Genomic DNA, 72,089 nt, shown 5'->3' with positions numbered 1-72,089 from the left:
TGAACCATTTCTTTTTCTAAAACAAGACCTCTGTTGCAGAAACTTTTCAAAACTAGACTGTGTTGCGGAAAAAAACGTCACCACCGAATCGTTTTTTATTTCTGAAACAAGATCTATGTTGCAGAAACCTTCTAAAACAATACGATTGTTGCAAAAAAAAATTTGGCTGCACAGGACTTATGGCCAGCATGAGCGCTCGATCAAGATTAATCCGACGGCTACGCAGACGGCGGACGCTGCGCGTGTATCCGTCGGCTGAAGGATAGTGTTTTCCTTTGTTTTTTATAGTACTTCGCTATGAAACATGGTCTTAGTGTGATTCGCTAGATGGTTTTCTCCGTGCCGCACAGCTGTTTACAAAGAACAAAAACTTAAACCGTGGACAGCAGGGATCGATTTTTCTGCTCGGCCAAGTCACCGTGCCGCCCAGAAGTCTACAAAGAACAAAAAAACTTAAACGTCGACAGCAGGGATCGAACCTGCGCGGGCGTAGCAGGGATCGATTTTTCTGCTCGGCCAAGTCACCGTGCCGCCCAGAAGTCTACAAAGAACAAAAAAACTTAAACGTCGACAGCAGGGATCGAACCTGCGCGGGTAGCCCAACAGATTTCAAGTCTGTCTCCTTAACCACTCGGACATATCGACCTTTGGAGATAAAGGATGAACTTAAGTAAGCACATATATATATATATTCTGGACTTCAGACTTCCGGGTATACGACACCGGCAGCAACATCGGGCATGCATTCGTCACTTCATTGGCCCAACTCATCATTACTGTCATTCACGACCATGTCATGGAAATCTCCTTATGCCTTATGACATATGATCCACCTGGACAACTAGCCAGGGGCGGAGCCAGGATTAAAATTGAGAGGGGGCAAAGATGTATAGAAGCTTATAGCCAGAACATATAGCCAGAACATTTACAAAGATTGACCACACACAACCATATTGTATATAGTGAATAAGAAGCAACACCGAAAAATAATATGTTTTATTAAGATAATTCCATCACAAAAAACAAAGTCTATTTCATAGCAAAAGTCAAGGTAAACTAATCACTTTAGACAAAATGACCTGAGATATATTGATATTTGTGTTCCTAAATTGCAAAAGAAATCACCTATCTTCCTGGATAATTTTTCTAGCCCAAAAGTTATACAAAAACGAAGCTAAAATTAAGACAGAATGCAACATAAAAAACATTGACAAATAAGAAAATGTTTTACCACATTACCTTTTTCTTTCCTCCGACAACGATCTTTCATGTTTTAACTATCACATCATTATCCCTGAAAGAACTATCACTCATTAAGATTTCTTGTCTATCAAGCAAATAAGGCTATGGCTCACAAAATGTTCGCCCACTTTGTTCTTAACAAAGAAATAGGAAAGGAACAAGAATTTAGAAATTATAACAGAAAATAAGAAAGAGGAACTGATGAAGAACCCTAATACTTACCTCATTGGTGTTGCATCAATAGCACGGAGATCCCCGCAGAGGCAGCGATCTTTAAAGTTGAAAGGACTAAAAGAATTAGTCGCAAGCCGGCCGGCTGGCCGGCGTGCATGGCGGGCGGCCAGGCCGGTCGCCGGAGGTGATCTGGCGAGGGCATGGCTAGGCAAGGCTGCAGGCAGCATGGCGGCTGGGTCGCATCTTCGTCTAAACATTTCCTAATTTTGTTTTCCAGAAGATCTCACATTTCCTCTCTTTTTTAGGAACAGATCTCACGTTTCCTAGTTACGTATGTTCTGCTAGGCTGCTTAGCAGGCTTGATGGGCTGAGTCCTTGTTTCTCATACATGGGCTAAAGGAAAATAAGCAGAAAAAAGTAAGCTGAGCGGGGGCAAACACTGCGGGCTGAGTGGGGGCAACTTTGTATGATATGGGCCTAGTATAAATGGGCCAAAAAATCGAGTGGGGGCATTCGCCCCCACTGTGCTGTACGTGGATTCGCCCCTGCAACTAGCTATCATGAAAGGTGGTAAAAGATCGACACCGTCAAGGATGTGTTTGGTTCAGCTGTAGATTTTGAAAGGGCTACCGTGAACTATTTTTCTGTTCAGCTATATAGTGAACTATGAATTGTGGAAAAGCAGCTATGAGCCAAGGAGGTTGTAAAATAATAAAAACATAGCTCAGTTGAACCAATGAGATTTACAATCCAACATATATACCTCCCCTAAAAAAACATATACATGTTGGCATCCATGCAACTATGTCGAGCCTTGGTTTGCTACGACGTGGCTTCAAGTGTGTGAGCCGGCCTTGCATGAAATCACCGTCTTGGAGGGTCTTTTGAAATAATGCAATAGTAATTCAAATATAAATATAACAATTTAAACATAAAATTTTGAAATAAAATATTCATATTTAAATTCAACTTATCCGGACAGATGTTCTAGTTATCTCCAATCATATTATTTTGAATTTTCTCATGAGTTCCTTGATGACGAATCTGCTCATGCATTTGGAGAAAAAACTCAAAACGTCACCAGATTGTATTCTGGACGTTAAATAGGATTGGCCATTACTTGAAATTCTAGACCTTGGAGAACTCCCTCACCATCATCCTCCATAATCACGTCGTGCATGATCACACAAATTGTCATCACTTCCCACAACGTCTCTGCACCCCATAGTTTAGCAAGTCCGCAAACAACTACAAAACAGGGTTGGAGCATTCCAAATGCCCTCTCCATATCCTTTCTATCTCATAGTTTTGGACAAAGTGACATTTTTGTTACCTCTTGGCTCAAAGATGATCTTGACGAAGGTTACCCACGGAGGATATATGCCATCATAAAGATAGGACCCCATATTGTAATCATGATCATCAGCGGTAGTTGCATGCAGGAGCTTCACCCACGCACAACTTTGCAAACAATTAAGACTGATGCAACATGTTCATGTCATTGTGGGACCCAGACATGCCAAAGAAAGAGTGTCAAATTCAGAGATCTTGTGATGCAACTACTTCAAAAATGATGGTGTTTTTTTTTTGAAATGGCCCTAGTATTGCCCCCATTGAGCGAATGGTCAGTTCTTCCATTTCTACTGAATACAATCCAGAGATCCGAGCAACAAAGAAAACCCTCTTGATTCTCCACTTACCATGAGCCTTATTGTGCATGTGTCACTTGGTTCTCTCAAGTACTCCGGTCCAAATACCGTAACCATAATAGTAGCAAATCTGACCATGGCTTCGAGGCATGTGCTTTCAAAAATCTGAAGGTACTCATCCCATAAATTTGAGGTTGTGCCATAGTCAAGCATCCTCATAGTAGTTGTGCACTTTAGGTAACCAAGAACCCAATGTTTTTAACATCACGTTTCAGCTTGAAGTAACTAACACCTTGGTAGATGCGTTCAAACACATGGCGCTGCATCTGAAAACGAGACGACAATGGGGTTTGAATAGCGCATCAAGGTCAGAGTATTCGTCGTACAACATCATATGACCCTGTTCTTGAGGGAGTCCTGGACTAAGGGGTCCTCGGGCGTCCGGCCTATTAGCCATGGGCCGGACTGATGGGCTGTGAAGAACATGAAGACCGAAGACTGTACCCGTGTCCGGATGGGACTCTCCTTGGCGTGGAAGGCAAGCTTGGCGACCAAATATGTAGATTCCTTTCTTTGTAACCGACCTTGTGTAACCCTAGATCCTCCCGGTGTCTATATAAACTGGAGGACTTAGTCCAGAGGAGGGAGATATTCATTACCATAGTCATACAGGCTAGGCTTTTAGGGTTTAGCCATTACGATCTCGTGGTAGATCAACTCTTGTAATACTCATATTCATCAAGATCAATCAAGCAGGAAGTAGGGTATTACCTCCATAGAGAGGGCCGAACCTGGGTAAATATCGTATCCCCTGTCTCCTGTTACCATCGACCTTAGACGCACAGTTCGGGACCCCCTACCCGAGATCCGCCGGTTTTGACACCGACATTGGTGCTTTCATTGAGAGTTCCACTGTGCCATCCCCAAAAGGTTTGATGGCCCCTTCAATCGTCAACGACAAAGCTGTCCAAGGAGAAACCTTCCTCCCCGGACAGATCTTCGTGTTCGGCGGCTTCGCACTGCGGGCCAACTCACTTGGCCATCTGGAGCAGATCGATAGCTACGCCCCTGGCCATCAGGTCAGATTCGGAAGCTTGAACTATGTCGCGGACATCCGTGGAGACTTGATCTTCGATGGATTTGAGACCACGGCGACCGCCCCTTGTCACCCCAATGAACATGACTTAAATCTGTCATCGGACCCCATCCAGGAGATGGCTTCCGTAACTGCTCTGGCTTTAGATCCAGAGCAGACCGCACCCTCCAAGGACGGGAGGCTCAACCCCGCCATGGAGGTCGCAGACTCCGCGACGTTGGAGCCGCACATAGTCTCAACATCACCCGACATTTGTGACACCGGAATTCCGGACTCGTCTCCGGCTATAAGTTCCGAACCATGTGAATCTGCGGACGCCGAACTTGATCGATTACCGATCTTCGAATTCAGCACCACAGATATCTTCCAGCATTCGCCCTTGGGCAATGTGCTAAATTCATTAAGAAATCTATCCTTGGCGGGGCACTCACAGCCGAATTATGTCCGGTTTGAACTGGAGGCTGATGATGGGGGAGAATTTCGCTTCCCACCCGCCACCCACTTCATAGCCACTGTCGAGGACTTAACCGACACGCTTGACTATGACTCCGAAGACATCGATGGTATGGACGACGATGCCGGAGACGAGGATGCCAAAAACCCGCCGTTCACTGGACGATGGACGGCCACTTCCTCATATGATGTATACATGGTAGATATGCCGGAAAATAATAGCGGCGATGACAAGGAAACCCAGCGAAGGAGGACCCTCCTAAGACACAACCAAAGCGCCGGCGTCAGGGGCGCCGCTCTAAATGGCGCCGCAGCAAAGACAGCAACACCGGCACAGGAGACGACAACGCTCCGGATGGTGCCGAAGACACAGAAGAACCCGATGAACAAACTGCCTAACAAGACAATCGGGAAGATGGGCAAGTCAGCCCTGACGAACAGGCCATAGAAGAAGACTCGGAGGATGGTAGTTATCATCCGCCCTCTGAGGAGGAGGTGAGCCTCGGCAACGAAGATTTCATTGTGCCTGAGGAACCCCTTGAGCAGGAGCGCTTTAAGCTTCAGCTAATAGCCACTGCGAGGAGCCTGAAAAAGAAGCAGCAACAGCTTCAAGTTGATCAAGACCTGCTCAATGACAGATGGACCGACGTCCTGGCGGCCGAGGAATACAGCCTTAAGCGCCTAGCTAAAAGTTACCCAAAGCGCAAATTGCTACCTCAGTTCGATGACGAGGCGGCAGCACCCGCACCAGCATCGCGCAATGCGGCGGACCGACCACCGCGCGGTCGGGATAAAACGGCAGCTCGAGCCGAAAACCAGACTGTCCCACCTCACCGTAAAGGCAGGGATAAGACAGCTCGGGGTCATACATATGACCTTCGTCAAGACCTGGATAGTAGAGCAGGACATACAAGATCGATCTACGGATCGCGAGGACGTGCCCTAACACGCGAGGACGGCTATCTATTCGGACGAGACAAACCTAGTCACGGCCGGGACGAAAACCGCAGACGGACTCCATCGGAGCTACGTCGCGATGCGGCCCGATATAGAGGTGCCGCACACCCTCTTTGCTTCACGGACGAAGTAATGGATCATGAATTCCCAGAAGGGTTCAAACCCGTAAACATCGAATCATACGATGGAACAACCGATCCCGCGGTATGGATCGAGGATTTTATTCTCCACATCCACATGGCCCGCGGGGATGATCTTCACGCCATCAAATACCTCCCACTAAAACTCAAAGGGCCAGCTCGGCACTGGCTAAACAGTCTGCCCAAAAATTCTATTGGCAGCTGGGAGGACTTGGAAGAAGCTTTCCTTGACAACTTCCAAGGTACATATGTCCGGCCACCAGATGCCGATGACTTGAGTCACATAGTCCAACAGCCTGAAGAGTCAGCCAGGAAATTCTGGACTAGGTTCCTAACTAAAAAGAACCAGATCGTCGACTGTCCGGATGCCAAAGCCCTAGCGGCCTTTAAACATAGCATCCGTGACGAATGGCTCGCTCGCCACCTCGGCCAGGAAAAGCCAAAATCCATGGCAGCCCTCACGGCACTCATGACCCGCTTCTGTGCGGGTGAGGATAGTTGGCTGGCCCGTAGCAAAAACACAAAAAGTGAAATAGGCACCTCCGAGGGCAAAAATAGCAACGGCAAGCTCCAACGCAACAGACACAAATGCCGAAGCAATGGCGACAACACCGATGACACAACAGTCAACGCCGGGTTCAGTGGCTCCAAGTCAGGCCAGCAGAAGAAGCCATAAAAAAGAAACAATCAGGGACCATCCAGCTTGGACCGCATACTTGATCGTCCATGCCAAATCCATGGCACCCCAGATAAACCTTCCAACCATACCAACAGAGATTGCTAGGTTTTTAAGCAGGCCAGCAAGTTAAATGCCAAAAACAAGGAGAAGGGATCGCAAAGCAAGGACGATGACGAGGAGCCCAGGCAGCCGAACGTAGGGGGACAAAAGAAGTTCCCCCCTCAGGTCAAAACGGTGAACATGATATATCCCACACACATTCCTAAGAGGGAGCGCAAGCACGCGCTCAAGGACGTCTATGCGATAGAGCCAGTCGCCCCAAAATTCAACCCATGGTCGTCATGCCCGATCACTTTGATCGTCGGGATCATCCGACCAGTATCCGACATGGTAGTTCAGCCGCACTGGTCCTCAACCCAATCATTGATGGATTCCACCTAATGAGAGTCCTCATGGATGGTGGCAGCAGCCTCAATCTGCTCTATCAGGATACAGTGCGCAAAATGGGTATTGACCCATCACGGATCAAGCCCACAAAAACAACCTTTAAAGGAGTCATACCAGGTGTAGAGGCTCACTGTACGGGCTCAATTATGCTAGAGGTTGTCTTCGGATCTCCGGATAACTACAGAAGCGAGGAGTTAATCTTCGACATCGTCCCTTTTCGCAGCGGCTATCACGCACTCCTCGGACGAACCGCTTTTGCCCGATTCAATGCGGTGCCTCATTATGCCTACCTCAAGCTCAAGATGCCCGGGCCACGCGGCGTCATAACAGTTAATGGAAACACGGAACGTTCCCTCCGTACCGAGGAACACACTACTGCCTTAGCAGCAGAAGCACATAGCGGCCTTTTTAAGCAGAACCTTAATTCGGCGGCCAAGCTCCCGGACACTGTCAAGAGGGTCCAGACCATCCTGCAGCATGACAGCTCGGCTCGTCAGGAGCTTGATTAGCAATTCGGCCTCCGTCCCAGTCTCGATCAGGTGGCGGCACTAGTATCGCGCGTACATAACTACGCACTCAAAATACCATGGGCATAGACGGAGGTATAACTAGCCGGTGATCCACAATACGGCTCGACCGCTCCAGGACACATATACTTTCATTGTTTCCTTTTCCCCTTTTTAGGTTTCTTTTCCGCAGACCTTCCCTCATGGCTAGATCACCGGTCCTCTCGAAGGACAAATACACCAAAATGGCAAGAAGCACAAGCGTATTGGGGAATTTCAAGGTGGTTTCGTTAACAATCACTCTACCTGTTTTCAGGACCCACATGCAACTCTTCCTTGGTTTTTGGCATGTTAAATAGCCAGTTGCTTAACGCACTATTTGTATCAATGCGCTTTGACGTATTAATAAAATTGCAATGAAAACAGTTCGCGGCCCAAATTCTGCGGCCCTAGCTCATTACCTTTGCTCCTTTTCTGTTTTCCTTTATTCTTTGTTAATAACCTTATCAGATAGCACCCGTACACTCTGGTACGTTTCACATTTTCCAGGGGCTTTATAGCGCCCCGCAATACGACAATAAAGTCTGAACACTCTTTATAAGTATAGTTCGGCACCCTGAATTTAGCACTATATGCATTGACTCCGAATCATGTCTCTGGTCAATAGTTGGGTTGCCCGGCTCCTGTGCTTACTACCTTATGTTCCGCTATATCGGCTAGGGTAGTAAAGGGAGAACTACTGCGATTGTGCCCTGGTTCATCCGGATGAGCACCTCAGTAGAGAAAGCTGAAAACTGACTGTCATGATACAGCGAGAGCCGGTCAGCTCTTCGGAGCTCTCAAATCGTTAGAGATTTTTTCCGCATTACGCCATGAATCGGTTCTTACCCGATCAGGTGTTTACAGAATCTCCCCAGTTCGGACTTCCGAATACCAGGGGCTGCGCCTAAAATTTTATCATCAAACTCCTATAGCTAAGTGAGGGTGATAAAGCATTATAGTCCGATTGCCTTGTTTGTTGCACTGAACACCTCCTTCAAGGGCCAAATAATTGGATCAAGAGTGTTTAGATTTCATCCCGAACACCCCCGTATTACCTACGTGGGGGCTGAAGCCGACGACTGTCCAACTCTCAGATTTAATAAAAACGGCCGCACAGGAGGTAAAAATCTAACACAAAGCATTATATTACATAAATTGTCTTTGTTTCATAATACAGGGCGAGACAAAATACGAATGTATTCATTCAAAGATCACGTCTTTCGCACACTGCTCCGCAACAATGCGGGAACCCTCCAGGACGTCTTCGAAATATCGCTCAGGTGTGCGGTGCTCCTTGCCCTCGGGCGGCCCTTCGGTCGCTAGCTTGACGGCGTCCATCTTCGCCCACCACACCTTGACATAGGAGAAGGCCAGGCGCGCACCCTCGATGCAGATGGACCGTTTGACGGTGTCCAGCCGAGGCCAGGCATCCACCAGCCGCTTCACGAGGCCGAAGTAACTGCTGGGTATAGTTTCGGCTGGCCACAACCGGATTATTAAATCCTTCATGGCCAGCTCGGCCACCCTGTGCAGCTCGACCAGCTGTTTTAGCTGATTGCTGAAGGGCACCGGATGCTCTGGCGCAAGATATTGCGACCAGAACAGCTTCTCCGTAGAGCTCCCTTCTTCGGCTCGGAAGAACTCCGCGGCGTCGGACACACTACGTGGCAGATCAGCAAAAGCCCCTGGAGAACTCCGAATCCGGGTTAGTAAAAGATACTTCCTCCTTACATATTTGCTTTGCATACTGAATGCCTTACCCGCTGCGATCTTCCTGGCCTCCTGGATCTCCCGGAGGGCGCCCTGGGCCTCACTCCGGGCCGTCTCCGCACTCTGACGAGCCTTGGCGAGTTCGGTCTCTTGAGCCGACGCATCGCGCTCCAAGGTCTCGCACTTCCTCACCGCGTCCTGGAGCTCCTGTTGGACCTCGCTGACCCGGGCCTTGAGCTTCTTACGGGCGGCCTGCTCCTTGATAGCCTTCCCCTCGGCTTTGGCCAGGGCCTCGACCTCGGCCGTCGCTTCTATGCATATCATGACACTTCGGTCAATGCATATCATTTTACCTTTTTTGAACATATAACAGGTTATTGCATACCTTGTTTTTCTTGGAGCTGCCTCCTCACCTGGCCGAGCTCCTCCTCGGCCTGCTCTAGTCTCTGCTTCAGTCTGGAGACTTTGGCAGTATGAGAGGCTGCGACCAACAGCGACGCCTGCGAATTCATTTTAGACAAATTTAGTTAGTTTCCTGCAGAAAGGGATTGATCCTCTGTCCGGCTTTTTCTTTCCGAACACCGGACAGTGTCTCAAGGGCTACTGTCTACATTGGGATTTTCTCTTTTCGCGTCGCTTACCTCAAAACCTGTCAGCAGGCTGCTGCAGGCTTCGGTTAGTCCGCTCTTGGCGGACTGAACCCTTTCAATTACCGTGCTCAAAAATACACGGTGCTCATCCACAATGGAAGCGCCTCGCAGCGCTTCCAGCAGATTATCCAGTGCCCCTGGTTGGACAGGGGTCACCGGCGGAATAGGCATACCCCCTTCTTTCGAAGGAGGCTGCGCGCCGGATTCCGGCTGAGGGCCGAACTGAATACGGCCCTCATCGCCAGTCTCCATGGGGATCGGCTCCCCCTGGTGTCCGGCGATGGAGGCTTCGCCTCCTGGCGCCTCCTGAGCCTCTCCCCGGCCTGGGAAAGTCCTTCGGGACAGCACCTCTACGTCGTCCTTGGCCTTGGGGGAGTGAGCGGTCGGCGGTGACTCGCTGGCCATCGCCTTTGAATCCAACAAACCTCGTGACGAGGATCGCTGGGAGTTGTCGTGGGCCGGACTGCAATAGCATAGCTAATCATGTCAATACAACGAAGAGGAGAGGCTAGATTTATGGGCATATATGAGTCCTAGCACTTACGATGCAGCCCGAGGCTTAGTGCGGGAGCGTCGCTCCGGACTGCTGTCGACGTCCCACGCGGAGTTATCCGCGAGGGAGCCCTTCCCTTTCTTGGACGTCTCCGCCTCCGGGTTCGTGGAGGCCACCCTCTTCTTCTTTCCCTCATCAGGGGGAGGGTTGTTCTCTTCTTCCTCCTCCTCGTCATCGTCCTCGGCGGCGGAGGAAAGGGTCACTTCGTCTTCGGACGTCACGTCCGAGGCACCCTTGCGACGTGGGCCACCTTTGGTCCCCTTGGCCTTCTTCCTGGCCTTCTTTTCCGGCGGCCTATAGGGCGCCGGAACCAGCATCTTCGCCAGGAGCGGGATGATTGGCTCTTCGGGCAGCGGAGGCGAACTATGGATCCGCTCCGCTCTCTCCGTCCACGCCTGAAAAAACAAAAATATAGCAAAGGGTAGAAGGTACGCCTTAAAGAACTTACCTCATTGGCGGGATGGGTGTGATCGTGCCCACAGTCCGAATCTATGACCGGCGGCTTTTCGTTGCCCTTGAAGAGTAACGTCCACGCATCTTCGTGAGTAGTTCCGAAGAGCCCTCCCAGGGTCTGGTGCTTCTCCGGATCGAATTCCCATAAAGGGAAGCTTCGGCGTTGGTAGGGAAGAATTCGGCGAACCAGCATCACCTGGATCACATCGACGAGCTTGATGTTTTTATCCACCATGTTCTAAATGCGCGTTTGCAGCGCTATCAGCTCGTCTAACGCAGACCAGTTGGGGCCCTTCTCCATCCAGGAGGTGAGCCGCATTGGAGCTTCGGCCTTAAACTCGGGAGCCGCCGCCCAAGTGGCGCCGCATGGCTCTGTTATGTAGAACCACTGCTTCTGCCACTCCATGAAAGTCTCCACGAAAGTGCCTGTGGGCCATGTGACGTTGGGCATCTTACTCACCATGGCGCCTCCGCACTCCGTGTGCTGACCATCCACTACCTTCGGCTTCACGTTGAAAACCTTGAGCCATAGGCCGAAGTGGGGATGGATGCGGAGGAAAGCCTCGCACACGACAATGAATGCCGAGATGTTGAGGAAGAAGTTCGGGGATAGATCATGGAAATCTAGCCCGTAATAGTACATCAGTGGAAACCCCAATCCGCGGATAAAGTGAGGGAGGAAAACTACCCTCTCAGTAGGCTTCGGGGTGGGGATGACTTGCCCCTTGGTGGGAAGACGGTGGGCGATTCCTTTCGCCAGGTACCCAGCCGCCCGGAGCTGGGTGATGTCCTTCTCCTTGACAGAGGAGACCATCCACTTGCCTTGGCCTCCAGATCGGGACATGATTGAGTGCTTCCTAGAGATGGAGAAGATGGGAACTTGGGCGCTGGAGCTCGAGAATGCAAGGATAGAGAGGAAGAGAAGGCGTGGGTGAAGGAGGGGAATCCTTATCTCCTTATAAAGGCCGTGAATATTGAACGCCTCCCCACTCGCCTTAAAACTCGCCCATTCCCAAGGGTTGTGTAAACAGCACGGTTGGGTTACCCATGCCCGTATTAATGCGAATCCCGCAATAAGGGGACACGATCTCTGCTTTGACAAGACGTGCCAATGGCAACCGCGTCTCGAAACATGGAGCGGCAGACGAACAACGGTTCAAAATTATGACCGGGTAGACGTGATGTCATGTTACAAAAAGTTGTCAGCGGATTGGACTCGTGGAATATTATATTCTCTCTACGGTTGTGTGTGGTGTGTGTGTTACAAGTCCGGACACGTTCAATACGTCCGAAAACTATCTTGGAGTTCGGAAGGAGGAACCCGCCTTGCAATGCCGAAGACAGATCTACGCGCCGGATACCTTGTCATTGAACCTAGGTTCAGGGGCTACTGAGGGAGTCCTGGACTAATGGGTCCTCGGGCGTCCGGCCTTTTAGCCATGGGCCGGACTGATGGGCTGTGAAGAACATGAAGATCGAAGACTGTACCCGTGTCCGGATGGGACTCTCCTTGGCGTGGAAGGCAAGCTTGGCGACCAAATATGTAGATTCCTTTCTTTGTAACCGACCATGTGTAACCCTAGATCCTCCCGGTGTCTATATAAACCGGGGGACTTAGTCCGGAGGAGGGAGATATTCATTACCATAGTCATACAGGCTATGCTTTTAGGGTTTAGCCATTACGATCTCGTGGTAGATCAACTCTTGTAATACTCATATTCATCAAGATCAATCAACCAGGAAGTAGGGTATTACCTCCATAGAGAGGGCCCGAACCTAGGTAAACATCGTGTCCCCTGTCTCCTGTTACCATCGACCTTAGACGCACAGTTCGGGACCCCCTGCCTGAGATCCGCCGGTTTTGACACCGACAGTGCTCACTGCCGATTCAACACTCAATGTCCCTTTGTTGAACCCTTGGAGTTAAGAACATGCTCTGATGCATGATGTGTGTCTTCAACAGTCGCTTCTATCATCATCTTCATCTTCATCCGCCGAAGAAGAATCCATGAACTCAGTCTTCCTCGTTTGACTCCATTGTGTTTTGTTTGCTTCAAGGTAAACACCGAGAACATAAAAAAAGTTGGCTATGGAATTTGGTCAAACACTTGTCGGACTTGGTGTCCTCCATGGACGATGGTAGCAGGGCGGAGGTTACATGGGTGGCGGCCAAACTGGGGGTGGAACGGTGGAGTGGGCAAAGCCAAGCGGGCACCTGGGTAGAGCCATGGAGCGACGAAGGTTCGGCAAGGCCTGGACGGATCCCGGGGTGGTACAACGGTGTCGTCGAAGTCCATGAGGGTGGATACAAAGCACATGGGTACAAATGGAGAATGAAAAACAAGTGCCCTGGCTCAGTTTTGGGTGGGCCCATGTTGTGGGAGTCTTACGCCATCTCTTACATGCGGGCCATACATGTAACAATCGGGATCAATTTTGGCCCAAATGGCCACTAGTGATTTTTTTGCCAAAAAAATTAGACCCAAAGTGATAGTAATTTATCAAACAAAAAAGTAGTAGTACGTGTTTGAAACCCTAATTTGAATTGACGGTAGTTTTCACTTTGCTAATTACTCTAAGAAAAAATATAGTAAAATTTCTGCTGGCTATACTGGACGTGCAAATGTGTATTGTGAATTGCAGCTTTCATATGGTATGTACCCTCCTTGAACTCTAAGATCGGATTCAAAAATTCAAATAACAACCTGTCAATAGTACTGGTTCAGACACCAGACACCCCCACTTACTACGTTTTAGACGTTGCCATTACGCACACAGGCATGCCACACCTCATCGCCATGGCTACAAAACAAAAGAGAAGCACGGACCCCATGGGAAAGCTATGGCTTTCGTTCCTTCCGCCTCCACCCCACACCCCGACATCGTCGGCCTCAGTGACGCCGATCATGAGCTATTGGCGAAGATGCTGAGGGTTACCCATGACAACGAGGCATCGGGCTCGAGCACGACGCCGGTTATCTACAACGTCTCCTCCGACAATGATGAGTTTATGCTTAGCTCCTTTTAGCTCTAATTAGCTATAATTGAGTTGTAACTAGTTTAATATCAGTACAGCGATGTTTAATTATGGTCGGTTATGTGCAATTAAGTGCAGTGGCCTAATCTAGTTTTAATTTGAGTTTCGAGTGACTTGTTTGTGCACATTCTGGATTTTGCGGAGTTAAATTTGGGGGAAAGCTCACTTCACTCTATTTCAATTCCTCAATTTTGAGAGATTTATAGAGTTATAGAACAAGGGAAGGGTTATAAATTTTTATAGTGGGTGTACTGGAAGTGAAAATGTGTGTTGTGGCATGATTGCGGTTTGCATATCCTCCATGAACTCGAATAACAGATATGAAAATTCGAGCAGGAAGAGGGGAACCCAACTCGAGTAGTGGTTCAAACTTGAAACCGCCTCCCGCATTCCACACAGGCATGTCGTCACCGCTACAGAACAAAAGAAGCACGTGCCCCCACACAAAAGCCAAGGCTTTCATTCCTTCCTCCGCCTCCACCCCTCGCTCTCCCTGCCGCGCTCAACTCAAAAACCACAGTACTACACCTCGTCGGCGGTGGTGGCCATGGCCGCCTTCTTGCCGCCCCTCCCCATGGACCGCGCGTCAGAGAACCTATGGTGGCGCCGGGGCAAGGACCCGCGCGACCTCGAGGCGCTCATTGGCTGCATCCTCTCCTACATCCACCTGGTCCTCCCGGGCCCGCCCGCCTCCCGCCATGCCCCCGGCCTCAACGCTCTCCTCCCCCACGACCACCTCGACCGCCTCAGCCTCCTCCCCGACACGCTCCTCCGCAACGTCCTCACCCGCCTCCCCGTCATGGACGCCGCGCGCACCACCGCGCTCTCGCGCCGCTGGCGCGGCCTCTGGCGCTCCGCCCCGCTCGTCCTCGTCGACGCCCACCTCCTCCCGACCTCGCCCACGATGCAGGTGCAGGTGTCGTGGGACGCCGCGCGCCGCGTCACCTCCGCGGTCTCCCGCATCCTCGCCGCACACCCGGGCCCCTTCCGCTGCGTCCACCTCACCACCAGCTACATGGAGGAGTTCCGCGGCCTGCTCGCGCGCTGGCTGCAGCTCCTCGCCGTCAAGGGCATGCAAGAACTCGTCCTCGCCAACCGCTCATGGCCACTTGACCTCGACCTCCCCGCCACCTTCTACGGCATGGGCACGCTTTTTTCATACGCCCGACTTTATAAATAAAGGCATCAAGCACAATATCACAACCAACATCCACCAACCAAGCCAACAAGGTAGCAACCGAACAGATGGAAGTTTAGCGTACATGGCAAACGAGCCGAACAAGGCACGCAGGCCAGCAATCAAAAGACAGCATAAACGGCAACAGAACTAAGGCGCCGTCTGAATCCGCTGCATCAGGGAGGAAGCTGTGGACCGAATCTTGGATGTCATAGCGTCGAAAGCCTCGAGGTCCACCTCCTTAATCAATAATCTCCACTGCTGCAGGAATACACCAGTTTTAAATAAGCAACTCACGGGATTAGCCGGGAAGGAAAGCTCGATGGTAAATTTGTTGCGAATGGTCCACAGCGACTAACAGATCGCCGCAAACCCCACCCAGAAAATCCTTTTAGAGGAGCCAGATAAGCCGCTAGAAAGCCGCCTCAAGTCCACGAAGGACGACGGGTTCCAGTTCACTTGCAACCAAAAACGAATACAGCTCCACACGAATTTAGCCAGAGAACAATGAAAGAAAATATGGTCAGTGTTTTCAATGGCCCCACATAACGCGCATCTGTCAGAGCCCGGCCCATTCCTTTTCCGAATTTGATCCGCCGCGAGAAGTTTCCCACGGAAAGCTTGCCACAAGAAAATCTTGATCTCAAGGGGATACGAGCTCTCCAAATGCAATTGAATTTAGACGTGGCCACGCTCACCCGCCTCTAGCTTGCCCTTTGGAAGTTCCCGGACACCGCCGGCCTCCCCCGCGCCGCCTCCTTCCCCAACCTCCGTGAGCTCGGCCTCTTTACAGTCGCAATGGAGAGCCGGCACATGGACTTCATCATCTCCAAGAGCCCCGTGCTGGAGATCCTGTGCATCCAAGCGAACTTGCTCATGGACCGTCTCACCCTCGTCAGCCGTAGCATCCGGTGCGTGCAGTTAATCGGGGCCTCCGATCTGGAAAACGTCATGGACGAAGCCCCCAAGCTCGAGCGCCTCATCATCTGGGAGTCATTCACCCGTGAGTTATTTACCCAAAACCACCACAGTTGGGGCTAGGGTAACAAGTTGGTACCAGATTTGAGCCAGGTCACAAAAACCCACCAGTTCTGAGACTAATCAGTAACGCGGAGCACTAACGGGCTGATTTGGCCGCGAAAACAGCAAAACCGACAGGTGGGACCCACCTGCCGGATTGACGTGGCGCGGGCTGATGGATGCCGTTCGACGGCCGTTTCCTTGCCCATGTATGAGTGGCCCGCGCGGGTAGCTGGTCGGACCAGACCGCACCATACCACATCAGACCGCCCGCTCTGTCTCGACCTCGACGACCGCCGGCACCGCCACCGTCGTCTCGCCGCCGCTCCGCCATGGTTTCTTGGAGTGAGGGTTCAAGCTCTGCTTCTTCGAACGACGAGTCAATGACTAGCCAGGTACGTTCATTTGGGGATTCCAGCATTTAGGGTTAGGGTTAGGGTTAGGGTTCTTGAGTTGGGGATTTCTTACCAACTCACTGATTCAATCTCTTGGGTTTTTTAGCTTCCTAGGACTATCCCATGCTATGAATGGAGTGGCATTGCTCATGAGCTCTCCTCTTGCTGTCTACATCGAGAGCCTTGCCTCAGGCTAGTTGCCTTTGAATCTACGGACACTGGCTGGCGTTTTCTTGCTTGTGCTGAGGAGAAGGTATGTTGCTTAGTATTGTAATTAGTTAATCTTAGTTAGTTTATGCTCCATTCAAATGCCACAAGGAAATTATGCTCTGCTTAGTAGTGTAAAGAATTGTCACTACCCACAGTTGGAGATAATTTAGTGATTATGCTCTGACAGTAGGAAATGATGCTCTGCCAGTAGGAAATTATGCTCAGGCAGTAGTGTAATTTGGTCCAAATAATTTAGTAGTGTACAAAATTGTAAATGCCAGTAGGAAATTATGCTCTATTAAATAATTTTGTGGAAATAATATAGTTGCTGTTATAATTATTGACAACATATATTTAGTTTATATGCTGTTAAAATTGACAATAATTTCTTATTGGCGACACATATTTATTTCATAGGCTTTCATAATTGTTTCTGCTCTTAAATGATGACCACAATTTCTTATTGAGAACATCTCTGTTGAAGTATGATTGACAATATTTTATTTTGAATTTTAGGCAGAACTAAAGTGCAGCTATCTGGAGTGGATAGACCATGAGTGGTCAGTGGCTATGCAGTTCTACCTAACTGAATTGTGGAGCATGTATGACAAAGAAAACAAGGACAGGCTGAGAGACAATGTTCAGCTTGCTGAACACAATTTCAAAGTAGTTGGAGAAAAGAGGAAGGAGGAAGAACTGAGATTTTTGAAACTTGATTTTGCAAAAATGGTGGCTGACAAGGAGGAGGCTATCACTCAGCTGGGCAATGCTAGGTTGGCTCTTAGTGACCTGAAAGAGGAGATGGAGAAGAATAAGTTGGCAGACCATGGTTGCACCAATCTACATCAGTTACTCAGGGCAAAGGCAGAGAAGGAGAGGGATAAGCTTGTGCTAGAGAGATACCAAGTGCTCACAGAGAGAGACTAACTAAAGGAAGAGAAGAAAGAGCTGGAGTACATCATTTCTGATTTGCTAAAACAGAAGCATGGCTACAAGGACAAGATCAAGAAGTTGAAGGAGACGTGTGATGAATTTTAAGTATGTAATGTGGTATTGTACTGCTGTAATTGTGCTTTGTTGCACTTAATAAGCAGACCTAACTAGAAGTGCACTATACTGTTGTAATGGTTGAATTTGTACTGAATTATCCAGTTTATCTCCAAGACTAGGATTTGAACTTATGGCATGAATTGGACTGAATTTGCAGTACTGTCTTTTGTATTATATTTGTATCAGGTGAAACTGGTGTGATAGTTCATGATTATTGTGCACGGAATGTGGTGATCATGAAGGAAATATGCCCTAGAGGCAATAATAAAGTTGTTATTATATTTCCTTATATCATGATAAATGTTTATTATTCATGCTAGAATTGTATTAACCAGAAACTTAGTACATGTGTGAATACATAGACAAAACAGAGTGTCCCTAGTATGCCTCTACTTGACTAGCTTGTTAATCATAGATGGTTAAGTTTCCTAGCCATAGACATGTGTTGTCATTTGATGAACGGGATCACATCATTAGAGAACGATGTGATGGACAAGACCCATCCGTTAGCTTAGCACTATGATCGTTTAGTTTGTTGCTATTGCTTTCTTCATGACTTATACATGTTCCTATGACTATGAGATTATGCAACTCCCGAATACCGGAGAAACACTTAGTGTGATATCAAACGTCACAACGTAACTGGGTGATTATAAAGATGCTCTATGATGTCTACTACACAACCTTCTTCTTGTAGACGTTGTTGGGCCTCCAAGTGCAGAGGTTTGTAGGACAGTAGCAAATTTCCCTCAAGTGGATGACCTAAGGTTTATCAATCCGTGGGAGGCATAGGATGAAGATGGTCTCTCTCAAGCAACCCTGCAACCAAATAACAAAGAGTCTCTTGTGTCCCCAACACACCCAATACAATGGTAAATTGTATAGGTGCACTAGTTTGGCGAAGAGATGGTGATACAAGTGCAATATGGATGGTAGATATAGGTTTTCGTAATCTGAAAATATAAAAACAGCAAGGTAATTAATAATAAAAGTGAGCGTAAATGGTATTGCAATGCGTTGAAACAAGGCCTAGGGTTCATACTTTCACTAGTGCAAGTTCTCTCAACAATAATAACATAATTGGATCGTATAACAATCCCTCAACATGCAACAAAGAGTCACTCCAAAGTCACTAATAGCGGAGAACAAACAAAGAGATTATTGTAGGGTACGAAACCACCTCAAAGTTATCCTTTCTGATCGATCTATTCAAGAGTCCGTAGTAAAATAACACGAAGCTATTCTTTCCGTTCGATCTATCCTAGAGTTCGTACTAGAATAACACCTTAAGACACAAATCAACCAAAACCCTAATGTCACCTAGATACTCCAATGTCACCACAAGTATCCGCGGGTATGATTATACGATATGCATCACACAATCTCAGATTCATCTATTCAACCAACACATAGAACTTCAAAGAGTGCCCCAAAGTTTCTACCAGAGAGTCAAGACGAAAACGTGTGCCAACCCCTTATGCATAGATTAACAAGGTCACTGAACCCGCAAGTTGATCACCAAACCATACATCAAGTGAATCAATGGATTACCCCATTGTCACCACGGGTATCTCACGCAAGACATACATCAAGTGTTCTCAAATCCTTAAAGACTCAATCCGATAAGATAACTTCAAAGGGAAAACTCAATCCATTACAAGAGAGTAGAGGGGGAGAAACATCATAAGATCCAACTATAATAGCAAAGCTCGCGATACATCAAGATCGTGCCAAATCAAGAACACGAGAGAGAGAGAGAGATCAAACACATAGCTACGGGTACATACCCTCATCCCCGAGGGTGAACTACTCCCTCCTCGTCATGGAGAGCGCCGGGATGATGAAGATGGCCACCGGTGAGGGATCCCCCCTCCTGCAGGGTGCCGGAACAGGGTCCCGATTGTTTTTGGTGGCTACAGAGGCTTGCGGCGGTGGAACTCCCGATCTAGGTTATGTTATGGAAGTTTGGGTATATATAAGAGGTATTGGCGTCGGGGACAAGTCAGGGGGTCTCCGAGGCGGACACGAGGTAGGGGTGCGCGCCCAGGGGGTAGGGCGCGCCCCCACCCTCGTGGGTGCCTCGGGACTCTTCTGGCCCATCTCCGATACTCCGTGGGCTTCTTCTGGTCCAAAAATAATCTCCATGAAATTTCAGGTCAATTGGACTCCGTTTGGTTTTCCGTTTCTGTGATACTCAAAAACAAGGAAAAAACAGAAACTGGCACTGGGCTCTAGGTTAATAGGTTAGTCCCAAAAATAATATAAAAAGGTATATTAAAGCCCATTAAACATCCAAAATAGATAATATAATAGCATGGAACAATCAAAAATTATAGATACGTTGGAGACGTATCAAGCATCCCCAAGCTTAATTCCTGCTCGTCCTCGAGTAGGTAAATGATAAAAATAGAATTTTTGATGTGGAATGCTCCCTAACATAATTTTCAATGTAATTCTCTTTATTGTGGCATGAATGTTCAGATCCAAAAGATTCAAGATAAAAGTTTAATATTGACATAAAAATAGTAATACTTCAAGGATGCTAACCAAGCAATTATGTCTTATCAAAATAACATAGCCAAAGAAAGCTTATCCCTACAAAATCATATAGTTTGGCCATGGTTCATTTTCGTCACACAAAATGCTCCCATCATGCATAACCCCGATGACAAGCCGAGCAATTGGTTCATTCTTTTTAACGCGCTTCAGCCTTTTCAACCCTTGCGCAATACATGAGCGCAAGCCATGGATATAGCACTATAGTTGGAATAGCATATGATGATGGGGGTTATGTGAGAAGACAAAAAAGGAGAAAGTCTCACATTGACGCGGCTAATCAATGTGCTATGGAGATGCCTATCAATTGATGTCAATGCGAGGAGTAGGGATTGCCATGCAACGGATGCACTAGAGCTATAAGTGTATGAAAGCTCATCAAAAGAAACTAAGTGGGTGTGCATCCAACTTGCTTGCTCACGAAGACCTAGGGAATTTTGAGGAAGCCCATCATTGGAATATACAAGCCAAGTTCTATAATGAAAAATTCCCACTAGTATATGAAAGTGACAAAATAAGAAACTCTCTATCATGAAGATCATGGTTCTGTTTTGAAGCACAAGTGTGGAAAAAGGATAGTAATATTGTCACTTCTCTTTTTTTTTGTCTGGGCTTCTTTGGCCTCTTTTTTTATTTTGGCTTCTTTGACCTCTTTTTTTTCATAGTCTCCATCATTCTTTCCTCACATGGGACAATGCTCTAATAATGATGATCATCACACTTTTATTTACTCATAACTCAAAGTTACAACTCGATACTAGAACAAAAATATGACTCTATGTGAATGCCTCCGGCGGTGTACCGGGATATGCGATGAATCAAGAGCGACATGTATGAAAGAATTATGAAAGTGGCTTTGCCACAAATACGATGTCAACTACATGATCATGCAAAGCAATATGACAATGATGGAGCGTGTCATAATAAACGGAACAGTGGAAAGTTGCATGGCAATATATCTCGGAATGGCTATGGAAATGCCATAATAGGTAGGTATAGTGGCTATTTTGAGGAAGATATAAGGAGGCATATGTGTGATAGAGCGTATCATATCACGGGTTTTGGATGCACCGGCGAAGTTTGCACCAACTCTCAAGGTGAGAAAGGGCAATGCACGGTACCGTAGAGGCTAGCAAATTGCGGAAAGGTAAGAGTGCGTATAATCCATGGACTCACATTAGTCATAAAGAACTCATATACTTATTGCAAAAGGTTATTAGCCCTGGAAGCAAAGTACTACTACGCATGCCCCTAGGGGGATAGATTGGTAGGAAAAGACCATTGCTCGTCCCCGACCGCCACTCATAAGGAAAGCAATCAAAGAACACCCCATGCTTCAAATTTTTCACACAACGTTTACCATACGTCCATGCTACGGGACTTGAAATCCTCAACACAAGTATTTCTCAATTCCACAATTACCCAACTAGCATGAATCTAACATTACCACCTTTATATCTCAAAACAACTATCAAGTATCAAACTTCTCATGGTATTTAGTGCACTCTATATGAAAGTTTTTATTATACCCATCTTGGATGCCTATCATATTAGGACTAATTTTATAGCCAAAGCAAATTACCATGATGTTCTAAAAGACCCCCAAAAAATATAAGTGAAGCATGAGAGATCAACAATTTCTTCAAAATAAAACTACCGCCATGCTCTAAGAAGATATAAGTGAAGCACTAGAGCAAATGACAAACTACTCCAAAAGATATAAGTGAAGATCAATGAGTAGTCGAATAATTATGCAACTATGTGAAGACTCTCTAACATTTAAGAATTTCAGATCTTGGGATATTATTCAAACAGCAAGCAAAACAAAATAAAATAAAATGACGCTCCAAGCAAAACACATATCATGTGGTGAATAAAAATATAGCTCCAAATAAAGTTATCGATGAACGAAGACAAAAGAGGGGATGCCTTCCGGGACATCCCCAAGCTTAGGCTCTTGGTTGTCCTTGAATATTACCTTGGGATGCCTTAGGCATCCCCAATCTTAGGCTCTTGCCACTCCTTATTCCATAGTCCATCGAATCTTTACCCAAAACTTGAAAACTTCACAACACAAAACTCAACAGAAAACTCGTAAACTCCGTTAGTATAAGAAAATAAATCACCACTTAGGTAATGTAATGAACTCATTCTAAATTCATATTGGTGTAATATCTAATGTATTCCAACTTATCTATGGTTCATACCCTCCGATACTACTCATAGATTCATCAAAATAAGCAAACAACACATAAAAAATCGAATCATGTAAAAAACAGAACAGTCTGTAGTAATCTGTATCATTCAAATACTTCTATAACTCCAAACATTCTGAAATAAATTGGTGGACCTGAGGAATTTGTCTATCAATCATCTGCAAAAAGAATCAACCTAAAAGCACTCTCCAGTAAAATATGGCAGCTAATCTCGTGAGCACAAAAGTTTCTGTTTTTTTACAGCAAGATCGCAAAGACTTCATCCAAGTCTTCCCAAAAGTTCTACTTGGCAAAAACACTAATTAAATCATAAAACCACATCTAAACAGAGGTTAGATGAATTATTTATTACTAAACAGGAGCAAAAAGCAAAGAACAAAAATAAGAATGGGTTGCCTCCCAACAAGCGCTATTGTTTAACGCCCCTAGCTAGGCATGATAATTTCAATGATGCTCACATAAAAGATAAGAATTGAAACATAAAGGGAGCATCATGAAGAATATGACTAGCACATTTAAGTCTAACCCACTTCCTATGCATAGGAATTTTGTGAGCAAACAGCTTATGGGAACAATAATCAACTAGCATAGGAAGGCAACACAAGCATAACTTTTTTTTTGAAATGAAAGGTAGATGGGGTTCTACCTTATGTATTTCAAAAAAGGCGCAAGCCTGAGGACCAAAAGGTCAAGTACATGAGGCTCATATTCAGCACCATGGTGCCCTGGCTATAAGCAGCCAGATTTGAATGAGAAAATAAGTAGAGAGAAAAAAGAAAGAGGAAGGCATCAGGGAGGCAAAGGTATCAGGCTAGCATAAGCAGGGGACAACCATTGTGTCGAAGCCGCCAGAGCATCTTGATCAGCTGTTTTCCATGCTCTATTTTTCCAGAGTTAGCAACTGCACAACATATAGTTTGATGTAGGTAGGATACCATTGCTTGTTGTTGAAAAGACGATCATTCCTTGCGTGCCAGAGTGTGACAGCAGCCGCAGCAAACATCAACGAAAATCTGGTAGAGGGAGGCCAGGCATGCAACGCCTCCTGCATGAAGCTGATGAGATCCGTGGAACAGTTGGCAAGATTTGTCATGTGCAGCGAGTCCCATAGTATCAAAGATGGAGAACAGCGGATGACAATATGATCAATAGATTCACAAGCAGGGCAAATATCACAATCCTGGTGCGCGGTAATGGACGTCCAGTGCTTCTTGACCATGTTGTCACGTGAGTTTAGTCGCCCTCGAAAAGCCAGCCACAGGAAGATGCGGTGCTTCAAAGGGATGACGGGTCCCAGATCCAAGGACTAATAACAGAAGAAATCCCTCTGAAGGTGAGTAGCATGTATATGTATGATGTAGTGACTGCCTTATTTTGAAGAGCAGACGAGCGCACATCGACATGGCTGGAGGATGGCATGAGAGCGGCCAACAGATCGCATAGGAAACGCAGCTCTTGGATGGCCGTAGCAGATAGGTTTGGGTGTAGCAGGATGCGCCATCTACCCTGATGGAACTGAGAGGCGACAGTGCAGCAGCCATCAAGAGCAAAGCTGAAGAGGGTGGGGAAAACAAAGCAAAAGCCGGCCTACAGGCAGCCCACAATCATGCCAGAAGGATATCGTATTGCCAGATCCCAAGGAGCACCGAGAGGAGGCTAATATTAGCGGAATAAACTACTTGAAGCCTTTCCAAATGGTAGAGTCCCGATTCCAGCTCTTCAAGGGTATGCTGTTCTGACAGTATTGACGAGCTAACCATTGGTAGCAAGGACATCAGAGAATTGCAGAACTCTTGCAACAAACTTAGACAGCAGCGCTTGATTGTGTGCGGCCAAATCCCTGACTCCCAGACCATCAGATGTCCTTGGCAAAGTAACAGACTGCCATGCTACGAGGCACTGACCTCCTTTAGTCGAGCTCTTACCCTGCCAGAAGAACCCCCTCATCAAGCTTTCATGTTTGGCAATGGATTCCTTTGGCCAAGGGAAGCAAGCCATGTAATAACTGCGGATGCTAGCAAGCACAGAGTTAATTAAAGTGAGCCGTCCCCCCGAAGACAAAAAGGTAGCTAGCCAACCCGATAACCTCTTGTCCACCCTGTGAATTACTGGCAGAAGCAGACCGTGCTTGATCTTGTGCAGAGACAGAGGGAGGCCAAGGTAAGTGCATGGAAAACTGGAGATCGGGCAACCAAACAGCTCTCCAATCTGAGAGGTAGTACTGCCATCCACACATATTAGAATCAATGTGCTCTTGTGGTAATTTATGTGCAAGCCCGAGAACGCTGAAAAGGATGATAGAATATGCTTAATAATGGTGGCTTGTTGAATGCTACCCTGAAAGAGCATAAGGGTGTCGTCGGCGTACTGTAGCACAGGGAATAACCTATCAGATCCAAGTGGGTGGATCAAGTTACCAACCTCGAATTGTTGACAACAGAGTCTTTGCAAAACATCAGCCACCAAAATAAACAGATACGGTGACATTGAATCACCTTGCCTGAATCCTCTTTTGGCCTGGAACGGTTCGCCCAATTCACCATTGATCATGACCCTGGAGCTGGCCGTGGACAGAATAGCATCAACCCAACTGATCCATTTCTGAGGAAAGCCACGAGCCTCCAAAATGCTGGGAAGGCAAGCCCAACTAACCGTGTCGAATGCCTTCTGGAAGTCTAGTTTAAGAACTATCATGGGAATCTTTCGTTTATGTGCCGTTTGCACCATGTCTGCAGCCATAACAAAGTTCTCAATAATGGATCGGCCCTTGGCAAAGCCGGACTGAAGAGGGTGAACCAACGCAGGAAGCTGAATTTGGAGCCTCCTAGCAAGCACTTTGCTTGCAGGCTTTGGCAGGCTGTGTACAACCGAGATGGGCCGATAATCTCTAAGCTCCAAGGGGGTGTCTTTCTTTGGTATGAGGGAAATGTATGCCTGATTAACTCCAGACAAGTCCACTAGGTGATGATACAACTGCTGGAAAAAGAACTGCAGATCGTTCTTAATGACACCAAGGAAGGCTTTGTAAAACTCATTGGTGAAACCATCCGGGCCCGGGCTGCGATTGTTAGGTGAATGCATGACAACAGTGGCAATCTCACCCCAAGAGAACTCATCCACAAGGCAGGACAGATCCATTTGCTCATAGAGATTACTTAGCTGCACCGTAGGTACTGATAAAGATGGTTGTCCCAGCAGATCAAAGAAGTAGGATGTGGCCAACTGAAGTTTCTGCTGATCGTCAAAGTATTCCACACCATCTTGACAGAGAACTCTGATTTTGTTGCGCCTGGCATGACCGTTGGTAGCAGCGTGAAAGAACCTACTGTTCTCGTCCCCGAAGTCGCACCAACGAAGCCCGCCGGCGCCACATAGCAGCTTGCCACAAAATTAACTGCTCTGCCTTAGAGCTATCAAAGACTCTGAGAACAAATTCCAAACAGGACAGCGGGCGGTGCTCTTCAACAGAATTAAGGTAATCCACTGCGAGTTTATTATTGGAAATAAGCAGCTCCAGGCTGGCCCTGTTTCGCTTCCATCTTCTTAAGGCAACACAGACACGTCTCATCTTGAAATTGAATAGAGAGGCAGCAGAAAGTAGGGGTCTTGTGCCCTTATTCCAGCAACTGGTGATGAGCGATTCAGTTTCCTCCATCACGAGCCAATGGTTTTCCATCCTGAAGAATCTGCTCTTGGCTTTGTCATTGCAGAACTGAACTAGAATCGGTACATGGTCTGATGTGACAGAGGGAATAACTGAAGCATTCGTCTGAGCAAAAGCCAGTGACCAATGAGCATTAATCAAGACCCGATCGAGCCGTACCAGGGTCGGTACTTCCCTTTTATTCGACCAAGTGAAACGACGATCGCAGATATTGATGTCATCTAGGCCATTTTCTCTGATCAAGTCATTGAACATCTCCATCATAGCCCAGTTCACTTGGCCCCGCGATTTTTCATCTTCTGAGCGGTACATGTTGAAATCACCAACAATCATCCAGGGTTCAGAAACCTGACCAATTGCACTGTCGACAGCCTCAAAGAAGAGTGGCCTGTCACGGGCAACACAGGGGGCGTAGACAACGGAGATCAAGAAAACCGAATTGGTGGCAGTTGAAGAAAACCGCACTGTGATGTGGTATTGATGAGTGGCGACGACCTGTCCAGATACTGCAGACGAGTCCCAAGCCATGAACAGACCACCGGAGGCACCAAACAGAGGGCACCACCGCGAGTTCATCCAGAAACGGCGGAAGAAAGCAGCAGCGCTTCCTAGTTGTGATGGATTCCAGCTTAGTTTCCTGCACACGCACAATGCTAGGGCGACAGGAGGTTAAAACGTCACGAACCAACGAGCACTTGTTCTCATCACCCAGGCCTCGCACATTCCAATCAAGTATTTTCATGGACAAAGGTGAAGGCAACTCGTGCAAGTAAGGAAAAGACATGGCAGATCATGAAGGGATGCAGATTGCAAATACATAGAAAGCCCGAAAGGGTAGCAGGGCAGCATAGACCAGTACATAGAATGACCTGGGACTGAACTAGCTTAATGCAAGAACACTTAAACAGAAAGCAACTAGGGAGAACAAACTCTCCTGACCAACGAGGATGACGAAGAGCAAGACAACAGGTGACATGCATGGCGGCAGCAAAAGCCATAATACCTAACAACTGACCGATCATAGGCATAGCAACCGACGGACTAAACATGTGGAACATCGTCAACACCCACGGAGGAAGTAGCGGATCCGCCGGCCGAAGCAGAGCGTCCACCACCACTGGAAGCAGAGGATGAAGCTTGAGCGAGGATGGCGTCCGCGTTGAGGTCATAGCATTTAGCCAACTGCTTGAGCTTGCCCCTGGTCAGGGGCCTCGGGGCGGCGGTGAAGTTGAGGTCCAGAAGCTTGGCTACAGACCCCATGGCCTTCTTACGACGGTCGCTGGAAGAGCTCGGGCGCCGACCCGATTTGCCGGGGATGGCGCCAGCCACCGCCGCCTTCCTCTTGGAGGCCCGCTCGACGGACCCGGTGCGCACCCCGTCGTACATCTGAAGGATACGGGGGCTGCGGGGGGGGGGGCAGCCTTCGAGCCAGTGGTGTCGTCCGGGATCCGGGCCAGCTCAGCCGGCCTGGCTAGCCCCCCAGAAGCCATGTCGGGGCTGCCAGAGCCCAGCCCCAAGCCGAGATCTGACGCAGCAAGGGCGGCAGACTGACGCAGAGGAGGGAAGGCCGCATCTGTTGGCACGTCAAGAAGCTGGAGCGTGGGAGGAAGGCTGAGGAGATCGCCAGCTCTGGGCTTGGGCGGCGGCGCGCGGCAGTCACAGAAGACCGCCGCCACCTAAGCCGGAAGCACAGCGCAGGCACCATGCCGCAGATTGGTGTAGACCACTGGGGAGCGGTCACAGTTGAGCAGGCCATCCCCAAGGGCAGGCACGTGCTTGAGCGGCCTGGAGCAGATAGGGCGAGCGGCGAGGACTTGGTGGGCCTGGACACGTGTGTAAGCAGGAAAATAAGCATCGGCTGGGAGGATATCTCCTTTGTCGGCAGAGAGCAGAGCCCAACCGTGGGAAGCAGGCCATGAGGCACAATGGGCTTTGGTGGGTGCAAGCTTTCAACGGAGGGCAAAAGAGACTGAGTGCGCGAGCATAGCAGGCCAGGCAGGGGCGGAGCCAGGATTAAAATTGAGAGGGGGCAAAGATGTATAGAAGCTTATAGCCAGAACATTTACAAAGATTGACCACACACAACCATATTGTATATAGTGAATAAGAAGCAACACCGAAAAATAATATGTTTTATTAAGATAATTCCATCACAAAAAACAAAGTCTATTTCATAGCAAAAGTCAAGGTAAACTAATCACTTTAGACAAAATGACCTGAGATATATTGATATTTGTGTTCCTAAATTGCAAAAGAAATCACCTATCTTCCTGGATAATTTTTCTAGCCCAAAAGTTATACAAAAACGAAGCTAAAATTAAGACAGAATGCAACATAAAAAACATTGACAAATAAGAAAATGTTTTACCACATTACCTTTTTCTTTCCTCCGACAACGATCTTTCATGTTTTAACTATCACATCATTATCCCTAAAAGAACTATCACTCATTAAGATTTCTTGTCTATCAAGCAAATAAGGCTATGGCTCACAAAATGTTCGCCCACTTTGTTCTTAACAAAGAAATAGGAAAGGAACAAGAATTTAGAAATTATAACAGAAAATAAGAAAGAGGAACTGATGAAGAACCCTAATACTTACCTCATTGGTGTTGCATCAATAGCACGGAGATCCCCGCAGAGGCAGCGATCTTTAAAGTTGAAAGGACTAAAAGAATTAGTCGCAAGCCGGCCGGCTGGCCGGCATGCATGGCGGGCGGCCAGGCCGGTCGCCGGAGGTGATCTGGCGAGGGCATGGCTAGGCAAGGCTGCAGGCAGCATGGCGGCTGGGTCGCATCTTCGTCTAAACATTTCCTAATTTTGTTTTCCAGAAGATCTCACATTTCCTCTCTTTTTAGGAACAGATCTCACGTTTCCTAGTTACGTATGTTCTGCTAGGCTGCTTAGCAGGCTTGATGGGCTGAGTCCTTGTTTCTCATACATGGGCTAAAGGAAAATAAGCAGAAAAAAGTAAGCTGAGCGGGGGCAAACACTGCGGGCTGAGTGGGGGCAACTTTGTATGACATGGGCCTAGTATAAATGGGCCAAAAAATTGAGTGGGGGCATTCGCCCCCACTGTGCTGTACGTGGATTCGCCCCTGAGGCCAGGCCCAACGTGTGGCAAGAATTTGAAAAGGAGGGAGCGACAACTTTCCCGCGCGAGCAGCTCGGAGCGAAGGTCGAAGCAAGGAAAGAAGCCGTCGTCTAGGGCAATAGCCCGCACCTGGATCACGCTGCAGTGGAACGGTAGTTGCTGAGTTCCAGCTTGAAGGAGAAAGACATGGCATCCGGGTCAAAGGAGACGGCGACGCGCGGCAGGCGAGAGTCGGCGGCCAGAAGGACGGGGCGCAAGCAGCCCCGATGCTCGCCCTCATGACCAAGCTACTCGATGGTGGGGAGAGAGAAGGTCGCCCCCTTGAGGAACTAAGTCTTGAAGGAGAGCTTTAGCATGGCCATGAAGTCACCGACGGAGGCAATGTGAGGCTGAAGGAAAGCACGGTACGCCTTGGTGGCCATGCCATCATCTTCGTCGTAGACGCCGCCCGGCGCCGGCCGAGAACCACGCGGATGTGCATGGCCCTGACGGGGAAGCGTCCTTGGGGGCGTGCGCCCCGCTCCAGAGTCACCACCGCCTCCCCCAAGGCGGACGGATGAGGGTTGCGGGGGCGCAGACGGAGCCCCCAGAGACCTGGCGACGTCCCAAATCTCGTTGATGAGCACGTCAGCATACGCGCCGGTGCCGTCTAAGCGGTGGAAGGCGAGATGGTGGGGTATGTGTTGCAACGCCTCCACCTTGACAAGGACGAAGATGGAGGAAAACTCGTTGCCATGCAGACAAGCATGCTCCACCCGCAGGATGCTCGCGAAGCCAGCGACCGAGGCCGCAACCCCGCGCCTGTTCCAGAGCTCCAGCGGCAGCTTCTCTAGGGATAGGTTGACGACGTGCCGATAGGAGAACGAGAAAGCATTGTCCCCCGCATGGTGCGGCAAGATCCGGACGGTGTGCGAGCCGACATAGATCGGGCTTGCCTGGAAGGCTGCGAGCTGCTCCTCCTCGCGCTGGAACACGGGAAAGGCTATGCCAACCGCGGAGCCGGCGAAGCGCATGGCAGCAATCCCTAGCCGTTGTCGGAACACGCGTCGGAGCCAGGGCAGGAAGTTGGGTCTGGGTGGGGAGATGTTGACAAGGCAGACTAGGGTGTTCTGGTCGGGGACAAGAGGGAAGTGGACGTCGAGCGAAGTGGGGCGTCCCCGGATCACGGGCTCCATTGGGACGGAGGGAGAGGGGCACGGAGGGTGAAAGGGGACGATAGCAATCTCGGAGGAGGAGGCGGGGTAGGGTTGGGTGGCGATCTAAGGAAAGGGAGGGCAAGTACTAATAGACACAGTGCCAGACCTAGGACCGGAGCCATAAACGCGGATGGTGCATTGGAAGATGAAGTGTCCAACCCGGAGGCATAACCAGCAGACAACGGGATCCCTACAATCGCGCCTCATGTGGCTAAACGAAAGGCAGCGAAAACAGCGCTGGTGTAAATCGCGTGGTTTACCATATCGGAAGAAAAGATTTGGCTCAAACCACGAGAGACATGATTGCTCAAGCTGCATAAAGCTACACGAAAGGAGGGCGTCCCAATAGGTTGCATGGCGAGGCGAAGGGGGGCTGGCGATTAGGGAGTCGTGCGAGCCCGTAGAGGAGGCAGAAGGGTGGCTGGGTGGCGCAACGGAGTAAGAGGAAGCGACAGAATCCTGGCTGAGATTAGCTGTTGCTTGGTCGAGACCATGCTGACCAGGGCGGTGAGGGGGATTCAGCATATCTAAGCTAGCAGGCACTTGATTACGCCCCGGAGCGTGCACCTGAGCGCGAGAACGGGCTGCAGGCAAAGCATGCAGAGCCACGTCCGACCTCCCTAAAACCTGGGCACGAGCATCCAGCCCGGAGGGGCAATCGATTGCCTCGGGCCAGGGCCAAGGAGAGAAGGCAAAGCGGAATTTACTCGCCAGGCTAAGGAACGAACACGCGGGAGAGACAAAGCGTCAGCAAGAGAGCACAGCTCAGAGAGAGACATCACGACTCGGAGCAAGCCAGACGACCAGCATCCACGCAACACGATCTCCTTGGCAATACATGCATGGGCCACTTAAACAACCTGGCGCACCAGGCCTGACAAGGTAGCCGTTGGTAAACCCTCCAAACCAACTGACTAGCAGGGAAGCAAAAAACTCTGGCGAGAGATGGACGCCGTTGTTAAGCATGACAGCGAGCACGCCGGTGGGGCGACGGTGTCCGGCTATGGCCTCAACAGTGGCGCAACCGTACTTCTCAAGCATAGCATCCTGAAACCTCGTACCCTCTATGGGCGCACGCACAGAAACCTATCAGGAGAGAAGAAAGAGCACGGGCGGAAACCTAGCAGACGCAGAGCAGCATGCATCAAGGGAAGAACGACAACGGCATGCATCAAAGCAATGGGCAACCAACAACCAAGAGACCACAAAAGTAGAGAGGGAAGAGCGAGCCTGGGATGAAGAAGAAACCGTGGACGTGGAGATCGTGCCCTAACTCCTGTAGCAAGACGAGGCACACCAAACGTAGGGGTGGCCGCCGCAGCCGGAGTAGCGTACGACGGGTGGGTGGACGCCGATCCCACGCGGGCAGCGGCGTAGAGTGGTGGCCGCCGACGCCGAAGTGGTGGCCGTCGACGCCGAAGTGGCGGCCGGCGGGGTGTGCCCTCGTCTCCTAGCTTGAAGTAGCTCTCCTAGCTCCGGCTATGGTTGTATTGTTGAATTCATTCATGATGCTACTGAAAAATTTTATGAGGGAGGAACATATGCTGGTAGGAATTGCAATAATATCAAGTTTCCTCTCTATGTGCTTAAAGTTTTGAAGTTATGCATAAAGCATTCTTTTCATGATCTACAAGCATAGAATTTTTATTACTCTCCACATGAATAGTGAGAGTATCATAAGAAACTCGAATACTATAAATTGTTTCCACATTGAAAGAATAAAGTTCAGAAAAGGGCAATCATAATCATGACAAGTTTTATAAATATAATCATCACTACTTTTTATAGCATAAGTATCATCACAATAATTATCATAAGTAGCAACTTTGTTCTCATCATAATCGATTGAAACCTCTTCCAAGATAGTGGAATCATTACTAAATAAAGTCATGACCTCTCCAAATCCACTTTTATAATTATCAAAATAAGATTCAACACCCGCCAAAATAGTGGGATCATTACTTCCTAAAGTTGACACTCTTCCAAACCCACTTTCATCAATATAATCATCATAAGTAGGAGGCATGCTATCATCATAATAAATTTGCATATCAAAACTTGGGAGGCTAGAAATATCATCTTCATTAAACATAGCATCCCCAAGCTTGGTACAAACATTAATTGCAGCAAATAAATTATCAAACATGTCATTCTCATCAAACATAGCATCCCCAAGCTTGGGCCTTTTCACATCATAAGCATAATCACTCTCATCATTAATAGTATGGATAGCACCAATATTATAGCAACTATTATCATCACAATGAGTAGTAGGAGCAACATCATTTGGGAGGGATACCTTTTTACCTTTGCTTCTCCGTCTTTTCTTTTTCTTCTTCACATCATGTGTGGGTTTAATCCTCTTTCTGGAGCTCCTTATTAATGAGATTGGTTGAATAGAAGGCTCCTCCTCGTTACCTGATTCATCATAAGAAATAATAGGAGGATATTGGGAAGTCTCTTCCCTTTCATTAGTATTCTCTCCATCTTCTATTTGTTTTCTTGTCTTTATGTAATTGACAATATAAGGATTTTCAATGCAATTAACCGCACAATACATATAAATTTCCTCTAGATCAAAATCAAGAATTGTCTCAAGGGCAAATTCTGGAATATCCTTAGTTATACGTTTCATTTCTTCATAATCCACAAGCAAACTAAGTTCATTATGATGTGCAAGGGAAATCAAGTCATCACAATTTTTGGACACGATTCGATCATGAAACAATTTGCATTGGATATTTAAATGACCACGTTCATTGCAAAGTTCATAAGGATGGCTAAGAAAATTTAAATTTTCAGCACAAACATCTAGCCTTTCTTGCAACCATTTAGTTTCTAAATACTTATGCCTCTTGCAAAATCTATCTTTCCTATTTGGTGTGTACTTGCAAACTCTATGCACTCCACAAAAGTTGACATGCTTATAAGAGACATTTTCATCATGACTAGTGCAATCATCATTAGTACTATGGATATTCAAAGAGTTCGTACTAACAACATTGCAATCATGCTCATCATTCAAAGATTTAGTGCCAAACATTTTAATGCATTCTTCTTCTAGCACTTGGGCACAATTTTCCTTTCCATCATTTTCACGAAAGATATTGAAAAGATGAAGCATATGAGGCAACCTTAATTCCATTTTTTTGTAGTTTTCTTTTATAGACTAAACTAGTGATAAAACAAGAAACTAAAAGATTCGATTGCAAGATCTAAAGATATACCTTCAAGCACTCACCTCCCCGGCAACGGCGCCAGAAACTGCTTGATGTCTAGTACACAACCTTCTTCTTATAGACGTTGTTGGGCCTCCAAGTGCAGAGGTTTGTAGGACAGTAGCAAATTTCCCTCAAGTGGATGACCTAAGGTTTATCAATCTGTGGGAGGCGTAGGATGAAGATGGTCTCTCTCAAGCAACCCTGCAACCAAATAACAAAGAGTCTCTTGTGTTCCCCAACACACCCAATACAATGGTAAATTATATAGGTGCACTAGTTCGGCAAAGAGATGGTGATACAAGTGCAATATGGATGGTAGATATAGGTTTTTGTAATCTGAAAATATAAAAACAGCAAGGTAACTAATAATAAAAGTGAGCGTAAACGGTATTGCAATGCGTTGAAACAAGGCCTAGGGTTCATACTTTCACTAGTGCAAGTTCTCTCAACAATAATAACATAATTGGATCATATAACAATCCCTCAACATGCAACAAAGAGTCACTCCAAAGTCACTAATAGCGGAGAACAAACAAAGAGATTATTGTAGGGTACGAAACCACCTCAAAGTTATCCTTTCTGATCGATCTATTCAAGAGTCCGTAGTAAAATAACACGAAGCTATTCTTTCCGTTCGATCTATCCTAGAGTTCGTACTAGAATAACACCTTAAGACACAAATCAACAAAAACCCTAATGTCACCTAGATACTCCAATGTCACCACAAGTATCCGCGGGTATGATTATACGATATGCATCACACAATTTCATATTCATCTATTCAACAAATACATAGAACTTCAAAGAGTGCCCCAAAGTTTCTACCGGAGAGTCAAGACGAAAACGTGTGCCAACCCCTATGCATAGATTCACAAGGTCACTGGACCCGCAAGTTGATCACCAAAACATACATCAAGTGAATCAATAGAATACCCCATTGTCACCATGGGTATCCCACGCAAGACATACATCAAGTGTTCTCAAATCCTTAAAGACTCAATCCAATAAGATAACTTCAAAGGGAAAACTCAATCCATTAGAAGAGAGTGGAGGGGGAGAAACATCATAAGATCCAACTATAATAGCAAAGCTCGCGATACATCAAGATCGTGCCAAATCAAGAACGAGAGAGAGAGAGAGAGAGAGAGAGAGAGAGAGAGAGAGAGAGAGAGAGAGAGAGATCAAACACATAGCTACTGGTGTCGGTGTCAAAACCGGCGGATCTCAGGTAGGCGGTACTGAACTGTGCGTCTAAGGTTGAGGGTAACAGGAGACAGGGGACACGATGTTTACCCAGGTTCGCGCCCCCTCTTTGGAGGTAATACCCTACTTCCTGCTTGATTGATCTTGATGAATATGAGTATTACAAGAGTTGATCTACCTCGAGATCGTAATGGCTAAAACCCTAGGAGTCTAGCCTGTATGATTATGATTGCCTCTACGGACTAGCCCTCCGGTTTATATAGACACCGGAGGGGACTAGGGTTGTACAAAGTCGGTTATAGAGAAAGGAATCTTCGGGCGCCAAGCTTGCCTTCCACGCCAAGGAGAGTCCCCTCCGGACACGGGAGAGAGTCTTCGGTCTTGTATCTTCACAGCCCATCAGTCCGGCCCACGTTCCATAGTCCGGACGCCCGAGGACCCCTTAATCCAGGACTCCCTCAGTAGCCCCCGAACCAGTCTTTCAATGACGATGTGTCCGGCGCGCAGATTGTCTTCAGCATTACAAGGCGGGTTCCTCCTCCGATTACTTCAAAGTACCTGACTTAAAGAGCAGTATTCGGCTTTCCATTTAATGTCATGCCCATCGGCTTCCACGCCTTCATGACTTCAGTTTCCACGTGTCGAGCGAATACGAGAGGTCGGGGTATTTTTGCACATATCACCCTGACCATATATGAAAGGCGTCGATTTAAAGAGATTGGGATCTTCATATCCATTCCACACCACACGGAAAATCCTCAGAGCTTGCTAGGAGGAACCACGCCAACATGGCTAGCGCTCCCAGTTCTTCCTCCCGGCCCTACGGCTCCGAAAAAGGTGATTGGGAGAGATGTTCCGTATCCCACAGAGAGCTAGTGAAGCTGCAAACACAGGGATTTCTTCCCCCCGCGGATCTGGTCCCCGTTCGAGCAGGATTGACTTCCTTCAACGGTGGGGCTCAGGCGGAGAATTTCCCCAATCCATCCAGGGGGAACGAGTGTGCTTCGTTCCCTACTTGTTGAGAGGCGTTGGATTTCCAATCCACCCGTTCCTCCGAGGACTTCTGGAGTATTATGGCCTCCAACTGCACAATTTAACTCCTGCCTCCATCCTGCACATCGCGGGTTACGTTGCTCTTTGTGAGCTATTCCTGGATTGTGAGGCCCATTTTGAATTGTGGAGGAAGCTATTCTGCCTCGTCCCTCGTAACCAAGAGGGATCAATATTTGAAGTGGGCGGAGCCAAGGTATGGCGCATCGCCGGGACCGGATACCTGTCCGGCACGCCGAAGAAGGAATCCGAAGAGTGGCCTTCCGAATGGTTTTATATCGAGGACGTGGCCCTTCCCGACGCAGTCCGAATGGGTCTTCCGGAATTTACAAGTGTTTCGTTGAAGAAACGCCACAGCTGGCACCCTCGGAGCCTCGAGGAGGAACATAGCGCGGAAGTCCGTCAACTGATGAGCAAGATAAAGACGCTTGCCCAGTCCGGATTATCAATAGTCGAGGTAATGGCGACTTCCATAGTACGAGGGGTTCAGCCACTACAATACAGAGGGCTTCCCATGTGGCACTATAACAGGGAAGACGACGCCTCCCGCTGCGGTCGGAAGGGTCCGGACACCCCCGCTGCTTTGGCCAAAATATTGGTCGAACTATTCAAAGGGGAGAAAGAGGAATTCACTCGTATCAAGCGCCGAGATGGATTTTCCATGTACAATACTCCTAGCTGGGTGAGTTCCAATCCTACTACTCTACTCAATCTGCTCCCTGAGTCAATTTTAATGAATATTAATTCATCCATTTGTAACAGGAATGGCGAAAGATCACCAAGGGGCTCCACAGCCCCGCCCCACAGCCAGAGGACCACAACCGAGACCTTGACCCCGGATTCGAAGAGGATCATGACATATTCGTGGAGCTTGCTACCTCTTGAGCACTGCGTTGGCTTTCCCTTGAAGAGGAAAGGGTGATGCAGTGAAGTAGCGTAAGTATTTCCCTCAGTTTTTGAGAACCAAGGTATCCATCCAGTAGGATACCACGCTCAAGTCCCACGCACCTACACAAACAAATAAGAACCTTGCAACCAACGCGATAAAGGGGTTGTCAATCCCTTCACGGCCACTTGCAAAAGTGAGATCTGATAGTGCTGATAAGATAATATTTTTGGTATTTTTATGATAAAGACTAAACGTAAAGAAAGCAAAATAAACGGTAATAGAAATAACTGTAGATTAATATGATAGAGAATAGACCCGGGGGCCATAGGTTTCACTAGTGGCTTCTCTCAAGATAGCATAAGTATTACGGTGGGTGAACAAATTACTGTCGAGCAATTGATATAATTGAGCATAGTTATGAGAATATCTAGGCATGATCATGTATATAGGCATCACGTCCGTGACAAGTAGACCGACTCTTGTCTGCATCTACTACTATTACTCCACACATCGACCGCTATCCAGCATGCATCTAGAGTATTAAGTTCATAAGAACGGAGTAACGCTTTAAGCAAGATGACATGATGTAGAGGGATAAACTCATGCAATATGATATAAACCCCATCTTTTTATCCTCGATGGCAAAAATACAATACGTGTCGTTTCCCCTCCTGTCACTGGGATTGAGCACCGCAAGATTGAACCCAAAGCTAAGCACTTCTCCCATTGCAAGAAAGATCAATCTAGTAGGCCAAACCAAACTGATAATTCGAAGAGACTTGCAAAGATAACCAATCATACATAAAAGAATTCAGAGGAGATTCAAATATTGTTCATAGATAATCTTGATCATAAACCCACAATTCATCGGATCTCGACAAACACACCGCAAAAGAAGATTACATCGAATAGATCTTCGACAGAATCGAGGAGAACTTTGTATTGAGATACAAAGAGAGAAGAAGCCATCTAGCTAATAACTATGGACCCGAAGGTCTGAGGTAAACTACTCACACATCATAGGAGAGGCTATGGTGTTGATGTAGAAGCCCCCCGTGATCGATGCCCCCTCCGGCGGAGCGCCGGAAAAGGCCCCAAGATGGGATCTCACGGGTATAGAAGGTTGCGGCGGTGGAAATAGGGTTTTGGATCTGTCTCTGATGTTTTCGGGGTACGTAGGTATATATAGGAGGAAGAAGTAGGTCGGTGGAGCTACGAGGGGCCCACAAGGGTGGAGGGCGCGCCCAGGGGGGTAGGCGCGCCCCCCGGCCTCGTGGCCTCCTCGTTGTTTGCTTGACGTCCACTCCAAGTCCTCTGAATCATGTTTGTTCCAAAAATCACGTTCTCGGAGGTTTCATTCCGTTTGGACTCTATTTGATATTCCTTTTCTGCGAAACACTGAAATAGGCAAAAAAAACAACAATTTGGGCTGGGCCTCCGGTTAATAGGTTAGTCCCAAAAATAATATAAAAGTATATAATAAAGCCCATTAAACATCCAAAACAGATAATATAATAGCATGGAACAATAAAAAATTAGAGATACGTTGGAGACGTATCAAGCATCCCCAAGCTTAATTCCTGCTCGTCCTCGAGTAGGTAAATGATAAAAACAGAATTTTTGATGTGGAATGCTACTTAGCATAATTTTCAATGTAATTCTCTCAACTGTGGCATGAATATTGAGATCCGAAAGATTCAAGATAAAAGTTTAATATTGACATAAAAGTAATAACACTTCAAGCATACTAACTAAGCAATTATGTCTTCTCGAAATAACATGGCCAAAGAAAGTTCATCCCTACAAAATCATATAGTTTGGTCATGCTCCATTTTTGTCACACAAGAATGCTCTCATCATGCACAACCCCGATGACAAGCCAAGCAATTATTTCATACTTTAGTAATCTCAAACTTTTTCAACTTTCACGCAATATATGAGCGTGAGCCATGGATATAGCACTATGGGTGGAATAGAATATGATGATGGGGGTTATGTGGAGAAGACAAAAAAGGAGAAAGTCTCACATTGACGGGGCTAATATACGGGCTAGGGAGATGCCCATCAATTGATGCCAATGCAAGGAGTAGGGATTGCCATGCAACGGATGCACTAGAGCTATAAATGTATGAAAGCTCAACAAAAGAAACTAAGTGGGTGTGCATCCAACTTGCTTGCTCACGAAGACCTAGGGCATTTGAGGAAGCCCATTGTTGGAATATACAAGCCAAGTTCTATAATGAAAAATTCCCACTAGTATATGAAAGTGACAAAACAAAAGACTCTCTATTATAAAGATCATGGTGCTACTTTGAAGCACAAGTGTGGAAAAAGGATAGTAGCATTGCCCCTTTTTATTTTATTTTCTTTTTTTGGGCCTTTCCCTTTTTTTATTTGGCCTTTCTCTTTTTTTGGGGGACAATGCTCTATGAATGATGATCATCACACTTCTATTTATTTACAACTCAATGATTACAACTCGATACTAGAACAAAGTATGACTCTATATGAATGCCTCCGGCGGTGTACCGGGATGGGCAATGAATCAAGAGTGACATGTATGGAATAATATGCATGGTGGCTTTGCCACAAATACGATGTCAACTACATGATCATGCAAGGCAATAGGACAATGATGAAGCGTGTCATGATAAACGGAACGGTGGAAAGTTGCATGGCAATATATCTCAGAATGGCTATGGAAATGCCATAATAGGTAGGTATGGCGACTGTTTTGAGGAAGATATAAGGAGGTTTATGTGTGATAGAGCGTATCGTATCCTGGGGTTTGGATGCACCGGCGAAGTTTGCACCAACTCTCAAGGTGAGAAAGGGCAATGCACGGTACCGAAGAGGCTAGCAATGATGGAAGGGTGAGAGTGCGTATAATCCATGGACTCAACATTAGTCATAAAGAACTCACATACTTATTGCAAAAATCTACAAGTCATCAAAAACCAAGCACTACGTGCATGCTCCTAGGGGGATAGCTTGGTAGGAAAAGACCATCGCTCGTCCCCGACCGCCACTCATAAGGAGGACAATCAAAGAACACCTCATGTTTTAAATTTGTTACACAACGTTTACCATACGTGCATGCTACGGGACTTGCAAACTTCAACACAAGTATTTCTCAAATTCACAACTACTCAACTAACACAACTTTAATATCACTACCTCCATATCTCAAAACAATCATCAAACATCAAACTTCTCTTAGTATTCAACGCACTTATAAGAAAGTTTTTACTAATCTTGGATGCCTATCATATTAGGACTAATTTCACAATTTAAGCAAATTACCATGCTGTTTTGTAGGACTCTCAAAATGATATAAGTGAAGGATGAGAGAACAATAATTTCTATAAACAAAACCACCACCATGCTCTAAAAGATATAAGTGAAGCACTAGAGCAAAAACTATATAGCTCAAAACATATAAGTGAAGCACATAGAGTATTCTAACAAATTCCGAATCATGTGTGTCTCTCTCAAAAGGTGTGTACAGCAAGGATGATTGTGGTAAACTAAAAAGCAAAGACTCAAATCATACAAGACGCTCCAAGCAAAACACATATCATGTGGTGAATAAAAATATAGCCCCAAGTAAAGTTACCGATAGACGAAGACGAAAGAGGGGATGCCTTCCGGGGCATCCCCAAGCTTAGGCTTTTGGTTGTCCTTGAATTTTACCTTGGGGTGCCTCGGGCATCCCCAAGCTTAGGCTCTTGCCAATCCTTGTTCCATAATCCATCAAATCTTTACCCAAAACTTGAAAACTTCACAACACAAAACTTAACAGAAAATCTCGTGAGCTCCATTAGCGGAAGAAAGCAAAACACCACTTCAAGGTACTGTAATGAAATCATTCTTTATTTATATTGGTGTTAAACCCACTGTATTCCAACTTCTTTATGGTTTATAAACTCTTTTACTAGCCATAGATTCATCAAAATAAGCAAACAACACACGAAAAACAGAATCTGTCAAAAACAGAACAGTCTGTAGTAATCTGTATCTAACGCAAACTTCTGGAACTCATAAAAATCTACCAAAATAGGACGACCTAGATAATTTGTTTATTGATCTACTGCAATTGGAATCAGTATTTTATCTCGTTCTGGTGATTTTAAACAATTGTTTTCGTGAACAGAAAGTTTCTGGAATTTTCAGCAAGACCAAATAACTATCATCCAAGAAGATCCTATAGGTTTTACTTGGCACAAACACTAATTAAAACATAAAAACAAATCTAACCAGAGGCTAGATCAAAAATTTATTACTAAATAGAACCAAAAAACAAGAAAATAAAACAAAATTGGGTTGCCTCCCAACAAGCGCTATCGTTTAACGCCCCTAGCTAGGCATAAAAGCAAGGATAGATCTAGGTATTGCCATCTTTGGTAGGCAATCCATAAGTGGCTCTCATAATAGATTCTTAAGGTAATTTAATATTCTTTCTAGGGAAGTGTTCCATGCCTTTCCTTAACGGAAATTGGAATCTAATATTCCCTTCCTTCATATCAATAATTGCACCAATCGTTCTAAGGAAAGGTCTACCAAGAATAATAGGACATGAAGGATTACAATCTATATCAAGAACAATAAAATCTACGGGCACATAGTTCCTATTTGCAACAATAAGAACATCATTAATTCTTCCCATAGGTTTCTTGATAGTGGAATCCGCAAGATGCAAGTTTAAAGAACAATCATCAAATTCACGGAAACTTAGCAAATCACACAAAGTTTTTGGAATCGTGGAAACACTAGCACCCAAATCACACAAAGCATAGCATTCATGATCTTTTATTTTAATTTTAATTGTAGGTTCCCACTGATCATAAAGTTTTCTAGGGATAGAAACTTCCAACTCAAGTTTTTCTTCATAAGATTGCATCAAAGCATCGACAATATGTTTAGTAAAGGCTTTATTTTGACTATAAGCATGAGGAGAATTTAGCACGGATTGCAACAAGGAAATACAATCTATCAAAGAGCAATTATCATAATTAAATTCCTTGAAATCCAAAATAGTGGGTTCATTGCTATCTAAAGTTTTAACCTCTTCAATCCCACTTTTACCAATTTTTGCATCAAGATCTAAAAACTCCGAATTTTTGGGACGCCTTCTAACTAAAGTTGACTCATCTCCAGTCCCATCATTATCAAGATTCATATTGCAAAACAAATATTTAATAGGAGACACATCGATAACTTTTAGATCTTCATCTTTATTCTCATAAAAACTAGAAGAACACGCCTTCACAAAGCAATCTTTCTTGGCACGCATCCTAGCGGTTCTTTCTTTGCACTCATCAATGGAAATTCTCATGGCTTTGAGAGACTCATTGATATCATGCTTAGGTGGAATAGATCTAAGTTTCAAAGAATCAACATCAAGAGAAATTCTATCCACGTTCCTAGCCAATTCGTCAACCTTAAGCAATTTTTCTTCAAGCAACGTATTGAAATTCTTTTGTGAATTCATAAACTCTTTAACAATAGTCTCAAATTCAGAGGGCATCTTATTAAAATTTCCATAAGAATTGTTGTAGGAATTACCATAATTATTAGAGGAATTACTAGGGAACGACCTAGGATTAAAGTTTCCTCTATATGCGTTGTTACCAAAATTATTCCTACCAACAAAATTCACATCCATAGATTCATTATTATTCTCAATCAAAGTAGACAAAGGGATATCATTAGGATCAGAAGAAACACTCTTATTAGCAAACAGTTTCATAAGTTCATCCATCTTTCCACTCAAAACATTAATTTCTTCTATCGCATGCACTTTTTTACTAGTGGATCTTTTAGTGTGCCATTGACAATAATTAACCATAATATTATCTAGGAGTTTAGTAGCTTCTCCTAAAGTGATTTCCATAAAAGTGCCCCCCGCGGCCGAATCTAAAAGGTTTCTAGAAGCAAAATTCAATCCAGCATAAAAAAATTGTATAATCATCCACAAATTCAAACCATGAGTAGGGCAATTACGTATCATTAATTTCATCCTCTCCCAAGCTTGTGCAACATGTTCATGATCAAGTTGCTTAAAATTCATAATATCGTTTCTAAGAGAGATGATCTTAGCGGGAGGAAAATACTTAGAGATAAAAGCATCTTTGCACTTATTCCAAGAATCAATACTATTTTTAGGCAAAGATGGAAACCAAGTTTTAGCACGATCTCTAAGCGAAAAAGGAAATAGCTTCAATTTAACAATATCATTGTCCACATCTTTCTTCTTTTGCATATCACACAAATCAACAAAGCTATTTAGATGGGTAGTGGCATCTTCACTAGGAAGGCTGGCGAATTGATCTTTCATGACAAGATTCAGCAAAGCAGCATTAATTTCACAAGATTCAGCAACGGTAAGAGGAGCAATCAGAGTGCTAAGAAAATCATTGTTGTTGGTATTGGCAAAGTCACACAATTTAGTATTATCTTGAGCCATCGTGACAAGCAAGCAATCCAACACACAAGCGAATAAGAAGCAAGCGAAGAAGAGGCGAATGGAAAGAGAGGGCGAATAAAACGGCAAGGGTGAAGTGGGGGAGAGGAAAATGAGAGGCAAATGGCAAATAATGTAATGCAAGGGGTAAGAGTTTGTGATGGGTACTTGGCATGTCTTGACTTGTGCGTAGACTCCCCGGCAACGGCGCCAGAAATCCTTCTTGCTACCTCTTGAGCACTGCGTTGGTTTTCCCTTGAAGAGGAAAGGGTGATGCAGTAAAGTAGCGTAAGTATTTCCCTCAGTTTTTGAGAACCAAGGTATCAATCCAGTAGGAGACCACGCTCAAGTCCCACGCACCTACACAAACAAATAAGAACCTTACAACCAACGCGATAAAGGGGTTGTCAATCCCTTCATGCCCACTTGCAAAAGTGAGATCTGATAGAGATGATAAGATAAATTTTTTGGTATTTTTATGATAAAGACTAAAAGTAAAGAAAGCAAAATAAACGGTAATAGAAATAACGGTAGATTAATATGATAGAGAATAGACCCGGGGGCCATAGGTTTCACTAGTGGCTTCTCTCAAGATAGCATAAGTATTACGGTGGGTGAACAAATTACTGTCGAGCAATTGATAGAATTGAGCATAGTTATGAGAATATCTAGGTATGATCATGTATATAGGCATCACGTCCGTGACAAGTAGACCGACTCCTGCCTGCATCTACTACTATTACTCCACACATCGACCGCTATCCAGCATGCATCTAGAGTATTAAGTTCATAAGAACGGAGTAACGCTTTAAGCAAGATGACATGATGTTGAGGGATAAACTCATGCAATATGATATAAACCCCATCTTTTTATGCTCGATGGCAACAATACAATACGTGTCGTTTCCCCTACTGTCACTGGGATCGAGCACCGCAAGATTGAACCCAAAGCTAAGCACTTCTCCCATTGCAAGAAAGATCAATCTAGTAGGCCAAACCAAACTGATAATTCGAAGAGACTTGCAAAGATAACCAATCATACATAAAAGAATTCAAAGGAGATTCAAATATTGTTCATAGATAATCTTGATCATAAACCCACAATTCATCGGATCTCGACAAACACACCACAAAAGAAGATTCTATCGAATAGATCTCTGAGAGAATCGAGGATAACTTTGTATTGAGATACAAAGAGAGAAGAAGCCATCTAGCTAATAACTATGGACCCGAAGGTCTAAGGTAAACTACTCACACATCATCGGAGAGGCTATGGTGTTGATGTAGAAGCCCTCCGTGATCGATGCCCCCTCCGGCGAAGCGCCGGAAAAGGCCCCAAGATGGGATCTCACGGGTATAGAAGGTTGCAGCGGTGGAAATAGGGTTTTGGCTCTGTCTCTGATGTTTTTAGGATACGTAGGTATATATAGGAGGAAGAAGTAGGTTGGTGGAGCTATAGGGGCCCACGAGGATGGAGGGCGCGCCCCCCTGCCTCGTGGCCTCCTTGTTGTTTGCTTGATGTCCACTCCAAGTCCTCTGGATCACGCTTGTTCCGAAAATCACGTTCCTGAAGGTTTCATTCCGTTTGGACTCCGTTTGATATTCCTTTTCTGTGAAACACTGAAATAGGCAAAAAACAACAATTTGGGCTGGGCCTCCGGTTAATAGGTTAGTCCCAAAAATAATATAAAAGTGTATAATAAAGCCCATTGAACATCCAAAACAGATAATATAATAGCATGGAACAATAAAAAATTATAGATACGTTGGAGACGTATTAGAGCTCGAGAATGGGGTGTTTTACCAGGCGAGCTATGACTGCACGGAAGTGGCCATCACCGCCGACTATCTCGGTCTTCTCCCTGCCTCACACATAAGTAATCAGGAGACATCTCCTCCGAAAGAGCTTCCTTATTCTGCCTCACCCACCGCACTGTCTCGTGCTCCAAAGGGGAGGCGTCCGGCTCGCCATACTACACCAGAGGCAACTCCCAAGAGAGCGGCGCCCATGCCGGGCAAGCCTTCGAAGAGGAAGGCAAACGAAGACATGATCGAGCCTTCATCAAAGAGGTATGGCTTTGTAAATATGCTCCTTGGCAGTCACATCCAACTATGACATTGTCCGTTTGTGCCTTATCAGGAAAAGCGTTCGCCGGACTATGTCCGGTGGTCCTGCCGATCACACTCCCAACAGCCAGGTTCCAGACCCTGCCGTAAAGATGGGGGCTGATACGGGAGTGACGCCGGATTGTCCTTTGGCAGAGGATTCAGATGATGTATCCGTCACAAACTCGGAAGTGGAGAGCGCCATGAATCATCATCGCCGGTTTTACAAAAGAGGCATTCAATGCCTTCAGCTCGGCTGATGCATACATCCGAGCTGCTCGAGACGGGCTTACCAGAGCCACAGACCAGTATTTGAAAGATATACGGGTAAGTTTACATTGTCCAAATATGATAATTATATACCAGTAGCCCCCGAGACTTGAAACAGTTGATACAACTGATTTAAGGATCATTGTATAACCAGGTGCTTACGGAGAAGAACAACCTGTTGTCTCAAGAACTGGAAAAGTGTCGGACTGAGCTAAATTCCGCTACCGCCGAACTTGAAAAATCCAAAAAGGAATCGCCTGGTAATATTCCCCTTCATTGAGAAAATATAATTATATACCAGCTATGCTAACAGTGTTGCATATCTCATGGCGTGATCGTCAGATAAACTGAAGGAGGCACTGGAAGTCGCGCAAGCGGGTGAACAAGAAGCCAAAAGGCAATGGGCCGCGGGCGAACGTATACTGACACGGGTCAGGGAGGAGAAAAAAAACTCCAGGATACCAATACCCAGCTGGGCGAAGAACTGAAAGATGTGCAGGCCCAGCTGGCTGACTCTGTGAAGGAAAATAAGAGGCTGCGAGGCGGCATATTTAGTATGTGTTCAAACTTACCTTCGTGTAATTCAGCGAGGAAAGGAACTGACAGAGTTATGTCTTTAGGTATGCTGACTGGCCGTCCCGAGGAGGGGATGTCCGGATCTTCGGGCGATCTGCTACAAGAGCTGTCGCAAATGCATGAGTGAGCTCGGCAGGCGATGCGAAGTGTTGCCAAGGCCTTATGGCCATCTGCCTCCCCTCCAGGAAGTATGGAGGAGCTCGTACATCTATTCAAGGGAGCGCGGTGGCTTTTCTGATTATGGAAGAAATCGGCCTGCCGGGAAGGTGCGCGAGAGGCCTGGGCCATGGTGAAAACACGGTATACCAAGCTTGATCCAACTCATATGGCCCGGGTCGGACCTCTAGGGTCAGATGGGAAAGTAATTCCCGTTAATTTGGTATATGACCAAGTAGAAGTAGCCGCCAAATATTCCCAACAGGATTGTAAGTTAGACAGCCTGTTAGACGGTATAGAGGAGGAAATTTTTGAGTCCAAGTGACTGTGTACTTTCCTTGACATATTTGTCCCTAGCCGGATTGTAAAACGATTGTCATGGCAAACCTTTTCGCTTCGACCTCTGGACCCGAAGGTGCGGAGTGTTTCCGAATACCTAAGCGGCAAAATAGACCGGGGTATGCATGGAAACCAGGCGTAGGGGTCATAGTTGCTTGAACAGACAAGTTGTATCTGGCTAGCTATGTTATATTACATTGTGATTGTAAGAAACATCTTCGAGAGAGAATAGTTCCGTTAAGGGTTCATTTCCCTGGGTGTACATGCGTTAATGTGCATGTTCGAACTGTGATTGAAAAAATCGCAGTATACGTAACATCTGGGGGTTCATAGTGGAATGAATGTAAAAACATCTTTAGTCCGCCAACCGAATATTCCCTTAAGAACGCTAGCTTTCGGCTTCACCCAGTCTGAGGTACACATCCGGATGACCCGACAGTAACAATCACAGAGGTGCTCCCTTTATGCCCTAGCCAAACTAACGGGAATGTAAGGCATAAGCACAGGAGCCAGGCAACCCAGCTTGACCAAAACTTAAGTCATATCGATGCATATAATGGCGAAGAAAAGGTACATATGAGGAAAAAACGCATATGTGATGAGCTTGATGCTCAGAAAATAAAAATAATAAGCTTCTGTGCCAGAAGCCCCCAGGTATAATGGACGTACATTTTTGAGAATGTGTACGTCATAGGTGCACGGTTTAGCCGCGCGAAAGCTTTAAGGCCAAAAAAAGTGAAAAGAGAGGAAAAATAATGAAACAAGAGGGAGAAGGAGACGAACAAAGAGTTCGGCGCTAGGCATAGAATCTTCGGAGTCTGGCCGCGTTCCAGGGGTTCGGCTCTAGGCGATTGTCTGATGCATCACGCAGGCGGTACGCTCCTCCAGTGAGAACTTCGTCAATGATGATGGGACCCTCCCACTTGGGCTTGAGTTTGCCCTTTTACTTCTCCGACAAGCATAGAATGAGTTCGCCAACATTATAAGTCTTGGCCCGCACTTCTCTGCTTTGATATCTGCGGGCCTGCTGTTGATAAAATGCGGAACGGGCTTTTGCAACGTCGCGCTCCTCCTCCAGGGCATCTAAGTTGTCCTGCCGATCAAGCTCGGCCTCTCTCTCTTCGTACATGCGCCTCGAGGTGAGTCATGAATAATGTCGCAGGGTAACACAGCCTCTGCGCCGTACACCATGAAGAAAGGTGTATATCCGATAGTGCGATTGGGCGTGGTCCGCAGCCCCCAGAGTATGGAGTCGAGCTTCTCCATCCAGTGCTTGTCTGATTCTTTCAAAGACCGCACTAGTCTAGGCTTAATGCCGCTCATAATAAGACCATTTGCTTGTTCGACTTGACCGTTTGTTTGCGGGTGATAGACGGAGGCATAATTGAGCTTAATACCCAGATTAGCACACCAGGTTTTCACCTCATCGGCTGTGAAATTGGAGCCATTATCGGTGACGATGCTGTGTGGGACACCATAATGGTGCACAACATCGGATATGAAGTCTATCACCGGTCCAGCTTCGGCCGTTTTAACTGGTTTGGCCTCTATCCACTTAGTGAATTTATCTACCATGACCAGCAGACATTTTTTCTTATGGCTTCCTCCTTTAAGGGGTCCGACCATATCAAGCCCCCAGACCGCGAAAGGCCAAGTGATGGGGATTATTTGTAGAGCGGTGGGTGGCATATGGCTTTGGTTGGCGAAAAGCTGGCATCCGACGCAGTGTTGGACAAGGTCCTGTGCATCTGCTCGAGCCGTCGGCCAATAGAAACCTGTACGGAAGGCCTTGCTTACAAGGGCCCAAGCCGCAGCGTGGTGACCACCGAGACCGGCATGAATTTCAGCCAATAGCTGCCGCCCCTCTTCCTCGGAGATACATCTTTGGAGTACTCCGGTAGCGCTTTTCTTGTAGAGTTCTCCGTCATGAACCTTGTAGGCTTTCGAGCGCCGGACAATGCGGCGAGCCTCATTCTGATCCTCAGGGAGTTCTCGCCTATTAAGGTAGGCCAAGAAGGGTTCGGTCCATGGGGCAATAACTGCCATGATAAGATGGGCCGGCGGTGTTATTTCGGCTGCCGAGCCCCCGATGATATCGGTGTGTTCGGAATCTGGGGTCATAGTCGGATCCGGATTGGTGTTGCCGCTCTCCCCTTGCCACACCACGGATTGCTTGAAGAGTCTTTCCAAAAAGATGTTAGGTGGGACGGGGTCGCGCTTGGTGCCGATGCGAGCAAGGACATCCGCCGCTTGATTACTTTCTCGAGCCACATGATGAAACTCGAGCCCCTCGAACCGAGCCGACATTTTGAGAACGGCGTTACGGTAAGTCGCCATCTTCGGATCTTTGGCATCGAAATCTCCATTTATTTAAGATATTGCGAGGTTTGAATCCCCGCGCACTTCCAGGCGTTGTATGCCCATGGAGACAGCCATCCGAAGACCATGCAACAAGGCCTCGTATTCGGCTGCATTGTTGGAGTCTGTATATAATATTTGGAGTACGTATTGAACTGTATCTCCAGTGGGGGACGTTAGGACAACGCTCGCTCCTAAGCCTGCCAGCATTTTGGAGCCGTCGAAGTGCATGACCCAGTTGGAATATGTGCCATACTCTTTAGGGAGTTCGGCCTCTATCCATTCGGCGACAAAGTCGGCCAGCACTTGGGACTTAATGGCCCGACGCGGTTTGTATGTTATGTCGAATGGGAGGAGCTCAATGGCCCACTTGGCAATCCGGCCTGTGGCATCGCGGTTGTTTATTATGTCATTAAGTGGTACTTCGGAGGCCACCGTGATTGAGCACTCTTGAAAGTAGTGTCGTAGCTTCCGGGATGCCATGAAGACCGCGTATGCTATTTTTTGGTAATGAGGGTACCGGGATTTGCATGGTGTGAGGACAGTGGATACGTAATATACCGGCTTCTGAAGCGGGAATTTGTGTCCGCCCTCCGCTCTTCAATGACGAGCACCGCAGTCACGACCTGGTGTGTTGCCTATATGTATAATAACATGGGTTCGCCGGTGTTCGGTGCGGCCAGGATTAGGTTGCTCACTAAAAGAGCCTTTATTTCTTCCAGTCCGGCCGTTGTCGCCTCCGTCCATTCGAAGTGGTCGGTGCGTCGGAGAAGGCGATAAAGTGGCAATGCTTTTTCTCCTACTCTGGAGATAACGCAGCTTAACGCTGCCACACATCCAGCTAGTTTTTGGACCTGTTTAAGGTCTGTTGGGGTAGCCAACTATGACAAAGCTCGGATTTTTGCTGGGTTTGCCTCAATTCCTCTATTGGAAATGATGAAGCCCAGCAGTTTTCCGGCGGGAACGCCGAAAACACACTTTTCCAGATTGAGCTTGATGTCGTATGTACGGAGGTTGTCGAATGTGAGATGCAAATCGTCTATTAATGACTCGACATGCCTAGTTTTGATGACGACATCATCCACATATGCTTCAACTGTCTTGCCGATCTGTTTCTCCAGGCATGTTTGAATCATGCGTTGGTAGGTGGCACCAGCGTTTTTAAGTCTGAAGGGCATAGTGTTGAAGAAGAACGGCCCATATGGGGTAATGAATGTCGTTGCGGCTTGGTCGGACTCCTTCATTTTGATTTGATGGTATCCGTAATATGCGTCGAGGAAACACAGTGAGTCGTGTCCTGCGGTAGCGTCAATGATCTGATTGATGCGGGGGAGGGGGAAGGGATCCTTAGGGCAGGCCTTATTAAGGTCTTTGAAATCGACACACAGGTGCCAGGATTTATCCTTCTTTGGCACCATCACCAGGTTTGCTAGCCAGTCTGGGTGTTTTATTTCTCTGATGAATCCGGCCTCGATTAACTTGGCTAGCTCCTCCCCCATTGCTTGACGTTTGGGTTCGGAAAAGCGTCGCAGTGTTTGTTTGACCGGCTTATATCCCTTCAATATATTGAGGCTCTCTTCGGACAACCTGCGTGGGATTCCTGGCATGTCAGAAGGGTGCCAGGCGAATATGTCCCAGTTCTCGCGTAGGAACTCTCGTAGCGTGGCGTCGACCATGGGGTCCAGTTGTGCCCCAATGGATGTTGTCTTCTTGGGGTCCGTCGGGTGGACCTGAAATTTGACTATTTCATTTGCTGGTTTAAAGGAGGTGGATTTGGGTCGCTTGTCCAGGATTACGTTGTCCCTATCCACCGTGGAGCGTAGTGCGGTTAATTCTTCGGCAGCGAGGGCTTCAGATAAATCCTTGAGGGCCAGGGATGCGGTTTTATTTTCGGCGTGGAGTGCTATGTCCGGATCACTGGTAAGAGTGATTATACCATTGGGCCCGAGCATCTTGAGCTTCAAGTACCCGTAATGGGGTATATATAGCTTGGAAGCGTGTAAATGCGTCTCACCCCAATAGGGCGTGATATCCACTATTGAAAGGGGCCACTTGGAAGGTTATTTCCTCGGATCGACAATTCTCCGGCGTGCCGAATACCACGTCGAGTGTGATTTTTCCCGCGCATCGCACCTCCCGACTGGGAATAATTCCTCGGAAGGTCATGCTACTTTGCTCGATGCGGCTCCTGTCTATTTCCATTTTGATGAGTGTGTCCTCGTAGATGAGGTTTAGTCCGCTGCCGCCGTCCATGAGCACTTTGGTGAGCCGAAAGCCGTCGACGATTGGACTAAGGACCAAGGCGGCTGGTGCCCGGACTGTCCTGAATTTTGGTTCGTCACTGGCGTTGAAAGTTATGGCCGTGTCGTTCCAGGGGTTTATTGATGCGACTTGGCAGACTTCGGCGAGGTCGCGCAGTGCCCTTTTGTGCCTATTTTTTGAAGCGAAAGTCTCGAAGACCGTCAATACTCTGAGGTCCTCGTCTTCCGGGGGGTGTTGTTTTGAGGTATTTTTGGTGAGGATATCCTCGCCGCTCTTGGCCACTTGTCGGAGAATCCAACATGCTCTAAGGCTGTGGGTTGGTATGGTATCCGATGTTGTGTCTATTTTGCATGGCCTATCGAGCCATCCCCGTAATGGGCTTAGATTTCTTTACTATTGGTTCGGGTGCCCCGCGAGGGTGCATCCTTTTTGCCCGGACGAAGGGTTCAGTGGAAACATGTGGTTCCCAACGAGCTGCTTGAGTTTTCCAGGTGCTTTCCATTGCGCAGTACTTCTGTACGATAGTTGCCAAGTCAGCGAAGTGTAATAAGCGACGGCGGTTGATGGCGTTAAGGATTCCTACATCCGTGCAATTATGGCAGAATGTTGAGATCGCGTCTTCGTCGCGGCAATCTTTAATCTTGTCTTTGACAAGGAGGAATCTGGCCCAAAAGTGATGGACTATTTCCTGAGACTGCTGCCGTATGTACATGAGATCACGTACATCTAGGTGGGTGGGTGGCTTTAAATCCGAACCCTGACCCAACTTGGGGTCCGGAGTTTGAGAAACTTCCGAACTTAATAGCTCGGGCTCTGGGATATCAACCGATTTTTCAGGCCCGTCGTCCGATTCTAGGTTCGAAGGGCAGGGTGTGTCTTTCCGAAGGCAGGTATCCGGCTCTTCGAGCTCGGAGATCCGAACATAGTTCGTCCTTAGTATAGAGGAAGAGTTGTCGTCTTGCTCCTCTACTACCGCTATCTGGTGGGTGATCGGTGGAGATTTAATTTCTCTCTGGTCGGGTTTAAGCCCAATCCGATCGTAGTCTGTTGCGATCCCCAAGGCGGTGGTGCGATCTAGGAGCTCATTCAAAGACGACAACTCCGCCGGATCCATCTGCTTGGAGTATTCGGAGCCAACACGGAGGGGATTTTCGATGACTCGAGAAGTCATCGTCGGCTTAACGGCCGAGCGGGCGGTCATGGAAAAACCGCCCAGCCGGAGGGTTTGGCCTGGGGCCAGTGCTCCTCCAGAGGTGACACCGTCCTTGATAACTGATATGTCTCCAACGTATCTATAATTTTTTATTGTTCCATGCTATTATATTATCTGTTTTGGATGTTTAATGGGCTTTACTAAGCACTTTTATATTATTTTTGGGACTAACCTATTAACCGAAGGCCCAGTGCAAATTGTTGTTTTTTTTGCTATTTCAGTGTTTCGCAGAAAAGGAATATCAAACGGAGTCCAAACGGAATGAAATCTTCGGGACAGTTATTTTTGGAACAAACGTGATCCAGGGGACTTGGAGTGGACGTCAAGAAAGAAGCGAGGTGGCCACGAGGCAAGGAGGCATGCCTGCCCCCTGGGCACGCCCCCCACCCTCGTGGGCCCCCCGCAGCTCCACCGACCTACTTCTTCCTCATATATATCCATATACCCCGAAAACATCCAGGAGCACCACGAAACCCTATTTCCACCGCCGCAACCTTCTGTACCCGTGAGATCCCATCTTGGGGCCTTTTCCGGCGCTCCGCCGGAGGGGGCATCGATCACGGAGGGCTTCTACATCAACACCATAGCCTCTCCAATGATGTGTGAGTAGTTTACCTCAGACCTTCGGGTCCATAGTTATTAGCTAGATGGCTTCTTCTCTCTCTTTGGATCTCAATACAAAGTTCTCCTCGATCTTCTTGGAGATCTATTTGATGTAACTCTTTTTGCGGTGTGTTTGTCGAGATCCGATGAATTGTGGGTTTATGATTAAGATTATCTATGAACAATATTTGAATCTCCTCTGAATTCTTTTATGTATGATTGGTTATCTTTGCAAGTATCTTTGAATTATCAGTTTGGTTTGCCCTACTAGATTGATCTTTCTTGCAATGGGAGAAGTGCTTAGCTTTGGGTTCAACCTTGCGTTGTTCGATCCCAGTGACAGAAAGGGAAACGACACGTATTGTATTGTTGCCATCGAGGATAAAAAGATGGGGTTTATATCATATTGATTGAGTTTATCCCTCTACATCATGCAATCTTGCCTAATGTGTTACTCTGTTCTTATGAACTTAATACTCTAGATGCATGCTGGATAGCGGTCGATGTGTGGAGTAATAGTAGTAGATGCGGAATCATTTCGGTCTACTTGTCGCAGACGTGATGCCTATATACATGATCATGCCTAGATATTCTCATAACTATGCACTATTCTATCAATTGCTCGACAGTAATTTGTTCACCCACCGTAATACTTATGCTATCTTGAAAGAAGCCACTAGTGAAACCTATGGCCCCCGGGTCTATTTTACATCATATTAATCTCCCGTCAACTAGCTATTTTTGTCGCCGTTTATTTTGCAATCTTTATTTTTCAATCTATATTATAAAAATACCAAAAATATTTATCTTATTATCTCTATCAGATCTCACTTTTGCAAGTGGCCGTGAAGGGATTGACAACCCCTTTATCGCATTGGTTGCAAGGTTCTTATTTGTTTGTGTAGGTACGAGGGACTTGCGTGTGGTCTCCTACTGGATTGATACCTTGGTTCTCAAAAACTGAGGGAAATACTTATGTTACTTTGCTGCATCACCCTTTCCTCTTCAAGGGAAAAACCAACGCAGTGCTCGAGAGGTAGCAAGAAGGATTTCTGGCGCCGTTGCCGAGGAGTCTACGCACAAGTCAAGACATACCAAGTACCCATCACAAACTCTTATCCCTCGCATTACATTATTTGCCATTTGCCTCTCGTTTTCCTCTCCCCCAATTCACCCTTGCCGCTTTATTCGCCCTCTTTTTCCGTTCGCCTCTTTTTCGCTTGTCCCTTGTATTTGCTGCCATTATGTCTGAATCTGGGGAGGTTATCGTTGATAAGGACAATAGTAATAACATGGGAAACTTTGATGCTTCGGATGATCCTCCTGAAGAACCCACTATCTTACATACTAAAAAGTTTCGAATCGGTGGTGGTAATATTATTGGAAAAGGAGTTATTCAAGATTTCTTTACTTGTGTCGGTGCTTTGCCCACTATGGGTGGATCTATCCTTCATAGAACCAGTAGTCTTGCGGATGCTATATCTTTGCTCGTAGTTGAACTTGAAAGACAGTTTATTCATATGCATCCTTGCATTCAAAGGTTTTCTAGAATTTTCCAATATTGAGCACTCTTCTGTTAAGCGAGCAGCTACTATCTTTTTGGCACATGAGTTTTGATTTATAATGAAAGAAGCCAATGAAATTTTTGCACATTATAGGGTGGACGTTGGATGTCCTCCCATAGAAGCTATCCTTTTTAATCAAGAAGACTTAATGTGTTTACGATCTTTAGATCATGTCGCCTATAATGAAAACCTTAGAAAGAAGGTTCCTACCAATGTTCTAGTTGATAGAATTTCTGAACTCAATGATGATTTTGCTATTCAGAATAATGGGTTAGGGTTTTTCCTTGTACGTAGGCTCATGACTTTTTGCCAAAAGAACGCTTATAATGATGAATTGGTTGTGCAATATAAGGGGCCAAAGGAGGAACCCATACCTCCCGAGCTTGATCTTGGGGACTTTTGTCCCATTAAATTTAGCCCCTTTGATTAGATTTGCTTGCCCCAAAGGAAACTTGCTGCTGAACGTAGGGAATATGAGAGGAGTTTTCGCAATTTACCCTATCATTATTATGATAATACCTAGATCTATTCTTGCCTTTATGCCTAGCTAGGGGCGTTAAACGATAGCGCTTGTTGGGAGGCAACCCAATTTTATTTTTGTTACTTGCTTTTTGGTTCTGTTTAGTAATAAATATTTGATCTAGCCTATGGTTAGATGTGTTTTCATGTTTTAATTAGTGTTTGTGCCAAGTAAAACCTATAGGATCTTCTTGGATGATAGTTATTTGATCTTGCTGAAAAAGTCAGAAACTTTCTGCTCATGAAAACAATTGTTAAAAATCATCAGAACGTGATAAAATACTGATTCCAATTGCAGTAGATCAATAAACAAATTATCTATCTCATCCTATTTGGTAGATTTTTCTGAGTTCCAGAAGTTTGCGTTAGATGCAGGTTACTACAGACTGTTCTGTTTTTGACAGATTCTGTTTTTCGTGTGTTGTTTGCTTATTTTGATGAATCTATGGCTAGTATCGGAGGTTATGAACCATAGAGAAGTTGGAATACAGTAGGTTTAACACCAATATAAATAAAGAATGAGTTCACTACAGTACCTTAAAGTGGTGGTTTGTTTTATTTCGCTAACGGAGCTCATGAGATTTTCTGTTGAGTTTTGTGTTGTGAAGTTTTCAAGTTTTTGGGTAAAGATTTGATGGATTATGGAACAAGGAGTGGCAAGAGCCTAAGCTTGGGGATTCCCAAGGCACAACAAGGCAAAATCCAAGGACAACCAAAAGCCTAAGCTTGGGGATGCCCCGGAAGGCATCCCCTCTTTTGTCTTCGTCCATCGGTAACTTTACTTGATGATATATTTTTATTCACCACATGATATGTGTTTTGCTTGGAGCGTCTTGTATGACTTGAGTCTTTGTTTTTTAGTTTACCACAATCATCCTTGCTGTACACACCTTTTGGGAGAGACACACATGAATCGGAATTTATTAGAATACTCTATGTGCTTCACTTATATCTTTTGAGCTAGAAAATTTTGCTCTAGTGTTTCACTTATATCTTTTAGAGCACGGCGGTGGTTTTATGTTATAGAAATAATTGATCTCTCATGCTTCACTTATATTATTTTGAGAGTCTTTTAGAACAACATGGTAATTTGCTTTGGTTAAAATTTTAGTCCTTAAGTGATGAGCATCCAAGATAGGTATAATAAAAACTATCATATATAGTGATAATTGTTTTGAGATATGAAGATGGTGATATTAGAGTCATGCTAGTTGAGTAGTTGTGGATTTGAGAAATACTTGTTCTAAAGTTTGTGATTCCTGTTGCATGCACGTATGGTGAACCGTTATGTGATGAAGTCGGAGCATGATTTATTTATTGATTGTCTTCCTTATGAGTGGCGGTCGGGGACGAGCGATGGTCTTTTCCTACCAATCTATCCCCCTAGGAGCATGCGCGTAGTACTTCGTTTCGATAACTAATAGATTTTTGCAATAAGTATGTGAGTTCTTTATGACTAATGTTGAGTCCATGGATTATACGCACTCTCACCCTTCCACCATTGCTAGCCTCTCTAATACCGCACACCTTTCACCGGTATCATACACCCACCATATACCTTCCTCAAAACAGCCACCATACCTACCTATTATGGCATTTCCATAGCCATTCCGAGATATATTTCCATGCAACTTACCACCGTTTCATTTATTATGACACGCTCCATCATTGTCATATTGCTTTGCATGATCATGTAGTTGACATCGTATTCGTGGCAAAGCCACAATTCATAATTCTTTCATACATGTCACTCTTGATTCATTGCATATCCCGGTACACCGCCGGAGGCATTCACATAGAGTCATATTTTGTTCTAAGTATTGAGTTGTAATTTTTGAGTTGTAAGTAAATAAAGTGTGATGGCCATCATTATTAGAGCATTGTCCCAAGTGAGGAAAGGATGATGGAGACTATGATTCCCCCACAAGTCGGGATGAGACTCTGGATGAAAAGAAAAAAAAGAAAAAAAGAGGCCATAAAAAAAGGAGAAAAGTCCCAAATAAAAAAATGAGAGAAAAAATGAGAGAAAAAGAGAGAAGGGACAATGTTACTATCCTTTTACCACACTTGTGCTTCAAAGTAGCACCATGATCGAGAGTCTCCTATGTTGTCATTTTCATATACTAGTGGGAATTTTACATTATAGAACTTGGCTTGTATATTCCGATGATGGGCTTCCTCAAAAATGCCCTAGGTCTTAGTGAGCAAGCGAGGTGGATGCACACCCACTTAGTTTCTTTTGTTGAGCTTTCACACACTTATAGCTCTAGTGCATCCGTTGCATGGCAATCCCTACTCACTCACATTGATATCTATTAATGGGCATCTCCATGGCCCGTTGATACGCCTAGTTGATGTGAGACTATCTTCTCCTTTTTGTCTTCTCCACAACCACCATTCTATTCCACATATAGTGCTATGTCCATGGCTCACGCTCATGTATTGCGTGAAGATTGAAAAACTTTGAGAACATCAAAAGTATGAAACAATTGCTTGGCTTGTCACCGGGGTTGTGCATGATTTAAATATTTTCTGTGATGAAGATAGAGCATAGCCAGACAATATGATTTTGTAGGGATAACTTTCTTTGGCCATGTTATTTTGAGAAGACATAATTGCTTTGTTAGTATGCTTGAAGTATTATTATTTTCATGTCCATATTAAACTTTTATCTTGAATCTTTCGGATCTGAACATTCATGCCACAATAAAGAAAATTATATTGAGAAATATGCTAGGTAGCATTCCACATCAAAAATTCTGTTTTTATCATTTACCTACTCAAGGACGAGCAGGAATTAAGCTTGCAGATGCTTGATACGTCTCCAACGTATCTATAATTTTTGATTGTTCCATGCTATTATATTATCTGTTTTGGATGTTTAATGGGCTTTACTAAGCACTTTTATATTATTTTTGGGACTAACCTATTAATCGAAGGCCCAGTGCAAATTGTTGTTTTTTTTGCCTATTTCAGTGTTTCGCAGAAAAGGAATATCAAACGGAGTCCAAACGGAATGAAACCTTCGGGAGAGTTATTTTTGGAACAAACGTGATCCAGGGGACTTGGAGTGGACGTCAAGAAAGAAGCGAGGAGGCCACGAGGCAGGGAGGCGCGCCTGCCCCCCTGGGCGCGCCCCCCACCCTCATGCCCCCCCCCCCCGCAACTCCACCGACCTACTTCTTCCTCCTATATATACCTACGTACCCCGAAAACATCAGAGACAGATCCAAAACCCTATTTCCACCGCCGCAACCTTCTATACCCGTGAGATCCCATCTTGGGGCCTTTTCCGGCGCTCCGCCGGAGGGGGCATCGATCACGGGGGGCTTCTACATCAACACCATAGCCTCTCCTATGATGTGTGAGTAGTTTACCTCAGACCTTCGGGTCCATAGTTATTAGCTAGATGGCTTCTTCTCTCTTTGTATCTCAATACAAAGTTCTCCTCGATTCTGTCGAAGATCTATTCGATGTAATCTTCTTTTGCGGTGTGTTTGTCGAGATCCGATGAATTGTGGGTTTATGATCAAGATTATCTATGAACAATATTTGAATCTCCTCTGAATTCTTTTATGTATGATTGGTTATCTTTACAAGTCTCTTCGAATTATCAGTTTGGTTTGGCCTACTAGATTGATCTTTCTTGCAATGGGAGAAGTGCTTAGCTTTGGGTTCAATCTTGCGTTGTTCGATCCCAGTGACAGAAAGGGAAACGACACGTATTGTATTGTTGCCATCGAGAATAAAAAGATGGGGTTTATATCATATTGCTTGAGTTTATCCCTCTACATCATGTCATCTTGCCTAATGCGTTACTATGTTCTTATGAACTTAATACTCTAGATGCATGCTGGATAGCGGTCGATGTGTGGAGTAATAGTAGTAGATGCAGAATCGTTTCGGTCTACTTGTCGCGGACGTGATGCCTATATACATGATCATGCCTAGATATTCTCATAACTATGCACTATTCTATCAATTGCTCGACAGTAATTTCTTCACCCACCGTAATACTTATGCTATCTTGAGAGAAGCCACTACTGAAACCTATGGCCCCCGGGTCTATTTTCCATCATATTAATCTCCCGTCAACTAGCTATTTCTGTCGCCGTTTATTTTGCAATCTTTATTTTTCAATCTATATTATAAAAATACCAAAAATATTTATCTTATTATCTCTATCAGAGCTCACTTTTGTAAGTGGCCGTGAAGGGATTGACAACCCCTTTATCGCGTTGGTTGCAAGGTTCTTATTTGTTTGTGTAGGTACGAGGGACTTGCGTGTGGTCTCCTACTGGATTGATACCTTGGTTCTCAAAAACTGAGGGAAATACTTACGCTACTTTGCTGCATCACCCTTTCCTCTTCAAGGGAAAAACCAACGCAGTGCTCAAGAGGTAGCAATAACAAGGCGAGCCATCAATCTTGTCTTTGACGTCACAGCGGAACTCTCAATGAAAGCACCAATGTCGGTGTCAAAACCGGCGGATCTCGGGTAGGGGGTCCCGAACTTTGCGTCTAAGGTTGATGGTAACAGGAGACAGGGGACACAATGTTTGCCCAGGTTTGGGCCCTCTCTATGGAGGTAATACCCTACTTCCTTCTTGATTGATCTTGATGAATATGAGTATTACAAGAGTTGATCTACCTCGAGATCGTAATGGCTAAAACCCTAGGAGTCTAGCCTGTATGATTATGATTGCCTGTACAGACTAGCCCTCCGGTTTATATAGACACCGGAGGGGACTAGGGTTGTACAAAGTCGGTTATAGAGAAAGGAATCTTCGGGTGCCAAGCTTGCCTTCCACGCCAAGGAGAGTCCCCTCCGGACACGGGAGAGAGTCTTCGGTCTTGTATCTTCACAGCCCATCAGTCCGGCCCATGTTCCATAGTCCGGACGCCCGAGGACCCCTTCATCCGGGACTCCCTCAACTGGTACATACCCTCAGCCCCGAGGGTGAACTACTCCCTCCTCGTCATGGAGAGTGCCGGGATGATGAAGATGGCCACCGGTGAGGGATCCCCCCTCCGGGAGGGAGCCGGAACAGGGTCCCGATTGGTTTTTGGTGGCTACAGAGGCTTGCGGCGGCGGAACTCCTGATCTAGGTTATGTTCTGGAAGTTTGGGTATATATAAGAGGTGTTGGCGTCAGGGACAAGTCACGGGGGTCTCCGAGGCGGCCACGAGGTAGGGGGCACGCCCAGGGGGTAGGGCGCGCCCCCACCCTCGTGGGTGCCTCGGGACTCTTCTGGCCCATCTCCGATACTCCGTGGGCTTCTTCTGGTCCAAAAATAATCTGCGTGAAATTTCAGGTCAATTGGACTCCGTTTGGTTTTCCTTTTCTGCGATACTCAAAAACAAGGAAAAACAAAAACTGGCACTGGGCTCTAGGTTAATAGGTTAGTCCCAAAAATAATATAAAAAGGTATATTAAAGCCCATTAAACATCCAAACAGATAATATAATAGCATGGAACAATCAAAAATTATAGATACATTGGAGACGTATCACTCTACAGGTGTCTCCGATGGTGTTTGTTGAGTTGGCATAGATCGAGATTAGGATTTTTCACTCCGATTGTCGGAGAGGTATCTCTGGGCCCTCTCGGTAATGCACATCACTATAAGCCTTGCAAGCATTGTGACTAATGAGTTAGTTGTGGGATGATGCATTACGGAACGTGTAAAGAGACTTGCCGGTAACGAGATTGAACTAGGTATGAGGATACCGACGATCGAATCTCGGGCAACTAACATACCGATGACAAAGGGAACAACGTATGTTGTTATGCAGTTTGACCGATAAAGATCTTCATAAAATATGTAGGAGCCAATATGAGCATCCAGGTTCCGCTATTGGTTATTGACCGGAGATGTGTCTCGGTCATGTCTACATAGTTCTCGAACCCGTAGGGTCCGCACGCTTAACGTTCGATGACGATTTGTATTATGAGTTATGTGATTTGATGACCGAAGTTTGTTCAGAGTCTCGGATGAGATCACGGACATGACGAGGAGTCTTGAAATGTTCGAGATGTAAAGATCGATATATTGGAAGGCTATATTCGGACATCGGAAAGGTTCTGAGTGGTTTGGGTATTTTTCGGAGTACCGGGAGTTACTGGAATTCGCCGGGGGAAGTATTGGGCCTTCATGGGCCTTAGTGGAAAGGAAAGAAGGGCCACAATGGGAGGCCGCATGCCCCCCCATGGGCTGGTCCGAATTGGACTAGGGCTAGGGGGCGGGCCCCCCTTTCCTTCTCTTCTTCCTCTCCTTCCTTCTTCTCCTACTTGGACTAGGAAAGGGGAAACCTACTCCTAGTAGGAGTAGGAATCCCCCCTGGGCGCGCCCCTTGTGGCCGGCCCTCCTCCTCCTCCCCTCCTTTATATACGGGGGAGGGGGGGCACCCCATAGACACACAAGTTGATCTTTAGCCGTGTGCAGTGCCCCCCTCCATAGTTTTCCACCTCGGTTATTGTCGTAGTGCTTAGGCGAAGCCCTGTGTTGGTAACTTCATCATCACCGTCACCACGCCGTCGTGCTGACGAAACTCTCCCTCGGCCTCAGTTGGATCAAGAGTACAAGGGAGGTCACCAAGCTGAACGTGTGCAGATCGCGGAGGTACCGTGCGTTCGGTACTTGGATCGGTTGGATCGCGAAGACGTTTGACTACATCAACCGTGTTACTAAACGCTTCCGCTTTCGGTCTACGAGGGTACGTGGACACACTCTCCCCGCTCGTTGCTATGCTTCTCCTAGATAGATCTTGCGTGATCGTAGGATTTTTTTTTGAAATACAACGTTCCCCAACAGATCGGGCAAACAACATAGCAGTACACAGTAAATATATGGTCAAATTGTTGAACTATCGCACATAATTACAGAAAGATATATGATGATCATGCAAGCCAACATAGCAGTACACAAGAATTATTGATAGCCGTTCCTCATAGCATAAAACCAAGATCCATAGGTTCAACATAGCAGTACACAGCAGTAGTTCTTAGTGCCATACATAGGTTCAACATAGCAGTACATAAGTTCAATATTTAGTCTTGGCATAGATAAAGTGCTCTAGTGCCTGATGGAGCACACATGCACTTGGATACATAGTCAATCAAGAACTCTCAGTAGTTCCCACTGGCATAGAAGTACCCCTCCATCCTTTTGCTCATGTATTTTGTCCTCTTTGGCCTATTTCCTGTTGCCTGGCTACTTGAAGCTTCTGCAGTACTTCTTGGAGGATTGAAGCTTCTTGCACCTGTTTTTGCACCTCTTCTTACAGCAGCACCATCACTAGAAGGAGAAGATTTTGCAGCTCTAGCAGATGTACCAGCAGCAGTAGAGTTTCCCCGTGAAGCAGCAGCGGATGAACCCCTTGAAGCAGATGTAGAGCTTGCACCCCTAGGAGTTGTAGCAGATGTTGAACTTCCACCTTGCTGCCATGCAGGGGCTGTTCTGTTTTCCTGCAATGATTATTGTGGGATAAATTTCAGTGATACTTAATGAATGATGAGACAGAGAAGGAAGTCAAAAAGAACATACCATGTGCTTGTTCTTCCTAATTTGCAGATCTGGCCTCAATGGCTTTCCACGACTTGTGTATTTGTGGCCCTGCAACTTGTAGTTACCACAAGTTATAGTGGCCATCCTTGATGTCTGCTTTGCTTGAGGAGGCTCAAACCTTCCTTTCTTCCTTTTCTCTTCTGCTGGTCCCTTCTTGTCTTCTTTGAACTGAGGTGGGTTAATGTCAGGAGTTGCAGTTTTCATCCAATAATCAGGACCAGGAACTGGGTAAATTATAGGCTTGTACAACTCCAAGTACATAGCCTTTTTAAGAACACATTAACATGGTCCTCTGGTAGCTGTTTGGACCTATAGATGGCAGAACAACCATGGTTGCAAGGAATTCCAGTGATGTCCCATTTCTTACAGCCACATGTTTTTAGGTTAGTGTCAACAGTGTATGTCTTTTCCCCACTAGTCACTTGGAAAAGATCTGGTCTAGCTATCAATGATTTGCAGTCCTTTGCATATTTCTTGTTCATCTATAACTTCCCAACATAGGTTGGTGCAATTTCCATCTTCCAACTTGTCCACCCTCTCTCTTTTGTTGATACCTTACCAGAAATTTGTCCTTGATCCCATTGACCATAGTGACAATTGGCTCTTTCCTTACATCAAGTATGTACCTATTAAAAACTTCACTTAAGTTATTGACCACCAGATCAATTTTGCAGTTAGTATCCATTGCATGTCTTGACCAAGCTTTAGGAGGAATCCTTGACATCCACTCCCAAGCAGCCTTGCACTCAGCCTTCATGCTCTCCATTCCCAACTGAAAGTCGTGTTCAGTGTAAGCATATGCAGCTGCATCCATGCATTTCTTCAAGTCTTCTCCTCTGAATCCTGCTCTCTGAAAGTTGGCATAAATGTGCCTCAAGCAGTACCTATGAGGGCAGTTTGGAAAGATTGTTGTGACTGCATTCAGCAGACCCTGCAAAGAATTTTACATTTTTTAAATTAAAGAAATGTTTCAAAACAAATTTAAATCAGTTAATACTACCATTTTACATGATTTTAAACTATTGCATATATTTTCATGATTAATTGTTCTACTATTATTTTGATTTAATTCAATTTAATTGTTCTACTATTATTTTGATTTAATTCAATTTAATTGTTCTACTATTATTTTGATTTAACTCAATTCAATTGCTTAATTTGATTTAATTGGTATATTGATAGCAATTATATGTTGACCTATGTTGACCCAAGAGGGTCACCCTAGGCTATCTTGGCCTAAGTGTTGACAAGACGCGTTACCACTCGACACATACCAACTAGGGTAGATGTGTTCAATGAAAGGTTGCTTAGACTATGTTGACCCAAAAGGTTCACCCTAGGCTATCTTGACCTAAGTGTCGACAAGACGCGTTACCACTCGACACATACCAATTAGGGTAGATGTGTTCAATGAAAGGTTGCTTAGGCTATGTTGACCCAAAAGGTTCACCCTAGGCTATCTTGACCTAAGTGTCAACAAGACGCGTTACCACTCGACACATACCAATTAGGGTAGATGTGTTCAATGAAAGGTTGCTTAGGCTATGTTGACCCAAAAGGGCCTTCTTGACCTAAGTGTTGACAAGACGCGTTACCATTCGACACATACCAACTAGGGTAGATGGGTTCAATGAAAGGTTGCTTAGGCTATGTTGACCCAAAAAGGTCACCCTAGCCTATCTTGGCCTAAGTGTCGACAAGACGCATTACCACTCAACACATACCAACTAGGGTAGATGGGGGGTTCAATTAATGGACTAGATATACTAAATGCAGAACAAATTAATGAACTAATTATACTAAGTGCAGAACAAATAAATGAACTAATTATACTAAATGTAGAACAAATTAATGAACTAATTATACTAAGTGCAGAACAAATAAATGAACTAATTATACTAAATGCTGAACAAATTAATGAAATAATTATACTAAGTGCAGAACAAATAGACGAACTAAATATACTAAATGCAGAACAAATAAATGAACTAATTATACTAAGTGCAGAACAAATAAATGAACTAATTATACTAAAGGCTGAACAAATTAATGAACTAATTATACTAAGTGCAGCACAAATTAATGAACTAGATATACTACTAATTTAGGAACAAGTGAAGATCTAAATGAACTCACCTTCTGTCTATCACACATGAATGTGTACTTCCCAAATTTTCCCTCTCCAGTCCCTCCTATGGCATACTGAGTTGAGTCAAAAACCAGGACCAATTTCGTGTGTCTTCAACTCCAACCACTCCAAATGCTATGGGGTTCATATTGTTGTTTGCATCCCTTCTAGTAGCAGCTAGTATTTGTGCCCCACTATTCAACTTAATGAAACAACCATCTATGCCTATGAATGGCCTGCATCCATTCAAAAATCCCTCAACACATGCATTCAAATAGAAAAAAGACCATGAAACCTTGATCCTGCAATTGGATTTTCTCTTGTTTTTCCACTCACAGTACTGACAATGCATCTTGATCCAGGATTTGTAGCTTTCACAGTCTCCAAATAATCTCCCAGCCTCTTACATTGCCTCTTGTGATCTCCAAGCACAATCTCCTTTGCTTTCCTCTTTGCTCTCCATGCCATCATCTTGGGCACCCCAACACCAAACTGCCTCTTTGCCTTGTCAACTATAGCAGGTACAGTAGTGTTGGGGTCTGATCTTATAGTTTCAAGCATTTTGTTGCCAAGCCACTTTGAGCTAATCCTTGTCTTCTCTGATTGGGTGGGACATGTGTGCTCCAATATCATCTTCTTAATGCAGAAAGTGGGCTCATTACTGATCTTTGATGCAACCATGTGGAACTAACAGCCCTCTCCATCACAGTACACTATTATCCTATCACTACAGTTTCTGTGATATTTGTATCTTTTAAGTTGTTTCACATGCAAATTCACAAGAGCCTCTCTAAATTGGTAAACATCTCTGGAACAAAGCCTGAGCTGGAATTACTGCTCTGGATGCACCCTATCCTCATCATACCAGACCCTGGGTGGTCTTTTCTTAGCTCTGCTCCTTCTACCAATGGGGATTACAAAGGACATTGGTTCATTGCCATCATCATCAGCTTCAAAACCTGTATCATCCTCTTTCGAAGATGGATACCAGTCCTCATTCATGCTTCTGGCAATACTAGAGTGGGACCTACTTGTAGGCCCAGGCCTCTTTACCTTCTTCTCAACAGGCTCAAGAACTGCAATCTCTTGACAGTCATCACCCTCTTCCTCCAAGTCCATGTCATATAAATCTTCAGGGTTTGTGTTCCCTTCACAATGTGTACTACTCATGTATTGAGCTCTCTTCCTCTTAATGTCAGAAATTGTTTCTTTCATATCACTGTCCACTGTCCTCCTCTGTTCTTCTTCTCTGGCTACACTATATCTTCTTCTTCATACTCCATTGACTTTGATTCTTCTTCTTCTTCTACATCTGGGAGGTCCACATGAGCTACAAAGTATTCATCAAATACCGAGTCATCATCTTCATCAGATGTGTCCTCATTTGCTGCATGCTCCTCCTCATCTGTATCAAACTGGAAATTTGCATAATTAACACTAACTTGAGTGTTAACCTGTTGCAATGCATTATTTTCCTGCTCTACATCTGCCATCTCTGTCTCAATTGGGTGATTTTGTGTCCCAAGAAGTAACTGACATGGTGTAGGAACTGCTTTTATTGGCATATAGTTCACACTTTCTTGTGTACCAACAAAATATGATGAGCCAACATAATCATCTATTGTTTTGTGCACAACACTTGACTCATTAACAACAAATACAGCTGGTGGGTCCACTGTTAAATCTACAATTGTTTCAGCTGGGTCCACTTCTTCATGTTCTGCATTTTTGTTAACTGGTGCTTGCTTAATATTTAACTTCCCCTCATTAACATACAAACACAATGTCTGTCTGGGTTTAAATTGATTTATCATCTCATCCACTTTAGTGTTGTTTCTGATGACAGAAATCCTTTGCATCCCTATGCCATCCTTCCTCAAGTAGAAAATATTGTCATCACTTTCATATCCACTTCCGACCATCACATTAAGCAAACAGCCATAACTCATGTCTCTCTCATACATCTTCACAAGGGCATACTTTTTGGCAGCATCTTTAGAAGGAACTAAAAATATAATGACCATGGCTCCTCAGGCCTACAAAAGACAAAACAAAATAACAGCATTTTCAGTACAGTGGCACAATAAAAACTCTATGATACATATGCATAGATAAAACAAAGTAACAGCAAGAGTAATAGCAATAAGATCTATGATACATTAAGTAATTCAGAGAAAATACAAAGAAACAATAAGACTATGACAGATGCTGTAAAAACTATGATACATTAAGTAAGTCAGAGAAAATACAAAGAAACTACATTTTCAATCCTAACCCTAGGTATAATATTGCTACAATCAACTAGGCAGCACATCTAGAATTAACCCTAGGTATCCTAACTAAGCAGTATTGCTAGAACCCTAACCCTAGTTTTTTTGCACTGAGAACCTGGTTGGAGATGGAGGCAAGGGGGGTACTTCCTCCCCCAACGAATCAGCTAGCGCCGCAGCCTTCTCTGCCTCCTCCGCATAATGGGACGGCGGCGGCAGGACAACTTTTTCCACCGCCAACGAGTCCGAAGCCAGCTCGCAGACGCCATCGGGGTTGAGGCCCAACTTGCCAACGGGGTCGCATTGCGGGCGGCGGACACCGAAAGAACGGGCACCGCTGCCGTCGAGGCCTTCCCCGCCATCGTCGCCGCCGGAGCTGGTCGCCATGAGTCGCGTGGGAGGAAACTAAATTAGGGCTTGGAGGAAACGATGGGCGGGTGACCTAAGACACGGGTAAGGAAATAGCCGTCTAACGACATCCGTCAGCCGGCGCCACGTCGACCTGACATGTGGGTCCCACCTATCGGTTTCGCTATTTCCGCGGCCAAATCAGCCCATCAGTGCTCCATGTTACTGATTAGTCTCAGAACTGGTGGGTTTTTGTGACCTGGCTCAAATCTGGTACAACCTGTTACCCTAGCCCCAACTGTAGTGGTTTTGGATAAATACACCCGCAAAGGCCCAGGCTCGCACAAGAGGATCAAGATCGGTCATGCATCAGCGCTAAGCATACTTGGCTACTTGGAGCCGGAATTGCACATGCTCCAGATCGGCAACACCACCATCAAGGTTCATCCCGCGCTCTCAGAATTACTTTTTGCTTGTTTAACTCACAAATCATCGATACCAATGTGTCAACTTGCCTCAAGACAATTGTGTGCATTGTAGACTGGGACAAAGGCGAGCCCAAGCACCATGGTACCAACCGTAAAGATCCTCTGCTTAAAAGTGTGTTTTGGTGTCCGCAACGAAGCCAAAATTCTGCCTTGCTTTCTCAGGTGCTTTCCAAATGTTGAGAGTCTGGACATCGAGGTGACCCCCTACTCAATTTGTCAACAATTTTGCATCTTCCCGCACTCATACATGTATATTGCCGCTGCCAAGTGATGAGATCTACGAGCTCTAACTGAAGTTTGCACCGATTTAATTATCTACAGTCCAAGAAAATTGCCGAGACCACCGGCAAGCTCAACCTCAAGTTCTGGGAGGAGTCCGGTGCCATCGAATGCATCCGTTCACACGTTGACTTGATGATCTTTCAGAACTTCCGAGGAGATCGGTGCGAACTTTCCTTCCTCAAGTTCTTCCTTGAGAATGCTCAGATGCTGACGAATCTGGCGATTGTGTGTGTCAATGGAAGCTTCGGCTCGCTGGCTGAGGAAAATGCCAAAGTGAAGCCTCTGTTCGACACAAAATGGGCCAGTAACTGCTGTCAACTGTTGCTCTTCGAGAGTGCATTTGCTGAAGGTCAAGGCCTTGAAATGCAGAACTTCGAAAGAGGATATAACTTCTCTGTGAGGGACCCTTTCGCCATCATCGTCAGAGCTTAGTTTTGCTGGAAAAATGAGGGCACTGTTTGGATCATTGGCACATGTTCTATGGAGACTCAACAGGGTTCTTGGTTCTATTAGCATGTTTACCTTCAAACGTTTAAGTTAGTAGTTCTGGCGTTTATGCAAAAGACAGGTGTTTTATGTAGCTTATTTATCTTAGCTTTGACCTGCTGCTGAATGTGCTACATCACACAATTTCTGCTAGATGTGTGTCACAATTCTGTTGAATGTGCTACATTTGAGCCAATTTATGATTTGCCAATTCTGTCATAATTTTACTTGAGCATGCTCCTACTTCTAGGGAATGTGTGTTTCTCTCTGAAGCAGATTTTATACCTTCAGCATTGTGCCTTTGTGTGTTCTGATTGAATTTCCTAGATCTGCCAAGTTAATTATGATCAGAGCTCCAACTCTTCATGAATTTCCTGGTTTCTTCTAATTGAAATGTGAATCCTGATGTGCAGTCGTGAAAGCTAATCTGATCACTTGACCGGTTTATCATATGTAACATGATTAGTAGTGTCTTAAACCCCCAGCCTTTTCATTCAATCTTGTGAAAGTGCATAGATAAACAAGTGCTCTATTTGAATTCCTTTTTTTTGGAAATGGAGGTTTACCTCCGGCCTCTGCATCATAATGATGCATGCAGCCATCTTATTAAAAGTACGCAAAGTAGCATATAGTCATAAAAGTAATACAGCTCACAAGCGGAGCGAAGCAAAAGAAAAAAAAAGTACATGCTGACAATCACAACCGGTACGGTAATATGGAGGATAAGGTTCCTAGAGTCCTATCCTGTTATGCGACCGCCATCCGAACCGGTTGAATATAGCCCGTGCTACCATCTCTCACTGGTTGCACCCAGTAACCAAAGGCTCCCTGGAGTCCATAGGAGTGAGTAAGGACCACGTACGGATCCAAGCAGTAGCTCTGAAGATAACCTGCAAGAATGTTAAATTGTATTGTTTGTTAAAAATAAAATCATTCCGACAGTTCCATATAGCCCACAGAAGCGCACATATTCCAATCCGAATACGAGCTGCAATAGTATGTTCAACCCCAGCTAGCCACATTCCAAACAATGACTCAATGTCAGGAGGGTTAATGTTGAAGGCTATATGAATCGTTCTCCAAAGCAATTTGGCGAGTGGGCATTCAATGAATAAATGTTGTATTGTTTCATCATGATCACAAAAACAACAGCATGGACTACCTACCCATCGCCTCTTAATTAGGTTGTCCTTGGTGAGTATTACTTGCTTGTGGACAAACCACATAAAAATTTTAATACGCAAGGGAACCTTAATCTTCCATATATGCAACGATCGTGCATGCACATCTTCTATTTGAATTCTGGGAGTTGCATGTTCATCTGGATATATTATGGCAAGGAATGTCGAGCGTGCACATCTTCTGTTACGCCATTACCTTGATTCACATCGCTTTATTTCTTGATATGTCTGAATGTGCAGAATTCATTTGTGTTGCTATTTGGATGCTGTAGAGAGACATAAAAAATGCTCGATTCAGGGTTTCATACCCTAATTGCAAGAGAAACAGATGTTTGAGCCTATGCATGCTATTGCTTCAACATGACTTTTGTAGCTGATGTCTTTTGTTTCTTTTTTAATAAATTGGTTGTGTATAATCTTGATGTCCATGGCTATGTGCATCATGATGACACAGAGGCCAGGGGTTTAACTTCCTTTTCGAAAAAATAGTAATCTTGATGTCCGGACTAGCTTTTGATGTTGTGTTGTTGGTCGGTATCAACTTGAAATAAGATATGCTTTTTTGTTGGAAAACACTTGGTTTTCTTAATGCACTTACCAGTTTTCTTTGGCATGATACCAGGTGGTCGTTTTTTAGGCAATCTCGCGAAACTTTATTAACTCATCACAACCTTTACAGGGACGAAATAGAGATCACCGGGCTGGCCTAACCAAACATGGCAGGCAGCCCCTAAAGTAAGAGCATGCTTTGCTAAATTGTGTGCCTCAACATTCGAGGACCTAAACTCATGAACAAAATTGCCAAAAAAAAGAACTAGAATGGTGAACGATTTCTTGAATAATAGCTCCATAGTTTGCAACGCTCCCTTGTTTGATCTCGGTCACTACTACCTTGTAGTTCGAAGCCACCTGTATCCTTTGTAGATAGAGGTCCTCTTCAAGGGCCAACGCCTCCCTTACTGCCATCACCTCCAAAGTTGGTGGGCCATAGATCCTTGGCAGCACTATAGCAGAGGCACCTAAGAATGTTCCATGGTGATCTCTACATACCGCTCCAACAGCCCCAAAATGCCCACTTCTTGTCAAAGCACCATCAACATTGATCTTGGAAATACTCACGGGAGGGGCAAGCCACATCGATGGACTTGATGTTTATCCTCCTTTAGCAGCCGTAGTTGGCTTCTCCTCATATTGCATGTCTGAAATAAAGTTAATGAACATGTGTGTGGACAACAGACTCTGGAAAATTTGCTCATATATGGCCTTCCTTCTGGCCCCGCAAGTCTTAGTGTCACCACAAGACGAGTAAAGTCCACATGCGGTAATGAATCGTGTAAGGAGAAAATCCAGTTTCTCATACCCTGATCCTAGTCGAGGCACATTCATTCACTCAACTCTGAAGATAATGACCACACACTCTATGCCATGGAATACTCGAGCAAAGTGTGTCGCCACGAGTCATGCATACCGCTTATTGGGCACGCCGGTGTCATGGCCATGTTGCGATGATGTAGTAGCTCGCCCATGGAAATTGAATGTTGCACAAGTCTCCAGACAAACACTCTCAATTTAGATGGCACATTGGTTTTCCAGAGCTTTGTCCAACTCTTGCCTTCTGACTCAGTGCTAGAAGTCCTGGCGTTGTGCTCCAGCCAATCCTCCCTGCTTTGTTTCATCGATAGGATCATCCTATACGCCAAATGCACTGAAAAGTTTCCCTGATTCTCCTTGCTCCATGCCCATAAATCCTCGATCTCCTTGTGGATAAGGAGATTTTCATAAACTCATCATCATCAATAGGGATGAACACAGTGCTCACCAGGTCCTCCTGCCATGAGGATGAAGGGCCAACTCTTTTGGTGGCTTTTTTGGACTTCTGGAATAAGCTGCCCCTACCTGGCTTATTCTAGAAGCACAACCAATTTTTTAGAAGCCTACTAGTCAAGTCTTTATTAGCAGGCTTCTAAAAAATTAATTGGGTTGAGCTTCTAGAATAAGCTGGGTAAGAGCTTATTCCAGCTTATTCTAGAAGCCAGCAAAAGAACTAGCCCGAAGTGGTGTCGATCAACTCCGTCAGAAGTTGGGGTGGATCCGGAACTAAAGTTGTATAGTGAAAGTGCATGTGGCACTTAATTGTATTTTGGTGTGATGACAATATGGTTAGTTTAACTAACATCGAT

General features: G+C 45.6%; 1 non-coding gene and 1 pseudogene across 1 annotated transcript; one reads left to right on the top strand and one right to left on the bottom strand.

The window, feature by feature from the left end:
• Window positions 1-565: 565 nt before the first annotated feature.
• TRNAS-UGA (transfer RNA serine (anticodon UGA)) lies at window positions 566-645 on the bottom strand. The gene has a single exon. It is a non-coding gene; the product is annotated as a tRNA-Ser (tRNA).
• Window positions 646-14,291: 13,646 nt separating this feature from the next.
• On the top strand, window positions 14,292-68,674 carry LOC123096475 (F-box/FBD/LRR-repeat protein At1g13570-like; annotated as a pseudogene).
• The last annotated feature ends 3,415 nt before the right edge of the window (window positions 68,675-72,089 follow it).

Source organism: Triticum aestivum, chromosome 4D (genome assembly GCF_018294505.1).
Source record: "Triticum aestivum cultivar Chinese Spring chromosome 4D, IWGSC CS RefSeq v2.1, whole genome shotgun sequence".
NCBI lineage: Eukaryota > Viridiplantae > Streptophyta > Magnoliopsida > Poales > Poaceae > Triticum > Triticum aestivum.
The sequence above is the reverse complement of the archived record's forward strand: the minus strand, read 5'-3'. Positions and strand labels throughout refer to the sequence as shown.